The sequence below is a fragment of the Triticum aestivum genome, chromosome 2B (genome assembly GCF_018294505.1).
Source record: "Triticum aestivum cultivar Chinese Spring chromosome 2B, IWGSC CS RefSeq v2.1, whole genome shotgun sequence".
Taxonomy (NCBI): Eukaryota; Viridiplantae; Streptophyta; class Magnoliopsida; order Poales; family Poaceae; genus Triticum; species Triticum aestivum.
In genome coordinates this window covers 660036906-660108994 of record NC_057798.1, presented here as the reverse complement: position 1 = coordinate 660108994, position 72089 = coordinate 660036906, and positions in this window count along the sequence as shown.

Genomic DNA, 72089 nt, shown 5'->3' with positions numbered 1-72089 from the left:
TGAGAAAGGGCAATGCACGGTACCGAAGAGTCTAGCAAAGGTGGAAAGGTAAAAGTGCGTATAATCCATGGACTCAACATTAATCAAAAGAACTCATATACTTATTGCAAAAATTTAGAAGTCATCAAAAATCAAGTACTACGTGCATGCTCCTAGGGGGATACATTGGTAGGAAAAGACCATCGCTCGTCCTCGACCGCCACTCATAAGGATGCACAAGCCAGGTACACTTCATGTTTCAATTTTGTTACACAACTTTAACCATACGTGCATGCTACGAGACTTGCTAACTTCAACACAAGCATTCTTTAAATTCATAATCACCCAACTAGCATGACTTTAATATCACTACCTCCATATCTCAAAACAATTATCAAGTATCAAATTGATCACAACATCCAATTCACTTCCTATGATAGTTTTTATTATACCCAACTTGGATGCCTACCATTCTAGGACCAATTTTATAACCAAAGCAATTACCATGCTGTTCTAAAAGACTCTCAAAACAATATAACTGAAGCATGAGAGACTGGTAATTTCTACAAAAATAAATCACCACCGTGCTCTAAAAGATATAAGTGAAGCACTAGAGCAAAAACTATCAAGCTCAACAGATATAAGTGAAGCACATAGAGTATTCTAGCAAATTCTAATCAAATAGGCTTATCCCAAAAGGTGTGTACAGAAAGGATGATTGTGGTAAACTAAAAAGCAAAGACTAATATAATACACGACGCTCCAAGCAAAACACATATCATGTGGCGAATAAAAATATAGCTCCAAGTAAAGTTACCAATGAACAAAGACGAAAGAGGTGATGCCTTCCCGGGGCATCCCCAAGCTTAGGCTTTTGGATATTCTTGAATATCTTGGGGTGCCTTGGGCATCCCAAAGCTTAGGCTCTTTCCACCCTTTATTCCATAGTCCATAAAGGCTTTACCCAAAACTTGAAAACTTCACAACACAAAACTCAACAGGAAATCTTATAAGCTCCGTTAGTGAAAGAAAACAAAACCACCACATAAGGTACTGTAATGAACTCATTCTTTATTTATTTTGGTGTTAAACCTACTGTATTACAACTTCTCTATGGTTTATAAACTATTTTACTAGCCATAGATGCATCAAAATAAGCAAACAACACACGAAAAACAGAATCTGTCAAAAACAGAACAGTCTGTAGCAATCTGTAACTAACGCAAAATTATGGAACTCTAAAAATCCTACCAAAATAGGAAGTCCTGGAAATTTTGTTTATTGAACAGAAGCAAAAAGAATCAATGCAAAAAAAACGTTTATGTGATTTAACAAAATTATATTCATGCGTGCAAAGTTTCTGTTTTTCAGCAGAATCAAATCAACTATCATCGTAGGTTATCCTATAGGTTCTACTTGGCACAAACACTAATTAAAAGATAAAAACACATCTAAACAGAAGGTAGATGCAAGGTTTATTACTAAACAGGAGCAAAAAACATAAAGAAAATTGGGTTGCCTCCCAACTACCGCTATCGTTTAACGCCTCTAGCTAGGCATGAAAGCAAAGATAGATCTAACGAGTGCCATCTTTGGCACTAAATTCATAAGTAGCCCGCATGATAGATTCATAAGGTAATTTGACTTTCTTTCTTGGAAAGTGCTCCATGCCTTTCTTTAATGGAAATTGGAATCTAATATTCCCTTCCTTAATATCAATAATCGCGCCAATCATTCTAAGGAAAGGTCTACCAAGAATAATAGGGCATGAAAGATTGCAATCTATATCAAGAACGATAAAATCCATGGGCACCAAATTTCTATTTTCAACAATGAGAACACCATTGATCCTTCCCATTGGCTTTTTAATGGTGGAATCCGCAAGGTGCAAATTTAAAGAGCAATCATCAAGATCATGGAAACCTAGAATATCACATAAAGTTTTCGGAATCGTGGAAACACTAGCACCCAAATCACACAAAGCAAAACACTCATAATCTTTAATTCTAATCTTTATAGTAGGTTACCACTCATCATTAAGTTTTCTAGGTATAGAAACTTCCAAATTAAGTTTTTCATCATAAGATTGCATCATGGCATCAACAATATGTTTGGTAAAAGCTTTGTTTTGACTATAAGCATGAGGAGAATTAACAACGGATTACAACAAGGAAATACAACCTTTTAAATAACAATTATCATAATCAAATTCCTTGAAATCCGAGATAGTAGGTTCAATGTTATTAGAAGTTGAGGACTCTCCAATCTCATTTTTACCAAATTTAGCATCAAGATCTAAAGACCCCAAATTCTTGGGACGCCTTCTAGGCAAAGTTGATTCATCATCAGTCCCATAATCATCAAAATTCATATTGCAAAACATAGATCTAATAGGATATGCATCAATAACTTTAAGATCCTCATCATTATTTTCATGGAAACTAGAAGAACACGCTTTTATAAAGCTATCTTTGTTAGCACGCAATCTAGCGGTTTTTTCCTTACACTCATCAGTGGAAATTCTCATTACCTTGAGAGACTCATTGATATCATGGTTAGGAGGAGAAGATCTAAGTTTAAGAGAATCATCATCAAGCGAAAGTCTATCAATGTTCCTAGCCAAATCATCAACTTTGAGCAATTTTTTCTTCAAGCAAAGCATTAAAATTATTTTGAGAAATCATAAATTCTTTCACACTATTCTCAAAATCAGAGGACATCTTATTAAAATTACCATAAGAATTATTGTAGGAATTTCCATCATTATTAGAGGAATTACTAGGGAACGGTCTAGCATTAAAGTTTCCTCTATAAGCATTGTTTCCAAAACTGTTCCTACCAACAAAATTCACATCCATAGATTCATTATTATTCTCAATCAAAGAATACAAAGGCATATCATTGGGATCAAGAGGAGTATTTTTAGTAGCAAGCAATTTCATAAGTTCATCCATCTTTCCACTCAAAACATTGATTTCTTCTATAGCATGCACTTCTTTACTAGAAGATCTTTCGGTGTGCCATTGAGAATAACTAGCCATAATATTATCAAGAAGTTTTGTAGCATCTCCTAACGTAATTTCCATAAACGTGCCTCCCGCGTCCGAATCTAAGAGATTTCTAGAAGCAAAGTTCAAACCGGCATAAAATTTTTGTATGATCATCCATAAATTCAAACCATGAGTAGGGCAATTGCGAAGCATCAATTTCATTCTTTCCCAAGATTGGGCAACATGATCATGATCAAGTTGTCTAAAATTCATGATATCGTTCCTAAGAGTGATAATCTTAGCGGGAGTAAAATACTTAGAGATAAAAGCATCTTTGCACTTGTTCCAAGAATCAATACTATTTTTAGGCAAAGAAAAAAACCAAACTTTAGCACGATCTCTAAGTGAAAATGGAAATAACTTCAATTTGACAATATTGTTATCCGTATCTTTCTTCTTTTGCATATCACACAAATCAACAAAATTGTTTAGATGAGTAGCGGCATCTTCACTAGGAAGGCCGGCAAATTGATCTTTCATAACATGATTTAGCAAAGCAGTATTGATTTCACAAGACTCAACATCATTAAGAGGAGCAATCGGAGTACTAAGGAAATCATTATTATTGGTATTCGAGAAATCACACAATTTGGTATTATCTTGCGCCATGGCAAGAAGTAATCCAACACACAAGCAAATAGAAAAAGGCAAGCGAAAAGAGAGAGAGAGATTGGGAAAGAGAGGGCGAATAAAACGGCAAGGGTGAAGTGGGGGAGAGGAAAACAAGAGGCAAATGGCAAATAATGTAAATGCGAGGGAGATGGCTTTGTGATGGGTACTTGGTATGTCTTGACTTGAGCAAAGACCTCCCCGGCAACGGCGCCAGAAATACTTCTTGCTACGTCTTGAGATTGTGTTGGTTTTCCTCGAAGAGGAGAGGGTGATGCAGCGATAGTAGCGTAAGTATTTCCCTCAGTTTTTGAGAACCAAGGTATCAATCCAGTAGGAGGCTCCTCAAAAGTCCCACGCACCTACACAAACAAACTGAGAACTCGCAACCAACGCAATAAAGGGGTTGTCAATCCCTTCACGGCCACTTGCGAAAGTGAGATCTAATAAAGATAGTATGATAAGATAAATATATTTTTGGTATTTTATAATATAGATGCAAAAAGTAGAGATGCAAATAAAAGTAGATTGATAGAAAATGTGATAAGAGATACATCCGGGGGCCATAGGTTTCACTAGTGGCTTTTCTCAAGATAGCATAGGAATTACAGTGGGTGAACAAATTACTGTCGAGCAATTGATAGAAAAGTGCATAGTTATGACATTATCTAGGCATGATCATGTATATAGGCATCACATCCATAATAAGTAGACCGACTCCTTCCTGCATCTACTACTATTACTCCACACATCGACCGACTCCTGCCTGCATCTAGAGTATTAAGTTCATAAGAACAGAGTAACGCATTAAGCAAGATGACATGATGTAGAGGGATAAACTCAAGCAATATGATATAAACCCCATCTTGTTATTCTCGATGGCAACAATATAATACGTGCCTTGCAACCCTTTCTGTCACTGGGTAAGGACACCGCAAGATTGAACCCAAAGCTAAGCACTTCTCCCATGGCAAGAAAGATCAATCTAGTAGGCCAAACCAAACTGATAATTCGAAGAGACTTGCAAAGATAACTCAATCATACATAAAAGAATTCAGAGAAGATTCAAATATTGTTCATAGATAAACTTGATCATAAACCCACAATTCATCGGATCACGACAAACGCACCGCAAAAAGAGTTTACATCGAATAGATCTCCACAAGAGAGGGGGAGAACATTGTATTGAGATCCAAAAAGAGAGAAGAAGCCATCTAGCTAATAACTATGGACCCGTAGGTCTGTGGTAAACTACTCACAACTCATCGGAGGGGCAAGGATGTTGATGTAGAAGCCCTCCATGGTCGATTCCCCCTCCGGCAGAGTGCCGGTGAAGGCTCTAAGATGAGATCTCGCGGATACAGAAGGTTACGGTGGTGGAAATTGTGTTTCATCCTACTCCTGGATGTTTTCGGGGTACGTAGGTATATATAGGAGGAAGAAGTACGTCGGTGTCCGCCCGAGGGGCCCACGAGACAGGGGGCACGCCCTACAGGGGGGTGCGCCCTCCTATCTCGTGGGAGCCTCGGCAGCTTCTTGGCTTGCACTCCAAGTCCTCTGGATCACGTTCGTTCCAAAAATCACGCTCCCGAAGGTCTCATTCCGTTTGGACTCCATTTGATATTCCTTTTCTTCAAAATACTGAAATAGGCAAAAAAAACAGCAATATGGGTTGGGCCTCCGGTTAGTAGGTTAGTCCCAAAAATGATATAAATGTGTAAAATAAAGCCCATAAACATCCAAAAGGGGTAATATAATAGCATGGAACAATAAAAAATTATAGATACATTGGAGACATATCAACCATCTTCTGCTATATGAAGTCTTTTACCTTGGAAAAAAATCATAAGCAAGCTTTCGGGACGAAACACTGCCGCCACGAGGCGGAACCTTGGTGGAACCAATCTAGGGCTCCGGCGGAGCTATTCTGCCGGGGAAACATCCCTCCGGGAGGGGGAAATCATCACCATCTCCATCACCAACGATCCTCTCGGGAGGGGGAAATACTTCTTTTGTAATTGCGGATGCTTGCAATAGGGGTTAATCATAAGTGGGATGCTTTTCCAAGAAAGGGCGGTACCCAAGTACCGGTCCACCTACATATCAAATTATCAAAGTAACAAACGCGAATCATACGAGCGTGATGAAAACTAGCTTGACGATAATTCCCTTGTGTCCTCGGGAGCGTTTTCCTTCATATAAGAATTTGTCCAGGATTGTCCTTTGCTACAAAAAGGATTGGGCCACCTTGCTGCACCTTATTTACTTTTGTTACTTGTTACCCGTTATGAATTACCTTATCACAAAAATATCTGTTACTGATAATTTCAGTGCTTGCAGAGAATACCTTATTGAAAACTGCATGTCATTTCCTTCTGCTCCTCATTGGGTTCGACACTCTTACTTATCGAAAGGACTATGATAGATCCCCTACACTTGTGGGTCATCAAGACTCTTTTCTGGCGCCGTTGCCGGGGAGTGAAGCGCCTTTGGTAAGTGGAACTTGGTAAGGAAAAATTTAGATAGTGTGCTGAAATTTACTGTCACTTGTTACTATGGAACATAATCCTTTGAGGGGCTTGTTCGGGGTATCTTCACCTCGACCAGTAGAGAAAAGAGTTGCTCCTCAACCTACTGAACCTACTGAAAATGTTTACTTCAAAATTCCTTCGGGTATGATAGAGAAACTGCTAGCTAATCCCTTTACAAGAGATGGAACATTGCACTTTGATTTGCACCTAATCTATGTGGATGAAGTTTGTGGATTATTTAAGCTTGCAGGTATGCCCGAGGGTGTTATCAAGAAGAAGGTCTTCCCTTTATCTTTGAAGGGATAGGCATTGACATGGTTTAGGCTATGTGATGATATGGGATCATGGAACTACAACCGATTGAAATTGGAATTTCATCAGAAGTTTTACCCTATGCATCTTGTTCATCGTGATCGTAATTATATATATAATTTTTGGCCTCGCGAAGGAGAAAGCATCGCTCAAGCTTGGGGGAGGCTTAAGTCAATGTTATATTCATGCCCCAATCATGAGCTCTCAAGAGAAATGATTATTCAAAAATTTATGCTCGGCTTTCTCTCAACAATTGCTCCATGCTCGATACTTCTTGTACCGGGTCTTTTATGATAGAGACTATTGAATTCAGATGGGATTTATTGGAAAGAATTAAACGTAACTCTGAAGATTGGGATCTCGACAAAGGTAAGGAGTCAGGTATGACACCTAAGTTTGATTGTGTTAAATCTTTTATGGATACCGATGCTTTTCGTGAATTTAGAACTAAATATGGACTTGGACTCTGAGATAGTAGCTTCTTTCTGTGAATCATTTGCTACTCATGTTGACCTCCCTAAGGAGAAGTGGTTTAAATATAATCCTCCCATTGAAGTAAAAGTAGTTGCACCTATTAAAGTTGAAGAAAAGACTATCACTTATAATGATCCTATTGTTCCTACTACCTATATTGAGAAACCACCTTTCCCTGTTAGGATAAAGGATCATGCTAAAGCTTCAACTGTGGTTCGTAAGAGTAATACTAGAACACCTACACCACCTGAGCAAATTAAAGTTGAACCTAGTATTGCTATGGTTAAAGATCTCTTGGCTGATAATATTGATGGGCATATTATTTACTTCTGTGATGAAGCTGTTAGAATTGCTAGACCTGATACTAAAAATAAACATAGAGCTGTTGTAGGCATGCCTGTTATTTCTGTTAAAATAGGAGATCATTATTATCATGGCTTATGTGATATGGGTGCTAGTGCTAGTACAATACCTCATTCCTTATACAAAGAAATTATGCATGATATTGCACCTGCTGAGATAGAGGAAATTGATGTTACAATTAAGCTTGCCAATAGAGATACTATTTCACCAGTTGGGATTGTTAGAGATGTTTGATATGTCTCCAAAGTATCTACTTTTCCAAACACTTTTGCCCTTGTTTTGGACTCTAACTTGCATGATTTGAATGAAACTAACCCGCACTGACATTGTTTTCAGCAGAACTACCATGATGTTGTTTTATGTGTAGAAAAGAAAAGTTCTCGGAATGTCCTGGAAATCCACGGAGGCACCTTTTGGAATTAATAAGAATTTTTGGTGAAAGAATCAATGCCAGGGGCCCACAGCCTGTCCACGAGACATGGGGCGCGCCCCCTAGGGCGCGGCCTCCTATCTCGTGGGCCCCCTGGACCTCCACCGACGTCAACTCCAACTCCATATATTCACGTTCGGGGAGAAAAACATCAGAGAGAAAGTTTGATCGCGTTTTATGACACGGAGCCGCCGCCAAGCCCTAATCTCTCTTGGGAGGGATGATCTGGAGTCCGTTCGGGGCTCCGGAGAGGGGGATCCGTCGCCGTCGTCATCATCAACCATCCTCCATCACCAATTTCATGATGCTCACCGTCGTGCGTGAGTAATTCCATCGTAGGCTTGCTGGATGGTGATGGGTTGGATGAGATTTACCATGTAATCAAGTTAGTTTTGTTAGGGTTTGATCCCTAGTATCCACTATGTTCTGAGATTGATGTTGCTATGACTTTGCTATGCTTAATGCTTGTCATTAGGGCCCGAGTGCCATGATTTCAGATCTGAACCTATTATGTTTTCATGAATATATGTGTGTTCTCGATCCTATCTTGCAAGTCTATAGTCACCTATTATGTGTTATGATCCGACAACCCCGAAGTGACAATAATCGGGATACTTCTCGGTGATGACCGTAGTTTGAGGAGTTCATGTATTCACTATGTGCTAATGCTTTGTTCCGGTTTTCTATTAAAAGGAGGCCTTAATATCCCTTAGTTTTCGCTAGGACCCCGCTTCCACGGGAGGGTAGGACAAAAGATGTCATACAAGTTCTTTTCCATAAGCACATATGACTATTTACGGAATACATGCCTACATTACATTGATGAATTGGAGCTAGTTCTATATCACCCTATGTTATAACTATTGCATGAGGAATCGCATCCGGCATAATTATCCATCACTGATCCATTGCCTACGAGATTTTCACATATTGTTCTTCGCTTATTTACTTTTCCGTTGCTACTGTTACAACTACTACAAAAACCCAAAAACATTTCTCTTTACTTTTGCTACCGTTACCTTTATTATCATACCACTTTTCCTACTAAATACTTTGCTGCAGATACTAAGTTATCCAGGTGTGGTTGAATTGACAAGTCAACTGCTAATACTCAAGAATATTCTTTGGCTCCCCTTGTGTCGAATCAATAAATTTGGGTTGAATACTTTACCCTCGAAAGCTGTTGCGATGCCCTACACTTGTGGGTTATCAAGACTAATTTTTGGCACCGTTGCCGGGGAGCATATCTCTATTCTCTGAGTCACTTGGGATTTATATCTGTTGATCACTATGAAGAACTTGAAAGACGCTAAAACCAAGATTTTACCCTCAACTACGAGGGGAGGTAAGGAACTGCCATCTAGCTCTGCACTAGATTCTCCTTCCGTTATTAGTAAGTGAGGGAGTCCTGGATTAGGGGGTATCCGGACGGCCGGACTGTGTACAACGTCCGGACTATTGAAGCGTGAAGATACAAGACTCAAGACTTCGGCCCGTGTCTGGATGGGACTCTCCTTTGCGTGGAAGGTAAGCTTGGCGATCCGGATATTATATTTCCTTCCTTGTAACTGACTCCATGTAAACCCTAGCCCTCTCCGGTGTCTATATAAACCGGAGAGGTTGGTCCTTAGAAGGCCGATCACAATTACAATCATACCATCATAGGCTAGCTCTTAGGGTTTAGCCTCTACGATCTCGTGGTATATCTACTCTTGTACTACCCATATCATCAATATTAATCAAGCAGGAAGTAGGGTTTTACCTCCATCGAGAGGGCTCGAACCTGGGTAAACATCTGTGTCCCTCTCCTGTTACCATCAGCCTTGATAAACAGATTGGGACTCCCTACCCGAGATCCGCCGGTTTTGACACCAAAATTGGTGCTTTCATTGAGAGTTCCTCTGTGTTGTCACTGTCAGGCTTGATGGCTCCTTCAATCATCACCAACGATGCTGTCCAGGGCGAGACTTTCCTCCCCGGACAGATCTTCGTGTTCGGTGGCTTCGCACTGTGGGCCAATTCGCTTGGCCACCTGGAGCAGATCGATAGCTATGCCCCCGGCCACCAGGTCAGGTTCGGGAACTTGAACTACACAACGGATATTCGCGGGGACTTGATCTTCGACGGATTCGGGCCAGCGCCAGAAGCACCGAACAGTCACGATGAGCACGGCTTAGACCTGCTGTCAGACGCTGCGCGGGATATCACCCCAGCAGAAGCCTCGGATCTAAATCCGGGGCAGGTTGCGTTGCCTAAGGACGGAGGGCTGGACCCCGCCCCGCAGGCCATACCCTCGTTGGCGATGGAGCCGGACACAGGTCCCACCTCTGAGGGAGCCTGTGACTCCAAACCCCCGGATTCATATCCGGATGTAGGTTCCAGTCCGCGCATCCCCGAGCCCGCCGATCCTTTTTTTTGACTAGAAACAGTAGGGTAAGACCCCACTGCAATTTTTATAAATTAAAGAACAAAGTAACAAGTAGTCTTGAGGGGCTTGAGATAAGCCCTGAAACAGAAAAAAGAACTAAACCTACTGAAAGAAGAAAAAGAAAAGAAAAAACCTACTAGCCTAAAAACAAAGAAGATTACAGAATGCCTTCAAGCCAAACAGAAAATTGCCTCTCATGTTTTTTCCTCATTCTAAACTTTAGAAGTTTTAGTTCCTCCAGAAAAATGAACTTCCAGCCTTGAAATGAAGGAGCAATGTTTTCAAAAATCTTATTATTTCTAGTTATCCAAATGGCCCATGCTCCAAGTATGATGATCTCCATGTAAAATGGAAACCTTAGCTTGTCTTTAAGATCTTGGAATGCTTCCAGTACAAACAAGTTTGGGGTTCTTGTTGGACATATGTAATCCCAACATTGTTGAGCAAATGGACAACCCCAGAATAGGTGATGCAGTGTTTCTTCTTGCTGACAACCTCTAACAGCACAATTATAAGCTTCCAACACAAAAAATTTCCTTCTAAGCAAATTCCTTGTGTTGACTCAATCTTGTAGAAGTTGCCAAAAGAAAACTTTATGTTTAGGCTGACAACAACTCTGCCAGATCCAATTGAAATGTGGAGGGGTTTGCTTATGTCCAATCAAGACTTTATATGCTTTGATAGATGAATAGTGCTCATTCCCCCAAATGTAACTCCATGTGTCCAGTGTGTCCAAATAATCTGATTGTCTCATGGAAATAGAAATATCCTCCATTTGTAAGAATTCCTCATATGCCTCAGTTGTTAAGGGGAGAAAGAATAGATCCTGCAGGTACTCCGTCTGCAACACTTGTTGTATATTCAAATGAGGGTTTCTGACAAAAGAGAATAGGTGTGGGAATTGATGTTTCAATATTGCTTGGTTCCATAGATCTTCCCAAAAGAATGCAGAGACACCATCTCCCACATTACATTTAGCAATAGCTTTGTACTGATCAATGAGAGCTAGGTTGGATTTCCACCAGAATGATCCAATCATGTTGTCCCCTAGTAATTTGCCATCACTATAGTATGTCTCCCAAATCAGGTTGACCCAAGGTATATCATGCCTGTTGAAGAATTTGTGAAGGTTTTTGATGAGCAAAGTTTTGTTGTGTGTGAAGATATCCAAAACTCCTAACCCCCCTGGTCTTTGGGTCTACATACTGTGTGCCATGCAACCAAAGCAGGTCTTTTGTCCTTCATATCAGGGCCTCTCCAAAGACAGTGCCTCAAATATTTGTTGATCTGTTTTTTTATTGCAATGGGAATGTCCAGACAGCACATGAAGAAAACTGATAATGATGTCATCACTGACTTGACCAAAAGTAATTTACCAGCTTGAGTCATGAAGATAGAGATACCTTCCAGTCTTTTTGCAATCCTGTTAACTAGGGGGAGGCATTGCTCAACAGTTGGTTTGTATATTCCCAAGGGCAGACCAAGGTAAGTAAAGGGGAATTGACCTCTAGCACACTGTAAGGTGTTTGTAAAAATCTCAACCCTGTCTTCAGCAATATTCAGAGGAACCATGATGGACTTCCCTTAATTCACTTTGAGCCCTGTTGCTATAGCAAAAGTATTCAGAAGAGCCTTTAAACAGAACAGCTGTCTAGAATCAGCTTGCATAATCACCAGTGTGTCATCTGCATATTGCACAATTGGGAAGTGTGGGCAAGAGTTGACTTGGAGTGGAGCAGTGATCAGGTGTAATCTCATTGCTTTGTTAAGAATGGATTGCAACAGGTCAACAGCCAACACAAAAATTAAAGGAGAATAAGGATCCCCTTGTCTTACTCCTCTTTTGATGTAAATTCTTTTCCCAGGCACACCATTCAATAATACAGAAGAGGATGCAGTTGTGAACAGAGCTTCCATCCAGGAAATCCATTTCTCTCCAAAACCTTTAGCTCTAAAAATATCAATGATAGCAGCATGCTCAATTGTATCAAAAGCCTTCTCAAAATCCAATTTAATAACTAAGGTTTCCTCCTTAGACTTATGACACTGATGAATGTATTCATATGCCCATCCTAGGCAATCTTGGATCACTCTATCTTTGAGGAAGCCATACTGATTAATATGCACCATTTGCAGAATAACTCTTTGCAATCTATTAGCTAGCAATTTTGTAATTATCTTGAGTACTCCATTCATCAAGGAAATAGGCCTGAAGTCATTTGGGGAAAGAGGCACCTCTTTTTTTGGCACTAAAGTTATGAAAGAGGAGTTGATGCTTTCAAGATTTACATTCCCAGCATGGAATGCCAGTATAAGTTCAAAGACATCAGTTTTTATAATATCCCAACAACTTTTGATAAACTCATTATTGAATCCATCTGCCCCTGGTGATTTATCTGCAGGCAGATTTTTAACCACTTCTTCAACTTCTTCCAGGGAAAAAGGTTTTTCCAAACCAAGGAAGATTTGGGGGTCCACTGTGTTTTCATAGAGATCATATAGGTCAAAGTGCATGGAATGACCATTAGATTGTCCCAATCCTTCTTTAAAAGCCTCCCATAGTATTGCAGCCTTTCCATCATGATCTGTTACTTCCAGTTGATCCTTATTCAATATCATAGCAATCTTATTGTGCCTATGATTAATAGAGGCTTTAGTGTGGAAGAATTTTGTATTCTCATTTCCAAATTTAATTCCTTTAATTTTACCTCTTTGTTTCCAGTAGATCTTCTGATCATTTAGCACAGTTAATAAAAAGTCCTTGAGCATTGTCCTGCAATTATTCTCAAACACTGAAAGATCCCTATACTTCTCAATCATATCCCAAAGAAAGATACAGTCATTTAGATCACCAATTAGCTTTTTATGAGAAGCTAGAGTTTTAGCCCACAACTTAAGTGCTCTTCAAACATTCTTGAATTTAGCATTGATCCTCTTTGCACAATCTGCATGACCCACTGGAATATTCCAAGCATTCTCAACCACCTGTTTGAAAGAGCTATGTTTAAGCCAAAAGTTTTCAAATCTGAACACTTTGGATTTTGGGATATTTGTGCCAATTTTAATCATGCAAGGTAGGTGATCAGAAATTGGTTTAGCCATAGGAAGAGCCACGGTATCTGGATAGCTGGTCATCCAGGCAGCAGAGGTGAATAACCAGTCTAACTTTTCCAATAGGGGGTTATCTTGCATGTTACTCCAGCTAAACTACCTGCCTTTTAGAGGAAGTTCAATCAAACCAAGTTCACTTATAGCCTCATTAAACATAAGCATTTCATTAACATCCCCTCTAGGTCTGTTTCTGTCTTCAGGTGTTCTAATAAAATTAAAATCTCCCATGATAATCCAGTCCACATCATTAGGTATTTGAATATTACCAAACCAGTCAATGAACTCAATTTTATCCTCATGGTTGCAAGGACCATAGATGTTTGTGAGGATCCAACTTTTGGAGGATGTTCTGCAAGTGAACTGAATGGATAAAGAAAACCTGTTTTGAAACATAAGATCCCCAGTGAATAAAACTCCAGTCCAAGCAGTGAGGATACCACCTGATGCCCCAATGGAAGGCAAGTATTCAAATTTACTAAACCTCTGGGGACATACTTTATGGATATAGGCTAAATCAAAATGTTCTCTTTTAGTTTCCTGCAAACACACAATCCCAGCTGCACTTTCTTCCACTTTTTGCCTGATGGCTAACCATTTATCAGATGAATTGATACCTCTCACATTCCAGTTTAGGATGTTCCAAGTCCTATTGTTATTCATTAAAAACCAACTTTATGTTTCTTTTCTCATTAGGGCCCACCCCCTGATGAATATCCCAAACAACAATGTTATTGTGATCCACAGAAATAACAATGCACCTAGAGCAAGGTGGCATATACTAATATTGGACAACATCATAAGACCAGAAAAACCATAGCAACCAGTACTGATATCCAACAGAATTCACAGTATTAGAAAAAACAGTAGTCTCTCTCATATCAGGATACCATAACTGACATTTCAGCATAATACAGAAACCAGACAAAAGATGCCACCTAGGGCTAACATCCATTGTGCAGCAGCTGCAAGGGCTACAGTTCACTGCATACAAATGACAACAAGTTCCCAAAATAGAACAGCAGACCATTCTGCTAACTAACATATGCTGTTGTTGTAGACTCATCATCAGACATGCCTTGATTGAGCTGCATCTCCTGTGGCCTTGGACACCTTGGCCACATCTTCTTGTCCCTTCTTCTTAGGTTTCTTGGACTGTTTTTCTTGAAGCTCATCCTCAGCAACCTTACAGAAAGATTTAGACAGATTTTTAACCACTGAATTCTGAATAAGTGGAGGTATAGCATTACATGGTAAACAAGATTTAGCATCATATGATTTCCTTCTAAATCCCTTATTATCTTTTTTAATCCTGTCACTCCTTCTTACCTCTGTTTCCACCATAGGTTCTTTATCTCTTCTCTTTCTTGAAATGGCCTCTCCAAGTGGCAGGACTTTATTTGGAGATAGTTGTTGCAGATGACTACTTGCCCCAGTGGAGGAATGAGCAGCAGGACTAATACCTTCATTTCCTTGCCCAGCCCCAGGATAAAATCTCTGCAGGTGGGTGCCTGAGAAGTGGTACATCTATCAGGTATGTGAAAAAGTAGAGTTTCTTCTTGCTCACAATTAGCAGTCAACAGTTTCCATATATCAGATTTGAGCAAATGTATAGTCCATCCAAACTTATCAGGTGTCAAGAGCAAATGGATTATGAAATTAAACCAACTTACTGGAATTTCAATTTTAAAAGTTGGAGTATCTCCTTGGGTTGCTGGTGCAAAGTGCTGAATCCATAATCCTAGCCCTTCTTCAGAGATTAAATGAGAGCCATCAATAACTTGTAAAGCATGATCTTGTGCCAATGCATGCAAGTCAAACAAAGAAGGGGAGCCTGGCAAAGAGAAGGACCCATAGTTACCTTTAGGGTTTGCTTCAGAAGAGGAACCAATGTGAGGGACTGGAACATCTGCCTTGCCCTTGATATCTGGGATAGTATTTTGCTATGTAGGGGTAGCAGCCTCAGCAGCAACACTGTCAGAAACACCACAAGGTACTGCACTCTTTTCAGGAGAAGGAATTTCCATCCTAAATTCAAGCTACTTGTCTATGGCTAAGTTTGGCACAGAGTTGCCAGTAACTTCAGTGACTCTGACAGCAGTGAGCATATCAGCAGTGGAAACTGGCTGCAGGTTTAGCTGTTCTGCAGCAACCATATTCAGAGAAATAACTGCTTGCTGTAAGTCCACATTCTATTGTGGATGTTCATTGTGCTGCAGCACCTGTAAATCCTCATCCTCTCCCACAGCATTATAGGCCATAGCAATGTTAAGAAGCCCTTGACCAAGTGGAGGAACTTGCACACCTTGGTTGACCTCTTCACTGGCTGAGTGAGTCAATGACAGTAAGCCATCAGAAAGAGAAATAATAGTGGTAATGCTGCTGTTGGGTGCTCCATCCTCTGGCAGAGCTGGAATCTCAATTGGAGGCTGTTGAGGTGGAATAGGAGCTGGCTGTGGGAAAGCCCAGTGATCCCCTTGCTCTACTTGCTCTTCCCAATCATCCCAGTCTTCATTAGGAGCATGCATGTTGTGATCAGGCAGAGGTTGAAAACCAGGGAAATCATTGGCATGCTGAGGTACAGGGTGTGGGTCCACACCATCAGGTGGAAATGGATCTTCATCAGCAGGTCCACCACCCAACATTTCCTCAAGAAGAACCTCAACAGAGCACGTCCAGGATTCCTCCTCAAATTGTTCTCCTTCAGACCATCTAATACTCTTTGGGATGTCTCCAAGCTCTGTGACTCTAGCCTTAACCAAAATCTTACCCTTCAATGCATCCTTTCTTTCCCAACTAATGATCTTACCCCACTTGGAAATCACAGAAGCTATATCTTCAGAGTTACAGAAATCAAACGGGACCCCCACAAACAGCAACCAACAAGTTCTGTTGAAATGGACACGACGCCAGTTTCTACCTTGATTGTGCTTCGTAAAAGAGATAAAAACATCACCAAAAGCATGCGGACCCTGCTGAATGAGCCTGTTTCGATCTCTGACATGCGTGAACCTGACGCAGGCTTCCCCAAAAGGGCAGGGCTGGATTTCTGTAAATCCAACTTGTGCAACTTCCTGAAGAAACTCCTCTAGAACATCACGCACATTTGGAAAGAATACCTCGTTTGGATGCGGGAAGATGCTTGCAATCGCCCAATCCTCGCGCCTTCTCTGGTAATGCGGGACAATCGCACGAGAAATGCCATTGCGACCCTCAATGGCCTGAATCTGGAAACCTTGCAGGACGAAAGGTTGCGGGTCTATTGGGATATTGGCCATCGACGACGACTCTAGCAAGGAAGTAGCCAGAGCCCCGTCCAACAACAATGGCAGCGGCGGCGAGCTTGTTGACGCTGAAGTAGAGGTGGCAGCAGGGAAGGAAGGTGAAGTGGAAGGCGAGGAGGCAAGCGTTGGTCTCGGCTGGAAGTTTGGGAAAAAATCCTTGACCAGCTCCTTAAATGAAGGCACCTGCCAAGTCTGTGCCGCTGGCCCAAGACACCGAAACCAAGACTCCACTGCACCCTCGGCCCAGGCCTCTTCTGGTGGGCTCTTGAAAGTGTCAAAAGGAATAAAAGGCCAGAGCCCATGTAAATTTGGTGTAGTGCAAAAACGGGCATGCATAGCAAATCACGTGATTACGTGAACGTTGCATGCCTTGGTGCTCCATCAGTGGCCTGGCTTGACCAGGGTTAAGGAGCATTGAATCATTATTATTACTACCTTGATTAGTGCCCTCTTGAATGTGCCCTGATAATCGCTCGAAAACTGATCTGCCATCCCTCACCACCGCGGAATAGCTCCGATGATCGCCGGAGTGAGGAACAATGGCCTTTCCGGACCTGCCCACTAAAGTCCATTGTTTGTCAAGCTCAGCATAGAACAGAGCCTCTTCACGTTTCCAATTTGGGCCACCAAAGTTCCAAAGGTTAAAAACCAACTCAAAATCTTTCTCAATGATTTTACCCGCATTATAGATCTCAAAACCCACTGCTTTAGAAGCAACCGAAAACTTGAATGACCTATCCTTCAAGAAACGAACACGAAATCCTTGCGCATAGCCCCGAAACATGGCAAGAAGAGAAACACTAACCGTGTGCACATTAAGCCTGAAAGAAGCACGGGCAAAATAAACCACCATAGTGAACTCCTTTTGACGAAAGCCCAGGGAGAAAACCACCGGGTGCCCAAACTTGGCCTTTATATCCGCTTGAAACTTCTTCCCACGATCAAAGTTCAGGGCAAAGGGCATAATGTTGAGGAGTGAGGTGGCTACCAGGGCCGGAGTGGCCACTGGTAAAGAGGGGGTGGCCGCCGGGGCCGGAGTGGCCACCGGCGCAAGGTGGGAGGAGCTAGGTGGGAGGAGCTAGGTGGGAGGTGCTTCAGTTCCACACCGGCGGCCGAAGAGTTGATAGCCGAACCTGGTTGGGCTCCGGTGATGGAGTTCACCGCGGCGGACGTCTTTCAGCACTCGCCCTTTGGCGACATGCTGGACTTATTGAAGTCTCTCTCTTTGTCAGGAGACTCCGGGCCGAACTATGTCTGGCTCGAGTGGGAAGCAGACAATGATGGAATTCGTTGCCCACCCACCACCCACTTCATTGCCACGATCGGTGATCTAACCGACGTGCTTGACTTCGACTCTGAAGACATCGACGGTATGGACGACGATGTAGGAGAATTACAGGAGCCACCGCTCACCGATATATATATGGTGGACACTCCGAAGGAAACAAATGGCGATGAGGCAACGAAGGATAACCCCTCAGGAAGAAAAACAAAGCATGGACATCGTCGGTGCCGATCCAAGCCCCGCCACAGCAATACCGGCCCCGGAGACGAAAATAATCCGGATGGCGCCGAAGAAGAATATGACCCTGAACAGCCTGCCTTCAAGCAGGCCGAACAGGAAGATGAGCAGGTCAGCCCAGAAGAACAGGTGATGGACGCATACCCGGAGGAGGACAACTACATGCCCCCCTCCGAAGACGAGATTAGCCTCGGCGACGACGAATTCGGCGTGCCTGAGGATCCCGTAGAGTAGGAGCGCTTCAAGCGCAATCTTATAGCCACTGCGAGGAGCCTGAAGAAGAAGCAGCAACAACTCCAAGCTGATCAAGATCTGCTCACAGATAGATGGACTGAAGTCCTGGCAGCCGAGGAATATGGACTCGAACGCCAAACGGCTGACCAGCCACCTCGTGGCCAGGATAAAAAGGGATATCAGCCAGGATACCAGCCCGCACCCCCACGCCGATACACTACGGCTCAGGGCAACAGGCAAGACCTGCAAGATATTCTGGAAAACAAAGCAGGGCAGCCAAGATCGATCTACGGATCGCGGGGGCGCGCCCCAGCGCGCGACGATGATCATCGCGCCGGATACATCATCAACAAGTCCGGCCGGGCCGAACACAACAACCTAGACCAATTCGAGCTGCGTAGCCACATAGCTCGGCACAGAGGCGCCGCACACCCCCTCTGCTTCACTGACGAAGTAATGGATCATGAATTCCCAGAAGGGTTCAAACCCGCAAACATCGAATCATACGATGGCACAACAGACCCCGCAGTATGGGTCGAAGATTTTTTTCTCCACATTCACATGGCCCGCGGAGATGATCTACACGCCATCAAGTATCTTCCCCTTAAGCTCAAAGGACCAGCCAGACACTGGTTAAACAGCCTGCCAGCAAATTCCATTGGCAGTTGGGAAAACCTAGAAGACGCATTCCTCGATAACTTCCAGGGCACATATGTGCGACCACCAGACGTTGATGACGTGAGCCACATTAAACAACAGCCCGGAGAGTCAGCCCGGAAATTCTGGACTCGGTTCCTCACTAAAAAGAACCAAATAGTCGACTATCCGGACGCTGAAGCCCTGGCGGCTTTCCAGAATAATATCCGTGACGAGTGGCTCGCTCGACACCTCGGCCAGGAAAAACCCAAGTCTATGGCAGCTCTCACAACCCTAATGACCCGCTTTTGCGCGGGTGAGGATAGCTGGTTGGCTCGCTGCGGCACCACGCCACATTCCGGCACTTTAGACAGCCGTGATGCTAACAGCAAGCCACGGCGTAACATGCATAAGAGACGGAACAACGGCGACAACACTAAAGACACGGCGGTCAACGCTGGATTCAGCGGATCTAAGTCCGGTCAGCGGAAAAAGCCGTTCAAAAGAAATAATCAGGGACCGTCCAGCCTGGACCGCATACTGGAGCGCTCGTGCCAAATTCATGGCACCCCGGACAAGCTGACCAACCACACCAATAGAGACTGCTGGGTTTCAAACAGGCCTGTAAGATAAACGCCAAAAACAAGGACAAGGGGCTGCACAACGACGATGTCAAAGAGCCCCAGCGTCCGAATACGGGGTGACAAAAGAAATTTCCCCCCAGGTGAAAACAGTCAATATGATCTATGCCACTCACATCCCCAAGCGGGAACGGAAGCGAGCACTACGAGACGTCTATGCGATGGAGCCAGTCGCCCCCAAATTCAACCCATGGTCAGCATGTCCAATCACCTTTGATCGTAGGGATCATCCTACCAGCATCCGTCATGGCGGCTCAGCCGCATTAGTCTTAGACCCAATCATCAACGGATTCCACCTCACGCGAGTCCTTATGGACGGCGGCAGCAGCCTGAACCTGCTTTATCAGGACACAGTGCGCAAAATGGGCATTGACCCTTCAAGGATCAAGCCCACTAAAACCACCTTTAAAGGTGTTATTCCTGGAGTAGAGGCCCGTTGTACGGGCTCTATAACACTGGAAGTGGTCTTCGGATCCACGGACAGCATCAGGAGCGAAGAGCTAATCTTCGACATCGTCCCTTTCCGCAGTGGCTACCACACACTGCTCGGACGAACCGCATTCGCTAGATTCAATGCGGTACCACATTATGCATACCTCAAGCTCAAGATGCCAGGACCGCGTGGGGTCATCATTGTCAGTGGAAATATGGACCGCTCCCTTCGAATAGAAGAACATATGGCAGCCCTCGCGGCAGAAGTACAATGCGGCCTACTCCGACAAACCAATCCAACGACAACTTCGAGTACAGTCAAGCGAGTCCGGAGCACCCCACAACAGGATCATCATGAACGCCAAGAGCGTGATTAGCAGTCCGGCCTCTGCCCAAGCCCCTTCAAAGCAGCATTCACGCCATGCGTACACAATTACGCACTCAAGATACCATGGGCATAAGCGGAGGCGCATCAATGACTCATTTAACAGTGCGGGTAACCGCCAAATACCTTCATACTCTTTTCCTCTCATGTTTCAGGACACCGCGTTAGTGCAGCATCCTTAGAAGAGCCGAATTGCCGGACTCATATGGGATAGACATCCAAGGAGGCAACATACAGTGTGCACAGAAGGAAATACCCAGGTGGAATCTATTTACGATCATTATACCTGTTTTATCTATCTGTACACAGCCCGCCCCTGGATAGGACATGTCAAATAGTCCTATTTTTATCTCTGCTTAATGCATCCATTGTAAACATACGCCTAAACATATTTTTCGTCAATGGGAGATTATATATATAGCGTCAGCTTATTATTCTTATTTGAGCATTTTTTCTCTTATAAATGTTTATTCGATATCGCATCCGTACACCTTGGTATGGTCGGCTTGCCAGGGGCTTCTCATGGCGCCCCGTAATATGGCAAGTAAAGTCCGAACACTTTCAATAGTGCGGCACCCCAAACTTATAGCACTATATGCATTAGCTCCGAATCATGTCTTGGGTCTACAGTTGGGATAGCCCGGTCCCTTGTTTTAGTGCCTTATGTTCCGTTATATCGGCTAAGGTAGCGTAGGGAGAACTAATGCGATTGTGTCCCGGTTCTTCCAGACGAGCACCTTAGTAGAGAAAGCCAAAAACTGACCGGCATGATGTGGGGAGAGCTGGTCGCTGTTCGAGAGGTCTTAAAATCCTTAAAGATTTTTCGCTTTAGGCGATATATCGGCTTCGTTCGATCTAGGCATGTATAGCGTCCCGATTCGGTCTTCCGGATTCTAGGGGCTTCGCCGAAATTTAAAATTGTAGACTTCTATGGCTAAGTGAAAGTTATAAAGCCGCATAGTCCGATTGCCTTGTTCGCTGTGCCAGACACCTCCTTAAGGGACAAAGCATTTGGATAAAGAGTGTCCGGGTTTTCCACGAACACCCCAGTACTAGTTACGTGGGGGAGGAAGCCGACGACTGGCCTACTTTCAGAATTTTATAAACAGCCACACAGAAGGTAATATTTTAAATAACAAAAACGCTACATAGCGCAAGTAACTTCGTCCTTAAATTACAAACATGACAGAAGTGAATTCATTCAAAAACGGTATCCTTGGTACATTCATCAGCGATGAGACAAGCACCCTTCATAACACCATCATAGTACAGCTCGGGATGGTGATGCGCCTTGCCCTTCGGCGACCCGTCCTTGACCAGCTTCTCCGCATCCAGCTTGCCCCAATGCACCTTGACGCGGGCAAAGGCCCGGCGGGCACCCTCGATGCACACGGATTGCTTGATCACCTCAAGCCGCAGGCAGGCATCCACCATCCGCTTGATCAGGACGAAGTAGCTACTGGGCATCAGCTCACCAGGCCACATTCGGACTATGAAACCTTTCATAGCCAGTTCGTCCGCCCTGTGGAGTTCGACCAACTGCTTCAGTTGGTCACTCAGAGGCATCGGGTGTTTGGCCCCAGCATACTGGGACCAGAACAGCTTCTCCGTTGAGTTCCCCTCCTAGGCACGGTAGAACTCCGCAGCGTCTGATACGCTATGTGTAGGGATGGCACCCGCCGGGTTTGGGTACGGGTGGAGCCACCCCATACCCTTACCTGTGACCCCAAACCTTACCCATCACCCGTACCCATACCTGTCAACGGGTACAATTTTTCCCCATACCCATCACCCGTCAGGGTAAATGGATACCCGCGGGTAAAATTACTGTCGGTGTACTAGAATAGGGGTACCCTAGTACCCCGAACTTGTGCACGGGCAGTTGCAGCACTCCGTGGCAAGGCTTGCCGGGCGAGCGCCAAGATGCTTCGTGGTTCCCTTGAAGCCATTCAAGAACAAAGTATTTAAGCTCAGGAGACAAGGCCCTGGCAAGAGGAGCTTGCCGGGAAGGCCAACCAAGGCACTTCAAGGAACTTGCCGCGACGCGCCACGCGCTCCGGCAAGGCAACAAGGCCCCGGCAAGAGGAGCTTGCCGGGAAGACCAACCAAGGTACCTCGAAGCCCGGTGAGCGACAAGCTTCTGGACCCGACAAGATAACAGCAGCGGCAAGGCGCTTGCCGCGGCCGGCGGCCACTCTGTGCCCACGCTCCAGCACATCCACCAACGTGTCGCTCTGGGGGCCTCTCCAGGCGCGCGTGGTGGGAGGCTGTGCAGCCAGCGGTGCGCAGTGGCATGCGAAGCTGACAAGATCACCATCGTGGCGAGCGGTGGCGCCCCTAACGGTCCATTTCTGCACTGTTTAGGCGACTCAGACGGGCATTTAATGCCCTTGTCCCCTGCCGTCAGGGTTAGGTAGGGTGCACTGTACAAGTAACTGTATCAACCACCTCGCTTTTTACATTTGTACCCTTCTTTGCGTTGCCACCTGTCGGTGACCCCTTTAGCGTATAAAAGGAGGCCCATGCGCAATGTAGGGGGGTTCGGCTGGTTCGGTTCGATTCATCCGTAAGCCAGAAAACACTGCGCTCTCTCTCTAGAGCAAGAACATAATACAACCAGACAAGCAGCAGTAGGAGTGTTATCTCTCCGGAGAGCTCCGAAGCTGGGTAAACTGCTCGTGTGCTTCGCCTCAATCTGCTCTTCCTGCGATCTCCGCCCCCCGTCGAACCGAAAGGGGCCCGGTCCGCCGGCCCCATAGGTGTTCGTGGATCAGTTTCCCCCGACATCTTTGGCGCGCTAGGTAGGGGGCGTTGAGATTGCGTGAACCTGATCCGGCATTCACACGAGCTAGATCTTCATTCCCCTCATCAACATGCCACCGAAGAAGAAGACTTCGGCGGCAGCCGCTCCGTCCACGTCACTTCCACCACCGTTGGAGCAAACGGGTGGTGGAATGGACACCGGCGGAAGAATGGACGTCAACGAGGAAGCTTATCATGCTGCCAGGTCCAAGGACAAGGCCGCACAAACCTCGGCGACTGTACATGTTCCGTGCCACTCTCAGGAGGCGCAAGATCAACAGCGTCATGGCACTCGCAGTGCCATACGCGTGATAGGCCAAGACCAAGCTGGTGGATCTCGGGGCGCTCAAGACCAGCATGTACGCCAGCATGCTGGCACGAGCGGGGCACGGTCGTCTGGACATGATACTGCTCCTTCTAACATAGTTAGAAGTCCGAGCACGTCCCGCTCCTCGCGCCGTCCGCCACTGCCACCCACCACTCCAGCAGAAGCTTTGGCGCGAGCTCAACTTCTCCTAGATTACCCTCCGACGTCGGGCAAGATCGACGAATGGAGGGCCACTATTCAGAGTCTCATCGGCTACGCCAACGACGACACTCCACGGCGGCCGAGTGCGTCGCCGCCGCGGCAAGGTTGCCGGGCGCGAGCCGGTGGCGACGAAATGGGTGGAGGAGCAACTACCATGCAATCACCACCCCGAAGGCCAAGATCGCCGACTCGCCGGATCCACCTCGACAGCGACTCCACCGCATCTTTGGATCCACGAGCTCGTCGCGATCAGCGCCAAGTTCTTCATGATCGACAACAAGAAGACGCTCGAACTCGCATCGAGCGCCGAAGAGAAGCGCGACGTCAATCCGACAAGCGCGCTGGGCCCACTGTTGACATGCATGCGCCAGGGGAACCAGGCGATCTGCCGTATGCGGTAGGTTGCCCTGCGTTCACTCGTGAGCTGCGGCAAGTCCAGTGGCCCAGCACGAAGAACTTCAAACCAGACGTACCGGAGAAGTACGACGGCAAGACGCATCCGTCAGAGTTCCTCAGCATCTACACCATCGCGGTGCAGGCTGCCGGGGGACGGGATGACAAGATCCTTGCAAACTACTTCCCGCTAGTGCTCAAGCCCAACGTCAGATCCTGGATCATGCGCTTGCCGGACAACTCCATATCCTCTTGGGCTGATCTGTGCCATCAGTTTGTCGGTGCCTTCACAGGCGGACACAAGCCTCATGGCCAGGAGAGTGATCTTCATCTGCTCGCCCAGAAGGAAGGAGAGCCCCTACGCAAGTACATTCAGAGATTCAGTAGTGTGCAGCACAACATCCCGGACGTCCACCCTGCCGCGGTGATCAGCGCATTCCATCAGAATGTGCGAAACCGCAGGATGCAGGAGGAAATGGCGATGTGCAAGATCAGGGATGTCAGTGAGTTATATGCACTGGCCGACAAGTGTGCACGTGCTGAGGAAGGGAGGAGACTCCCCGGAGAGAATGTAGGAGCGGGAGGATCTGACAGTGAAGATGCTGCCCCGGCACGGAAAAACTAGCGGCGGAACAACAGAAGGAGGAAAGGCAAAGAGGTGCTAGTTGTTGAGCAGTCCGGCAACGGTGGTGGCGCCAAGGAAGCCAAAGCTGGTGACTCTAGCAAGGAGGTTGCCGCGGAGGTGGCGGTCGCCGACAAGCAGGACGGCACCAACAAGCAGTATTGCAAGATCCACCGTACCAAGGGCCATGATCTCCAGAGCTGCAGGAAAGTCGAGCAGCTTGTTGAGCAACAGAAAGCTGAATACGAGCGGCGTGACAAGGAGAAGGCCCAGGAAGATGCTGGGGGATCCGGCAAGAAACGTCCCGGCCGAGGAGGACGCCGCGGCAAGGCCAAGCAGCGACAAGGAGATAGACCTCCTCGCGGCCGCGACAAAGATGAAGATGACGACGATGATGAAGACATGGATGATGAGGAGACTGATGAGCAGGAGTTCCAGAAAGCCACAGAGGTCCTGTGCGTTGACGGTGGTGCTTCTCTGCACACCTCGCACCGCCAGCTCAAGCAGTGTGTGCGGGAAGTTAATGCAGCAGAACCACCCGTCGAGTCACGCAAGCCTCTGAAATGGTCCAGCACGCCTATCATCTTTGATATTGAGGACCACCCTGATCGCATAACTGCGGTCGGGTGCTTGCCGATGTTGGTTTCACCAACAATCCGCAACCTCAAGGTCACTAAGATGCTAGTTGATGGCGGGGCCGGCCTGAACCTGATCTCCTCCGCGGTGCTCCAGAAACTCCAGATCTCTGACAGCGAGCTCGAAGAGACCGGTACATTTCAAGGAATCAACCCGGGAAGAAGCAAGCCGAAGGGAAAGATCACGTTACCGGTAACATTTGGCAGCGAGCTGAACTTCAGGACTGAGAGGGTCACATTTGATGTTGCTGACTTTCCATTACCTTACAATGGAATCCTTGGCCGTCCGACACTCGCCAAGTTCATGGCAGCCTCTCACTATGCATACAACATACTGAAAATGCCAGGCCCGATAAGTGTCATCTCTGTCCCTGGCGATAAGAAAGATGCTCTTATCTGTGCCGGGAAGCAGCAGCCGCAGCAGAACGCAAGACACTTGCCGCTGAAGCTCCCGGGGGGAAGAAGAAGACCAAGTCCGGCAAGAGTTCTGATGCCCACTCCGGCAAGCGCACCTCTTCGGAGTGCTGCGCTAACCAAGTCCGGCAAGAGTTCTGATGCCCACTCCGGCAAGCGCACCTCTTCGGAGTGCTGCGCTACCGTCGAGGACGCACCATCGAGCTCCACCGGCAAGTGTAAGAAGGCAATGACAGCTCCACCTGAGACCAAGAAGGTGTCCGCCAAGGAAGACGGCGCTGGTGGTACCTTCACCATCAGCGCCACTCTTGACCCCAAATAGGAAAGCACGCTCGTTGCTTTCCTGCGGGCGAATGTCGACGTGTTTGCATGGCAACCATCTGATATCCCCGGTGTTCCCTGGAAAGTAATTGAGCACCACCTTGCCGTCTGTCCTCATGCGCGGCCCGTCAAGCAGAAAGTCAGGAAACAGGCAGTGGAGCGCCAAGAATTCATCGCAGAAGAAATCAAGAAGTTGGAAGCAGCAGGCCTTGTCAGAGGAGTGCTCCATCCCACGTGGTTGGCCAATCCTGTTGTCGTGCGCAAGGCTAATGGGAAATGGAGGCTTTGTATTGACTTTACTGATGTTAATAAAGCTTGTCCCAAAGACCCATTTCCCTTGCCGCGCATTGACCAGATTGTTGACTCCACAGCCGGATGTGATTTTCTTTCATTTCTTGATGCATACTCACGATACCATCAGATCTTCATGGCAGAAGAGGATGAAGAGAAAACCGCATTTATCACCCCGTGTGGCACGTACTGCTTCGTACGAATGTCTTTCGGTTTGAAGACTGCTGGTTCAACATTCGCAAGGGTAGTCCACCACGCTTTTGAGCCGCAGATGCACAAAAATGTGGAAGCCTACATGCATGACATAGTGGTCAAAAGCAAGAACAGGGCGACCCTGATTCAATATTTAGACGAGACATTTGCAAATCTGCGCAAGATCAACCTCAAGCTTAACCCTGAGAAGTGCGTGTTTGGAGTTCCTTCCGGCAAGCTTCTTGGGTTCTTCGTGTCTCAGCGGGGAATTGAAGCCAATCCCGACAAGATCAAGGCCATTGAGCAGATCGAAGCACCAAAGCGCGTCAAGGATGTACGAAGGCTTGCCGGTTGCGTGGCTGCTCTCAGGAGGTTTATCTCTAGATCTGCTGAGCGCGCCCTGCCATTTTTCAAAATTTTGAAAAAGGCAGGTCCAATGAAATGGACTCCGGAGGCGGAGGCTGCGCTGCAGGACTTGAAGAGATACCTGTACTCCACTCCAATACTTGTCGCACCTAAGCCACAAGAGAAGTTGCTGCTGTATATAGCGGCAACCAATCAAGTGGTTAGTGCTGTGTTAGTGGCGGAGAGGGAGGCAGATGATGAGCCAGCAACCACGGCAGATGCATCCAGCGACAAGCAGGGGGCTTCGCCGACAAGCTCTGGTCCCGACAGAGATGGATCTGCGCAGGAGCATGATAAGATGCAGAAGAGAATGGTGCATCGTCCAGTTTACTTTGTCAGTTCCCTTCTACAGGGGGCTAGATCAAGGTACTCTGGTGTGCAGAAGTTGCTTTTCGGCCTCCTCATGGCCTCGAGAAAGCTGCGCCATTACTTCCGAGCACATGAGATCACAGTCGTCACTCGCTTTCCGCTGAAGAGGATACTGCAAAATCCAGAAGCAACAGGCAGGATTGTCGAGTGGGTGCTGGAACTGTCAAGCTTTGGCCTCAAATTTGAGAGCACTTCAACTATCCAAAGCAGGGCATTGGCAGAGTTCATAGCAGAATGGACGCCAACACCAGATGAAGAAATTCCAGAGACGAGCATCCCCGTCAAAGAGGCAAGCAAAGAGTGGCTGATGTACTTTGATGGTGCCTTCTCGCTGCAAGGCGTCGGTGCGGGCGTGCTGCTTGTCGCGCCCACCGGAGAGCACCTCAAGTACGTAGTCCAGATGCACTTTCCCAAGGAGCAAGCAACCAACAATACTACAGAGTATGAAGGATTGCTTGCCGGTCTCAGAATCGCAGCAGACCTTGGGATCAAGAAGCTCATTGTCAGGGGTGACTCACAGCTTGTCGTCTGCCAAGTGAACAAGAACTACCAGAGTCCATTGATGGAAGCATATGTTGATGAAGTGAGGAAGCTAGAAGAGCACTTTGACGGCCTACAGATGGAGCATATCCCAAGAGCTCAGAATGACATTGCTGATGGCCTGTCAAAGTGCGCCGCACTAAAGTTACCTGTGGAACCAGGGATCTTTGTGCTCAAGTTGACTCAACCATCCGTAACACCATCAACTGGACAAAGCAAAAAGAGGAAGTTGATTTCTGGTGACTACTTTCCGGCAGAGCTCCCCGAAGCCGCCGCCAAGAAAGTCCCCAAGATCAACACCAAGGATGCTGAGGGGCAGTCTACTCCGGCAAGCCTTATGGTTTGTTCCGTTGAAGCAGATGCTCCTGACAAGTTTTGCTCCGACAAGCTTGCCGGGGAACATCAAGCTCTAGCAGGGCCGCAAGTCCTTTCCGTAGAAGCGGATGTTCCCGCAGCAGCAGATGTGCCTTTAGTCCTTGTTGTCGAGCCACAAGCTCCAACATGGGCACAACAGATTGTCCATTTCCTTCAGACAGGAGAACTTCCCGAAGAGCAAGAAGAAGCGAAAAAAGTAGCCCGCAGTCAAGTATGTACCAGTTTGTCGATAGCATACTGTACAGAAGGAGACTCAACGGTGTGAAATTGAAGTGTATTTGCCGGGAAGATGGACAAAAGCTGTTGGCAGAGATACATGGAGGCATATGTGGCCACCACATTGGCGCAAGAGCACTTGCAGGCAAAGCTTTCCGGCAAGGTTTCTTTTGGCCGACAGCCCTCCAGGATGCAACTGCACAAGTAACCAAGTGTGAAGCGTGCCAGTTCCACTCCAAACAGATACACCAGCCAGCTCAAGCTCTCCAGGCGATCCCTTTATCCTGGCCATTTTCGGTCTGGGGGCTCGATATCCTTGGCCCTTTCCCCCGAGCTGTCGGGGGCTTTGAGTACTTGTACGTTGCAATCGACAAGTTCACAAAGTGGCCGGAAGTGCAGCCAGTAAGGAAGGTGATAGCACAGTCAGCAGTCAAGTTCTTCAGGTCAATTGTTTGCCGTTTCAGGATCCCTAACAGGATCATCACCGATAACGGCACGCAATTCACGAGCCGCACCTTCATGCAGTATGTCCAAGACCTTGGCGCTAAGGTCTGCTTCGCTTCTGTTGCTCATTCGAGAAGCAACGGTCAAGCAGAGAGGGCAAATGCTGAAGTGCTGCGCGGGCTCAAGACCAGAACTTTCGACAGGCTGCGCAAGTGCGGAAGAAACTGGATCGAGGAGCTGCCGGTGGTTCTTTGGTCGATCAGAACGACGCCAAATCGAGCCACTGGCCAGACACCTTTCCTCTAGTCTATGGAGCAGAGGCAGTTCTCCCCACGGAACTCGTATATGGATCGCCTCGAGTGCTCGCTTATGATGAGCTTGAGCAAGAACAGCTGCGACAAGACGACGCGCTGCTCCTTGAGGAAGATCGTCTTCAGGCTGCTGTACGAGCTGCTCGATACCAGCAAGCTTTGCGCCGCTACCATAGCCGCAAAGTTAAGGCCAGAAGCTTCGAGGAAGGCAACCTTGTTCTTCGGCGCGTTCAGTCCGCCAAGAATTCCAACAAGTTGACGCCGAAGTGGGAAGGCCCTTATCGGGTGAAACGAGTCACAAGGCCTGGCGCTGTCCGCCTTGAGACCGAAGATGGCATTCCGGTGAGCAACTCCTGGAACATAGAACATCTTCGTAAGTTTTTCCCGTAAGGCGCGGTTGCCGGAACCCGTTCCGGCAACCACCTTTTGTACAAGTCTTGCCGCTGTTGCATGTAATCCTTTGTACAAAGTCGGGCGCAGATCCCGTGCATAAGTAAAACCCCATGTGCTCCGCACAACTTGTCCATTTCATGCATTAGTTTCTTTCTTGCATGCGATTATCTGACACTTTGTGCAGCACCTACATCCGGTAAGCAATTACGAGCCGAAGGGCTCCATATCATTATTTTCTCTTCTTTCTTCTCTTTCAACAAAGGAAAAGAAGGTTCCCTCGCACACAAGTTTGCCGGGGGGGGGGGAAGGAGAAGATTGTGGTATGGACCAGGTGTCGTTCGAGCAAAGTTTTGCCTTGCCGGGAAGCAAACGACAGAAAAGCTAAGTTGCCAAAGTTTGAGCAATCAGTTTTTAAATTTTTGAGTTATCTTCCTCGAATGACCCTGCTTTGTATGGAAAACCTATGCGCGGAGGAACCAACTCGTGGCTAGTTGCGCCCTTACTTTGTTTCGAGTCCGCTCAACAACTTAAGTGTGCTGCATCTAGTCGCGACAAGGTTTCTTGTCGGAAGCGGCGCCGCCAGCAGGCTGCTGACGTTCCGCACTCAGCGCTCGCGGCTCGGGTGCCTGCGCCGACAAGTTCCCTAGAAGCGTAGGGTAAAAACATACAAAGGAAGGAATCTAGTAGAGGAAATGACATAGCAATTGATAACAGAAATAAAGTTATATTACAAGATAACTTGTCGCAGCCCTAACAGACTGTTTTCATAACATGATTAGCAGCGACAAGGGAAAAGAAGAAATGGGCGGCCTAGTCTACGCGTCCGCCCTCGACCCTCTTGATCTCGCTCACCTTGTCCACAATGGGTGCGACAAGGGCCTTGAGTGCATCCCGATCGGCGTCTGGCGGCAAGGACTTGAGGACGTTGGTGAAGCTGAGGCCTGGATTGCGGAAGGCCACCTTCATCAGCACCTTCTGGAGAACCCCAGCGCAGATTTTGCGCGACTCATCGGCCAGCTGCTTTGGGATCCTTTCCCGGAGCCGCTGGAGTGCCGTCGCCACGCCCTTGAAGAACAGGCTGAGCTTGGCGCTGGGTTGGAGATTCTCGTCGAAGGGATACCCAAAGTCCTCCATCCCCAGCTGCACCAGCTCCTCGTTGATGACTGCGGCAATATTCACCAGACCCTCGGTCCAGTGCTCCACAGTGTCTCTGAACGAGTTCTGGGTAACTGCGATGCTCTCCAGCAGCGCCTTGTCAGCTTTGACATTCTCCGACAAGGTTTTCTCCCGCTCCTTGGCGGCCTCCAGCGTCTACGTCAGCGTGGCCAGCTTCAGCTCCAGGTCTGCATTGGAATCCTTGGCGGTGCTGAGCTCCTTGCCCCTCTCAGCGAGAAGACCTTGCAGCTCACCGTGGGCGGCATCATCCTTCTCACGCTCACGCTTGAGCGCGGCAAGCTCCTCGCCGCTCTTCCCAATGTTGGCCTCCAGCTGCGCCACCTTCTCCTCCAGCTCTTTCTTGGCAGCCTCTGCGATTGCGGCAGCGTCCTTTGCCTCCTTGAGCGCCCCGCCAAGTGCTTGCTCGGGCTCGGCGAGCTCCTCCTCATAGCTGTCGAGGTTGGCCTTCCGCTGCACCAATTCGCCTTCTTGCGCGGACTGCTTCTCGGCGGCCAGCCTTTGTTCCTCCTCAGCTTCGGCCTTCTCAAGAAGGAAGGCCGTGCGCTCCTCGTCGAGTCGCTCCCGCTCCTGTGCCAGGGACCGGAGAGCTTCTTGATTTTGGCCCCGGAGCTCCTCCACGCGCTTCTCCATGTCAACTCCCGCCTTCGCGACAAGCACCTCCCGGGAAGCCAGCTTGGCTTGGCGTGCGCGGTAGAGTGACAGCAGCTTCCGCAACAGCTGCTCCTCCTCAGGCTCGCCACTGCTGCTGCTGGGCGCGTCGACCAACGACAGTCCGGCGGAGGCGAGCACCTCATCATCGAAAGATTCTCCCTCGACCGGTGCCCTGGAGCTCGACGCCCAGGGTAGCTTGATGAAGATACCGTCGCTGGCCTTCAAGTAGGCGCTGGGCTGGGGCTCCTCGGAGCCCAGCTCCACAGAAGCGGCAGAGGGATCGGCGGTCGGTGCAGCGCCTGGCGCTCCTGCGGCCTCAGGGTCGTCAGTGCGATCGCCCGACCCCTCGCCGGCTTCTACGGTGGCAGCCTTGGCGGCCTCCTCGCCGGCGGCCTCATCAGCACCGGTCCCTTCCTCGCCGGCGCCCTCTGTCTCCATTGGCTCAGCCGCAGAGGGGTCTGAAGAACGAAGAAGGGAGAAAAATCAATCAAAAATCCAAGAGAAGAAAATCAGAAGAAGAAGAACCCAAGGGAAAGTTTTTGGACAAGTGAATTACTTGTACCAAGATCTGCAGTTGCGGTCTCGGCCGCCGCAGGATCGACGGTGCTGCCCCTCGCCGGAGAGTTCTCCCTTGTCGGAGAGCGCTCCCTTACCGGGAACCCCTCCCTTGGCGGCGTAGTCGAAGCAGATGGCACTTCGGGACCAGCTTCCGGGCGCTCCTGATGTGGCTGCTCTGCTCCTACACAAATCAACAAGCAAGATATCAACAAAGGAAAAAGCACTCATGCGCACCCGACAACAGAAAGCTAACTATGAACTTACGCTGGGGGCTGCGCTGGGGGCTGCTTTGAGGAGTGATTGCCGGGTCCGTCAAGGTGGTCTCGGACCCACCCCCTGCTGACACGGTGGGGTCATCTTCAATGATGATCACCGCGGCCTTGGCCCTCTTCGCCGCTCTCTGGGCCAGCGTCCTGAAAAGAAAGGAGTCCAGATTGAAGCAAGTCAGATACAAGATAAAAACAGCAAGATTGAAGAACTACAAGAGCACCAAAGAAACTTACTCTTCTTCCTCCTCGTCGGAGCTGAGCGCGGAAAGATCGAAGTCCGGCTCCCCTCTGGTGCGGCGAGGCGGAGGAGTAGGATCCCTTGCCCGCTTGGCGGGGGCGATGGCGGTGGCCCGTGAAGATCCCGCTCCAGTTGCCGCTGCTGCGTGGGGCGCTCCCGCAACAACATTGCTTGCCGCGGTAGAGCGTGTCGCACGGCTCAGCGGCTGTTGACCCGGCTGCCGCCCCGCTGCGTCCCCGGCCCTGCAAAGGCGCCTTCTTGGCAGGGCCGGGGGCTCCTCCTGCGGCAAGTTTTCTGAAGGCTCGGGTTCTTCCTCGCCGGCCTCGCTCCGATCAGCTTCAGAACCGGCAGGCTCTTCCTCGCCAATGAACTCCGCGCGCTCGGCAAGGTTTGCCGCCTCTGCCGCCTCCGCCTCCTCCACGGTGAACCCGAACACGCCCGCGGCAGCTGCGGCCGCAACCTCTTCCGCCCTAGTGGCGATGCGCTGCAGCTCCTCGTTGGTGGTGTCACGGGTGAGGCTCTTCTGCTCGTCAGCGTGGACCGGCACTTCTTCCAAGTTGTCGAAGAACGCTTGCATGACGTCATCCGCATGCTCTTGCCAAGTTGGAACGATTCCGTGTGAATCGCACAACGGCATCATGGCGCGGATCCGGTCAAGCGAAGAATTGTTGCACAATGGAACGACGCCCCTCGACAGCGTGAATGGGTGCTGGGGGTCGCGTTTGAACAACTCTAGGAGCATTGCATCCAGCTCCAAGACAGTGAAGTTGTAGTTGAGGCCCGGCCGCAGCCTCATGATGTCCGCCAAATTCTTGAATTCCCAGGCGGGCCTCCCCCTCTCCTGCAGGGGGGCGATGCAGCGGCAGAGGAAATCTGCGCCTACAGCGCCTACAGTGAGCCCGGCAAGCCTGAGGCGAAGGATCCTAGTGATGGCGATCTTCAGTCTCTCGTCTTCCGGGGCCACATTGCTCCAGTCATTGCCGCTCACTATTTGAGCTTGGCGCACGGCGGTGAAGGGCTGCGGATTCTCCTCGACGATCCAGCACCACTCCGCTCTCCACTCATCCCACTTGCTGCGGAGCTCACCCTCCAAGTACGCCTCCTTCTTGCCGACTCTTGAGATCCAGGCAATCCCTCCGGCAAGCGGCTCTCCTCTCTCTACCCGAGGTATGAAGAAGTGGCGGAAAAGGGCAACACTGGGGTGGACTCCGACAAAGTTTTCACACAAATGTGCGAAAACTGCCATGGTCAGAATGGCGTTGGGGGTGAAATCAAGGAGGCGGAAGCCGTAGGTGTTCATGATATCGCAGAAAAACTCCGAGAAGGGCGGGCAGAGCCTGCAATAGAAGAACAGCGCGAAGAATGGGTACCCGTTTGGAGCCAGCTCCGAAGCAGCGGCCGGGAGTACCCTCGTGCGCGGCTGCGCCCGCGTCTCCGTCGCCCAAAAGAGGTAGAAGTACTCCCTCAGCTCCTGCACGCCGAGCTGGGGGGAGAAGATCGCCCGCTCCTTCCGCAGCGCCGCGAGCCGCTGCGCCTCGGCCGACTTCACGCCCTTTCCCTTGTCGGCTTTCGGAGCCATGGCGAAGGTGGTGGGGGAGGTCGACGGCGTTGGTGATGCTGGTGGCAATGGGGGGCGGAGCGCTGCTCTCTCGGCTTCGAGAAGAAGGAGGGGAGCGGCGGAGGTTCGTGAAGATGGAGTAGTAGCAACCAGCGAGGGGGAACGAACTGCCCCTGTTTCCTCTGCTTATAAAGAGGGACGGGGCGGACGTTTCGCCCTTTCGAATAAAGAACCACCCACAATATCTCGCACGACGCCGCATTCAACGCATGCCGTTAGGGGAGAGCGCGGTGGATACGAAGCGAGATTCGACGTGGCCCAGTCCGCGTGTGCCCGTGCCCTGTCTTGGGCCTGGCCCAACAGCGCTCGGCACCGTGTCTGGCCCAGGCCCGGGGGCTCCTGTCGGTGTACTAGAATAGGGGTACCCTAGTACCCCGAACTTGTGCACGGGCAGTTGCGGCACCCCGCGGCAAGGCTTGCCGGGCGAGCGCCAAGATCCTCCGTGGTTCCCTTGAAGCCATTCAAGAACAAAGTATTTAAGCTCAGGAGACAAGGCCCCGGCAAGAGGAGCTTGCCAGGAAGGCCAACCAAGGCACTTCAAGGAACTTGCCGCGACGCGCCACGCGCTCCGGCAAGGCAACAAGGCCCCGGCAAGAGGAGCTTGCCGGGAAGACCAACCAAGGTACCTCGAAGCCCGGTGAGCGACAAGATTCCGGACCCGACAAGATAACAGCAGCGGCAAGGCGCTTGCCGCGGCCGGCGGCCACTCTGTGCCCACGCTCCAGCGCATCCACCAACGTGTCGCTCTGGGGGCCTCTCCAGGCGCGCGTGGCGGGAGGCTGTGCAGCCAGCGGTGCACAGTGGCATGCGAAGCTGACAAGATCGCCATCGTGGCGAGCGGTGGCGCCCCTAACGGTCCATTTCTGCACTGTTTAGGCGACTCAGACAGGCATTTAATGCCCTTGTCCCCTACCGTCAGGGTTAGGTAGGGTGCACTGTACAAGTAACTGTATCAACCACCTCGCTTTTTACATTTGTACCCTTCTCTGCGTTGCCACCTGTCGGTGACCCCTTTAGCGTATAAAAGGAGGCCCATGCGCAACGTAGGGGGGGGGTCGGCTGGTTCGGTTCGATTCATCCGTAAGCCAGAAAACACTGCGCTCTCTCTCTAGAGCAAGAACATAATACAACCAGACAAGCAGCAGTAGGACTGTTATCTCTCCGGAGAGCTCCGAAGCTGGGTAAACTGCTCGTGTGCTTGGCCTCGATTTGCTCTTCGTGCGATCTCCGCCCCCCGCCGAACCGAAAGGGGCCCGGTCCGCCGGCCCCATAGGTGTTCGTGGATCAGTTTCCCCTGACAATTACCCATATTTGCAACACATCAATTTGAGCATTACATAGTCACAAACAAGAACTTATAATAATAATAATTTATAAAAAACAAAACTTCATTTGAATTTACACACAAGAACAACACTTCATTCGAACAGTTGCACTCTAAAACATTTGAATTTACACACAAGAATCCCTACAAGAACGCTCATGTGATAAATAACGCTGCTATTTTTTTTAGAATTTCTGAAGCTAAATGAACAACTCGTCACTCTTGTTGCAGCAAAAGAATTCACGGTTCAGATAATCACTTTACACACGGAGTGCTCGTAGCTGTATCTCTGTGCAAAATAATGAATTACCAAAAAGAGGTGGATGCTGTGGTAACAATCATTGAACACAAATAGTGCTCGTCACCATTTTGCTGCAGCAATAACCACGACATGATCCCTCTTTCTAAAACTTCATGGTTCAGTTCAGACTTAAGAAGCTCGCAATGACACACAGAAAGTCGTATTCATCACATCATCTATATACATCACGTCTACTCAGCAGAAATCAATGCTCATCTACATGAATGCATCACAGCATCTTGTACAGCAAATATCTCCAAACTGTAAGATCGGTGCTCGTAATCATAAAATCATAAAGAAAATCGATACTCTCCTAGCTGAAATAGCCATGCTCCTGTTCTTGTGCTTTGCGGCAGCAGATCGACCATTGCTAAGTAGGCTGGGGCGTACCTGCTTCACGGACGTCTTGGACATAGTGTTGCGATGGTGTTGCACCTTGGACCCTGGAGCATGAGGTGGAAGACCTTGACGTCGGCCGGGGAGTTGGCTCTTTCCTGGCGCGCGAGGAGGAAGGCACCATACAACGATAGGGTTGGGCTTGGGCTCGGTGTTGGCGTGTTGTGCTCCTCGCTGTGGTGGTCGCCGAGCTGCAGATCCTTGCGGTTCCCATCCACACGCGAGCTATCATCATCGTCCTCTGGGTCCATGGTGGTGGCGCGAGGCAGCAAGCGGCTGGAGGCGCTGGCGTTGGCGGCCGGCAGCGAGAGCCGAGAGCCCAAGAAGATGAGATCGATCTATTCTGCTGGGCGTTGGCTACTACAAGCATGCGACTTAATTTTGGACGTCAATCACGCAATCACGTTGATATATAACCATAAAAGGAACGAGGCAATTCTGGACATCAATTACCTAGACACACGTACTATCACGATTGGGATTATGGACGTGGGATAGCTGCGGGATTTATGTCCACATAATGATACAATACATTTAATATGTGGATTTATAATATTTTAGGCCTATTTATCCAATTATACGTGGGTACATGGGTACACGGGTATGGGTTATACTAAACCATACCCGTACCCACCAAACCCGATGGGTTTCAAATTTTCCTATTTATGTACCCATGGGTATTTTTGTGATCCAAACCCTTGCCCTAATAGGGTTTTTACCCGCCGGGTACGCGGGTAATGGGTACCCATTGCCATCCCTAGCTATGTGGCAGATCTGGGAACGCCCCTGGAGAGCTCCCAATTCGAGTAAGTAAAAGAAACGCCTCCTCCACATGTTTGCTTTGCATAAAGAACTTCTTACCCACTGCTATCTTCTTGGCCTCCTGGATCTCCTGCCGCGCTTTCTCGGCTTCGACCTTGGCGTCCTTCAAATTCACAAGGGCCTTCGCAAGCTCGGCCTCTTTCGCCTTCAGATCATGGTCCACGGACTCGCATTTCTTGCCGAGGTCCTAGAGCTCTTGCTGTACCTCACCTACCCTAGCACTTTGCTTTTCGCGCTCCTTACACTCCGAGGCCGCCTTTTCTTCGGCCTCGGATAGCGCCTTCTTCAGGGATGCCACTTCGGCGGTGGCCCCTGTTTCCCAGTCACGATGCTTTGGCGTTAGACTAGCCAATTTGGTATATCCTCAAATACATAAGAGAGGGGAATCACTTACCCCTGTTCTCTTCGAGCCGCCTCCTCGTGAGGTCGAGCTCTCCCTGCGCCTGCTCCAGGTCCCGCTTTAGTTCGGCAACCTCGGCAGTACGGGCAGCAGCAGCAAGCAGCACAGCCTGCTTACACACACAAATATTTATTGTTAGACTCCTGCGTATTATTATTGACCCTCCGTTTGGTTTTTCTTTCCGAACACCAAACAGAATATCAGGGGCTACTACCTATCGGGTGGTAATTTTGCACATTTTTATTACTTACCTCAAAGCCTGTCAGGAGGCTGGTGCAAGCTTCGGTTAGTCCGCTTTTGGCGGACAAAACCTTTCGAATCACCGTACTCATGAGAGTACAATGCTCTTCATCTATGGAAGCACCATGAAGCGCTTCCAGCAGACAGTCTGGCGCCTCATGTGCAACGGAAGTCCTCGATACAGACGACTCGCCCTCCCTAACGAGGGGTCGCCCGCCTGAGTCTGGAACCATCGAAGGTTCCAGAATTGTGTTTGGCTGAGAGCCCGGCCGGCCATGGCTCTCGTTGACACGATCCGCGGGGATCTTGAACCCCGCATGTCTGACGTCTGGGACCCCGCCTCGGGGCGTCTCCAGAGTCACCTCCCCCCACTCTGGGAACCTTTGGGACAACACCTCCGTGTCGTCCGCGGGTTGATGAGTAGTGGCCATCGGAAGCGAATTCATCTCCGAATTGCTCAGGGACCCGGAGGAAGATACCTCGGGGTGATCCCTGGCCGTACTACACATATGTTCGGCGTTAAACAAAAGCTATAGAGTGAAGTTTTAACGGAGTGTGGACACTTACGATCGCACTGGGGGCTTCTCCTTGGCAGCCACCCCTCCTCGGTGAGAGCGGCCGTGGCGGAGTAGTCCGGAAGGGGCCCCTTCCCCTTCTTGGACGCCCCGGCCTCCCCTCCTGGGGATGCTTTCCTCTTCTTCTCCCCCCCAGATCTCTTCCTGACCCCCCCGCCTCCGCAGGAGGAATCCGTCTCGTTGTCATCAGACGACAAGGGAATGGCGGCCCTGCGCCGAGGGCCTTTTCTGCCCCCCGGTCCGCTTCCCCGGGCCCCTCATCCTCTTCGGATGGGGCGTCTTCTTCTTCTTCCTCCTCCCCTTCGTGGGAGGAGTCCGCGTCGTCATCTTCGGACGAGGCTTCCGGCACAACCTTACACCGGAGACCCTTTCGGATCCCCGGGGCCTTCTTCTCGGCCTTCTTCTCCGGCACCTTGTACGGTGCCGAGACCAGCATCTCCGTCAGGAGAGCATCAGCTGGGCCTTCTGGCAGCGGAGCCGGACAGTAAACCTGCTCCGCTGTCTCCACATAATCCTGAAGCAAACATGCACAACTACTTAAGGCACTCCCATGAATATATCGGGAAGAGCTGGGTCCGGTGTCAGTCTGAGAACTCACCGGCCTAGGAGCCCGCGCGGCGTGAAGCCCGCGGTCCTTGGATGTTGGAGGAGGTACTTCGGAGGCCTTGAACAGCACCTTCCATGCGCCTTTGTGTGTCATGTCGCAGAGCTTCTGGAGCGTCCGGTGTTCGGTTGGGGCGAACTCCCACAGATTGACTGCCCGGCTCTGGCAGGGCAGGATCCGGCGAACGAGCATGACCTGGATCACGTTGACAAGCTTGATGTTCTTGTCCTTCATGCTTTTGATGCATGTCTGGAGTCCGGCCAGCTCCGTGGAATCGCCCCAGGACATGCCCTTCTTCTCTCGGAGGTGAGCCGCATGGGGGCTCTAGACCGGAACTCGGGGGCTGCTGCCCAGTTGGCGCCGCGCGGATCGGTGATGTAGAACCACCCCGATTGCCATCCTTTTACGGTCTCCACAAAGGAGCCGTCGAGCCATGTGACATTAGGCATTCTGCCCACCATGGCCCCTCTGCACTATGCTTGTTGGCCACTTACAACCTTCGGCTTCACACAGAAGGTTTGCAGCCATAGGCCGAAGTGAGGCCGGATGCGGAGGAAAGCCTCGCATACGATGATGAACACCGAGATGTTGAGGACGAAGTTCGGGGCTAGATCATGGAAATCTAGCCCGTAGTAGAACATGAGCCCGCGGACGAAGGGATGGAGTGGAAATCCCAGTCCACAAACGAAGTGGGCGACGAATACGACCCTTTCGTGGGGTTCTGGGGTCGGAATGACCTACCCGGCGTCTGGTAGACGGTGCGCTATGTCCGCGGCCAAGTATCCGGCCGCCCGAATATTTGCGATGTGCTTATCCTTGGCAGTGGAAGCCACCCACTTGCCTCCTGCTCCGAACATGTTTAGCTGTGCGGATAAGGTTTGGGCTTGGGCGCTGGAGCTCGAGGGGGCAAGAGTGGGCAAAGGGGGAAGAAGGTGTGGGTGAAAATGGAGAAATCTTATCCCTTTATAGAGGAGCCGAGAGCGGTGCGCCTTCCCACTTGCCCGTTGAGAATCGCTTGTTTCCCAAGCGCCATGATTAATAGCATGGTGAGATTACCCATACCCATATTGACGAGAATCCCATGATAAGGGGACACGATCTCTGCTTTGACAAGGCGTGTCAAAGAAATTGCCTCGCAATATGCGTTGTAGCTGGTTATGGGAAAACGGATCGAATAAAGATTTGACCGTAATAACATGTCACGTCATCAGAAAAAGTTGTCAGCAGATTGCATTTGTGAAATATCATTCTCTCTATGGTGGCATATGAAGATCATCTCGCATATCCGGACACGGTCTAAGTGTTCGATGATTACTTTGGAGTATTCAGAGGAGGAACCCGCCTTGCAATGCCGAAGACAATACTGCGCGCCGGACTCATCGTCATTGAAGCCTGGATCAGGGGCTACTGAGGGAGTCTTGGATTAGGGGGTATCCGAACAGCCGGACTGTGTACAATGTCCGGACTACTGAAGCGTGAGGATACATGACTCAAGACTTCGGCCCGTGTCTGGATGGGACTCTCCTTTGCGTGGAAGGCAAGCTTGGCGATCCGGATATTATATTTCCTTCCTTGTAACAGACTCCATGTAAACCCTAGCCCTCTCCGGTGTCTATATAAACCGGAGAGGTTGGTCCTTAGAAGGCCGATCACAATTACAATCATACCATCATAGGCTAGCTCTTAGGGTTTAGCCTCTATGATCTCATGGTAGATCTACTCTTGTACTACCCATATCATCAATATTAATCAAGCAGGAAGTAGGGTTTTACCTCCATCGAGAGGGCCCGAACCTGGGTAAACATCTATGTCCCTTGCTTCCTGTTACCATCAGCCTTGATGCACAGATCGGGACCCCCTACCCAAGATCCGCTAGTTTTGACACCGATAGTAAGCTTGCGACACGTAAACCTACTACTGCTATGAATTTTGATATGTCGCATGTCATTGATGATGCCACTTCTGCTATGCATAATGAAACTACTTCTGTGCATGATACTACTTTGCCATTAGGTGAATTTCTAAATGAACAACTTGCTAGAGTTAGGGGGAATTAAATTACTGAAGATCCTATTACTGATGATAGTGATGATGAAGGTTCCCCCAATGATTATGTATTACCTGTTGTTCCTAAGGGTTATGTTATGAATGAAGAAGCTACTAGGGAAATTTTTGCTTGCAATGATAGAAATGATCTTAAGAAATTATTAGCTAAATGGAAGCAGCAGTCTCTTAATGCTAGAATGAAACCCGATCCTGCTTTTGCTACTTCACCTATCTGTGTTATTGATAAGTATTATGACTTCTTTGTTGATCCTGAGATTATTACTTTAGTTGAATCTGATCCTTTTTATGGCCTTGAATCTGAAACTGTTGTGGCACATCTTACCAAGTTGAATGATATAGCCACCCTGTTTACTAATGATGAGAAGTCTCGCTATTTATATATCCTTAAGATATTTCCGTTCTCATTAAAGGGTGATGCTAAGACTTGGTATAATTCTCTTGCTCCTGGTTGTGTGCGTAGTCCCAGGATATGATTTATTACTTATCTGCTAAATATTTCCCTTCTCATAAGAAACAAGCTGCCTTGCAGGAAATATATAATTTTGTGCAAATCAAAGAAGAAAGTCTCCCACAAGCTTGGGGGAGGCTTCTCCGGTTACTTAATGCTTTGCATGATCATCCTCTTAAGAAAAATGAAATACTTGATATCTTCTATAATGGACTAACCGATGCTTCCAAGGACTACCTGGATAGTTGTGCTGGTTGTGTTTTCAGGGAAAGAACAGTCGATGAAGCTGAAATACTATTGAATAATATGTTGACTAATGAAAATAATTGGACTCTTCCCGAGCCAGTTCCTGAAGTAATTCCTGAACCAATTGAGCCAACTCCTGAGCCTATTCCTAAACCCACTCCGAAGAAGAGAGGTGTTTTATTTCTCAGTCCTGAAGATATGCAAGAGGCAAAGAAATCAATGAAATAAAAAGGTATTAAAACTGAAGATGTTAAGAATTTACCACCTACTGAAGAAATACATGGTCTGAATATACCACCTGAAGAACCATATTGTCTTGATAACCCGACACAGGTAGTAAAGGTAAATTCTCTCTATAGATATGATAAAGTTGAAATACCCTCTACTAAATTTCATAGCCCATGCTTAGATGAATTTGATGACTTTATGGCTAGACAAGAAAGTTTTAATGCTTATGTTGGTAGAGAGTTAAAGAATAATGCTTTCGAGATAGGAAGTGTAAGCGATAATCTGGCTAGGGTTAAAGATGAACTTCACCTCATTAGCAAATATGCTTCTATGGTTGCTACTCAAGCTGAGCAAGTACTTAAAGCTCAAAATGATTTGCTTGATGAATTAAATAATAAAAATGACTTTGCTGTTAGAGTGGCTACTAGAACTGGTAGAATGACTCAGGAACCTTTGTATCCTGAAGGCCACCCTAAGAGAATCGAGCAAGATTCTCAGAGAAATAATTTAGAGGCACCTAATTCTTCTAAAAAGAAGAAAAAGAAAAATGATAGGACTTTGCATGCTTCTAGTGAACCTACTGTAGACACACCTGAGAATCCCAATGATATTTCTATCTCTGATGCTGAAACACAATCAGGTGATGAACATGAACCTAGTGATAATGTTAATGATAATGTTCATGTTGATGCTCAACCTAGCAAAGACAATGATGTAGAGATTGAACCTGCTGTTGATCTTGATAACCCACAATCGAAGAATCAATGTTATGATAAGAGAGATTTTGTTGCTAGGAAGCACGGTAAAGAAAGAGAACCATGGGTTCAAAAACCCATGCCCTTTCCTCCTAAACCATCCAAGTCAAAGGATGATGATGATTTTGAGCGCTTTGCTGAAATGATTAGACCTATTTTCTTACATATGCGCTTAACTGATATGCTTAAAGTAAATCCTTATGCTAAGTATATGAAGGATATCATTACAAATAAAAGAAAGATACCGGAAGCTGAAATTTCCACCACGCTTGCTAATTACACTTTTAAGGGTGGAATACCAAAGAAACTTGGAGATCCGGGTGTACCAACTATACCATGCTCTATTAAAAGAAATTATGTTAGAACTGCTTTATGTGATTTGGAGCCGGTGTTAGTGTTATGCCTCTCTCTTTATATCATAGACTTGAATTGAATAAGTTGACACCTACTAAAATATGTTTGCAAATGGCTGATAAATCAACTGCTATACCTGTCGGTATCAGTGAGGATGTGCCTGTTGTGGTTGCAAATGTCACTAAACGAACTTTATTATTCTTGATATTCCCGAGGACGATAGTATGTCTATTATCCTTGGTAGACCTTTTCTTAATACTGCAGTGTCGGGGAAACTGTTCCACGAACACCTATGGGGCCAGCGGACCGAGCCCCTTTTCGGTTCGGTGGGGGGCGGAGGTCGCACGAAGAGCAGATCGAGGCAAAGCACACGAGCAGTTTTACCCAACTTCGGAGCTCTTCGGAGAGATAATACTCCTACTGCTGCTTGTCTGATTATATTGTGTTCTTGTTCTAGAGAGCTAAGTGTTTTCTGGCTTCGAAACGATCCGAGCCTTCTGAGCTAGTCGAACTGAACTAAACCTTCCGAACCTCCTCTACGTTGCGCATGGGCCTCCTTTTATATGCACAAGGGGTCACCGACAGGTGGCAATGCAGAGAAGGGTAAAGATGTAAAAAGAGAGGTAGTTGGTACAGTTGCTTGTACAGTGTACTCTACCTAACCCTGACGGCAGGAGACAAGGGCATTAAATGCCCGTCTGTGTCGCCTAAACAGTGCAGAAAAGGACCGTTAGAGGCGCCACCGTTCGCCACGATGGCGATCTTGTCAGCGTCGCATGCCACCGCTTACCGCTGGCTGCACAGCCTTCCGCCACGCGTGCCTGGAGAGGCCCCCAGGGTGACACGTTGGTGGATGCGCTGGAGGGTGGTCGCAGAGTGGCCGCTTGCCCCGGCAAGCGTCTTGCCGCGGTCGTGGTCTTGTCGCGCCCGGAAGCTTGTCGCTCGCCGGGCCTTGCCGGGACTCGTGGCGCGTCGCGGCAAGTTCCTTGAAATGCCTCGGTTGGCCTTCCCGGCAAGCTCCTCTTGCCGGGGCCTTGTCTTCTTGACTTGAACACTTTGAATGGCTCCAAGGGAGCCACGGAGTATCTTGGCGGTCACCCGGTAAGCCCCTGCCGCGGGGCGCTGCAACTGCCCGTGCACAAGTTCGGGGTACTGGGGTACCCCTACTCTAGTACACCGACAGGAGCCCCTGGGCCTGGGCCACACACGGTGCTGAGCGCTGTTGGGCCAGGCCCAAAACAGGGCACGGGCATGCGCGGCCCGGGTAACGCCGAATCTTGCTCTATACCCACCGCGCCCTCCCCCAACGGCACGCGTTGATCGCGGCATCGTGGGAGAGATCGTGGGTGGTTCTTTATTTGGAGGGGCGAAACGTCCGCCCCTCCCTCTTTATAAGCAGGGGAAACAGGGGCAGTTTCCCCACTTAGCCGTTTGTTGCTCCAAGTCCAGAAATCTCCGCCGCTCCCCCTTCTTCTCAAAGCCGAAAGAGAGCAGCGCTCCGTCCCCTGTCGCCACCAGCACCACCACGCCGCCGATCTCCCCTGCCACCTCCGCCATGGCTTCGAAAGCCGACAAGGGGAAGGGCGTGAAGTCGGCCGAAGCGCAGCGGCTCGCGGCGCTGCGGAAGGAGCGGGCCCTCTTCCCCCCTCAGCTCGGCGCCAAGGAGCTGAGGGAGTACTACTACCTTTTCTGGTCGACGGAGACGCGTGCGCATCCGCGCACGAGGGTACTCCCGGCCACCGCATCGGAGCTGGCTCCAGCTGGGTACCCGTTCTTCGCACTTTTCTTCTACTGCGGGCTCTGCCCGCCCTTCTCGGAGTTCTTCTGTGATATCATGAACACGTACGGGCTCCGCCTCTTAGATTTCACCCCCAACGCCGTACTCATGATGGCAGTTTTCGCACATTTGTGCGAAAACTATGTCGGAGTCCACCCCAATGTAGCCCTTTTCCGCCATTTCTTCATGCCTCGGGTCGAGAGAGGAGAGCCGCTTGCCGGAGGGATCGCCTGGATCTCGAGAGTCGGCAAGAAGGAGGCGTATCTGGAGGATGAGCTTCGCTGCAAATGGGAGGAGTGGAGAGTGGAGTGGTGTTGGATTGTTGAGGAGAACCCGCAGCCGTTCACTGCCGTGCACCAAGCCCCAATAGTATGCGGCAATTGGAGCAACGTGGCCCCGGAAGATGATAGGCTGAGGATCGCTGTTACCAGAATCCTCCGCCTTAGGCTTGTCGGGCTCACTGTAGGCGCTGTCGGCGCAGACTTCCTTCGCCGCCGCATCGCCCCCCTGCAGAAGAGAGGGAGGCCTGCCTGGGAGTTCAAGAACTCAGCGGACATCATGAGACTGTGCCCGGGCCTCAACTTCAATTTCACCATCCTGGAGCTGGATGCAATGCTCCTGGAGTTGTTCAAACGCGACCCCCAGCACCCGTTCCTGTTGCCGAGGAGCGTCGTTCCGCTGTGCAACAATTCGTCGCTTGACCGGATCCATGCGATGATGCCGTTGTGCGACTCTCACGGAATCACCCCAACTTGGCAAGAGCCGGCGGATGACGTCGTGCGGGCGTTCTTCGATAGCTTGGAGGAAGTGCCGATCCGCGCCGACGAGCAGAGGAGCCTCACCCGTGATACCACCGATGAGGAGCTGGAGCGCATCGCCACTAGGGCGGAAGAGGCTGCGGCAGCAGCTGCCGCGGGCGAGTTTGGGTTCACCGAGGCGGAGGCAGAGGCAGCAGAGGCGGCAAGCCTTGCTGAGCGCGAGGAGTTCGCCAGCGAGGAAGATCTTGCCGGCCCCGAGGCCGAGCCGAGCGAGCCCGGCGAGGAGGAGCCCGAGCCTTCAGACAGCTTGCCGCAAGTGGAGCCCCCGGCAGCACCAAGAAGGCGTCTCCGCAGGGCTGGGGACGCAGCGGGGCGCCAGACGGGTCAACAGCCGCCAAGCCGCGCGACACGCTCTACCGCGGCAAGCACCGTTGCCGCGGGAGCCCCTCCCGCCGCTGCGGCAACTAGAGCGGGACCTTCCCGGCCTGCCGCTGCTGCTCCTGCCAAGCAGGTAAGGGAGCCCACTTCTCCGCCTCGTCGAACCGGAGGGGAGCCGGACTTCGATCTCTCCGCGCTCAGCTCCGATGACGAAGAAGAAGAGTAAGCTTTCTCGCTATCCTCGTAGTTCTTCAATTTTGTCGCTTTTCATTCTGTATCTAACTTGCTTCGATCTGAAACCATTCCTTTTCAGGACGCTGGCCCAGAGAGCGGCGAAGAGGGCCAGGGCCTCGGTGATCCTCATCGAAGACAATCCCACCGTGTCAGCAGGGGGCGTGCCTGAGCCCACCTTGACGGACCCGGCAACGACTCCCCAGAGCAGCCCCTAGCGTAAGTACATGATTTTTACTTCTTGCTGACAGGCGCTCGTGGTGGCTCTTTCCTCTTACTGACATCTTGATTGTTGAATTTGTGCAGGAGCAGAGCAGCCTCACCGAGAGGGCCCGGAAGCCACCCCCGAAGCGCCATCTGCTTCGACTACGCCGCCAAGGGTGGAATCCCCGGCAAGGGAGCGCTCTCCGGCAAGGGCTGGTTCTCCAGCAAGGGGAGACGCCAGCGATCCTCCGGCGGCTGAGACCGTGACCGCAGATCCCATCACAGGTAATCCACTTGCCTAAAAAACCTGCCCTTGGACTTTTGTTCTTCTGACTTTGTTTTGCATGTTTGCTTGACTCCTCTCCATTCTTCGTTCTTCAGACCCAATCGTTCCAGAGCCGATGGAGACCGAAGCCGCAGAAGGAGAGGCCGGCGCTGATGAACCCGCCGGCGAAGAGGCCGCCAAGGCTGCCGCCGCAGAAGCCGGCGAGGGATCCGGTGGTCGTACTGACGGCCCTGAAGCCGCAGGAGCGCCAGGCGCTGCACCGACCGCCGATCCTCCCGCCGCTGCCGCAGAGCCAAACTCCGAGGAGCCCCAGCCCGGCGCCTACTTGAAGGCCGGCGACGGCGTCTTCATCAAGCTCCCCTGGGCTTCGAGCTCCAGGGCACCGGTCGAGGGAGAAACTTTCGATGGAGAGGTGCTTGCCTCCGCCGGACTGGCGCTGGTTGATGCGCCAAGCAGCAGCGAGGAGCTCGAAGAGGAGCGGCTGCTGCGGAAGCTGACGTCGCTCTACCGCGCCCGACAAGCCAAGCTGGCTTCCCGGGAAGCGCTTGACGCGAGGGCGGGAGTCGACATTGAGAAGCGCGCGGAGGAGCTCCGGGATCTGAGGCAAGAAACTCTCCAGAGCTTGGCGGAGGAGCAGGAGCAAGTCGCCGAGGAGAGGAAGGCCTCCTCCTCGCGAAGGCTGAGGTTGAGGAGCAGTAGCGGCTTGCTGCCGAGAGGCTAGCTGCGTAGGAGGGAGAATTGGCGCAGCGCAAGGTGAACCTTGACAGCCACGAAGAGGAGCTCGCCGCGCGGGAGCAAGCCATTGACGGGGCTCTCAAGGAGTCAAAGGACGCTGCCGCAGCTGCCGAGGCCGCCAAGAAGGAGCTGGAGGCGAAAGTGGTGCAGCTGGAGGCCAATCTCCGGACGAGCGGCGAGGAGCTCGCCGCGCTCAAGAGCGAGCGCGAGAAGGATGCTGCCGCCCATGGTGAGCTGCAAGGCCTCCTTGCTGAGAGGAGCAAGGAGCTCAGCGCCGCCAAGGACTCCAACGCGGATCTTGAGCTGAAGCTGGCCACGCTGACGCAGACGCTGGACGCCGCCAAGGAGCGAGAGACGACCTTGTCGGAGAAGGTCAAGGCCGACGAGGCGCTGCCGGCGAGCATTGCCGTCACCCAGAACTCGTTCAGGGAGACGGTGGAGCACTAGACCGAGGGCCTGGTGAACATCGCCGCAGTCATCGACTGGGAGTTGGCGCAGCTGGGGATGGAGGACTTTGGGTACTCTTCCGACGAGCATCTCCAGCCCAGCGCCAAGCTCAGTCTGTTCATCAAGGGCGTGGCGACAGCTCTCCAGCGGCTTCGGGAGAAGATCCCAAAGCAGCTGGCCGACGAGTCGCGCAAGATTTGCGCAGGAGTTCTTCAGAAGGTGCTGGTGAAGGTGGCGTTCCGCAACCCGGGCCTCAACCTCACCAACGTCCTTAGATCCTTGCCGCCCGATGCCGATCTGGAAGCACTCAAGGCCCTTGTCGCACCCATTGTGGATAAGGTGAGCGAGGTCAGGAGGGTTGAGGGTGGTCGTGTAGACTAGGCCGCCCATCTTATCTTTTTCCTTGTCGCTGCTAGTCATGTCATAGGAACAATGTGTTAGAGCTGCGACAAGTTACCTTGTAATATAACTTTATCTTGGATATCAATTGCTATGTTACTTCCTTTACTAGATCCTTTGCTTTGTATGTTTTTACCCTACGCTTTTAGGGAACTTGTCGGCGCAGGCACCCGAGCCGCGAGCGCTGAGTGCGGGACGTCAGCAGCCTGCTGGCGGTGCCGCTCCTAGAAGAAACCTTGTCGCGACTAGTTGCAGCACACCTAGGTTGTTGAGCAGACTCGAAACAAAGTAAGGGCGCATCTAGCCACGAGTTGGTTCCTCCGCGCACAGGTTTTCCATACAAAGCACGGTCGTTCGAGGAAAATAACTTAAAAATTAAAAACTAATTGCTCAGACTTTGGCAACTTAGCTTTTCTATCGTTTGCTTCCCGGCAAGGCAAATGCAAGGCAAATCTTCCTTGAATGACGCCTGGTCCATACCATCATCTTCTCCTTCCCCCCCGGCAAACTTGTGTGCGAGGAAACCTTCTTTTCCTTTGTTTGAGAAAAAGAAAGAAGAGAAAATATAGATATGGAGCCTTTCGGCTCGTTATTGCTTACCGGGTGTGGGTGCCGCACAAAGTGTCAGGTAAAGCATGCAAATGTAAAGTGAAAAGCATGAAGCTGACAAGGTGTGCGAAGCACATGAGTTTTACTTATGCACGGGATCTGCGCCCGGCTTTGTACAAAGGATTACATGCAACAGCGGCAAGACTTGTACAAAAGGTGGTTGTCAGAACAGGTTCCGGCAACCGCGCCCTACGGGTAAAACTTACGAAGATGCTCAATGTTCCAGGAGTTGCTCACCGGAATGCCATCTTCGGTCTCAAGGCGGACAACGCCAGGCCTAGTGACTCGTTTCACCCGGTAAGGGCCTTCCCACTTCGGCGTCAACTTATTGGAATTCTTGGCGGATTGAACGCGCCGAAGAACAAGGTCGCCTTCCTCGAAGCTTCTGGCATTAACTTTGCGGCTATGGTAGCGGCGCAAAGCTTGCTGGTATCGAGCAGTTCGTACAGCAGCCTGAAGACGATCCTCCTCAAGGAGTAGCGCGTCATCTTGTCGCAGCTGCTCTTGCTCAAGCTCATCATAAGCGAGCACTCGAGGTGATCCGTATACGAGTTCCGTGGGGAGAATTGCCTCCGCTCCATAGACTAGAGCGAAAGGCGTCTGGCCAGTGGCTCGATTTGGCGTCGTTCTGATCGACCAAAGAACCACCGGCAGCTCTCCGCTTGACTGTTGCTTCTCGGATGAGCAACAGAAGCGAAGCAGACCTTGGCGCCAAGGTCTTGGACGTACTGCATGAAGGTGCGGCTCGTGAATTGTGTGCCGTTGTCAGTGATGATCCTGTTAGGTATCCCGAAACGGCAAACAATCGACCTGAAGAACTTGACTGCTGACTGTGTTGTCACCTTCCTCACTGGTTCCACTTCCTGCCACTTTGTGAACTTGTCGATTGCAACGTACAAGTACTCAAAGCCCCCGACAGCTCGGGGGAAAGGGCCGAGGATATCGAGCCCCCAGACCGAAAATGTCCAGGATAAAGGGATCGTCTGGAGAGCTTGTGCTGGCTGGTGAATCTGCTTGGAATGGAACTGGCACGCTTCACACTTGGTTACTTGTGCACTTGCATCCTGGAGGGCTGTCGGCCAAAAGAAACCTTGCCGGAAAGCTTTTCCGGCAAGTGCTCTGGCGCCAATGTGGTGACCACATATGCCTCCATGTATCTCTGCCAACAGCTTCTGTCCGTCTTCCCGGCAAATACACTTCAATTTCACACTGTTGAGTCTTCTTCTTTACAGTATGTTGTCGACAAACTGGTACATACTTGACTGCCGGGCTACTTTTTCCGCTTCTTCTTGCTCTTCGGGAAGTTCTCCTGTCTGAAGGAAATGGACAATTTGCTATGCCCATGCTGGAGCTTGTGGCTCGACAACAAGGACTAAAGGCACATCTGCTGCTGCGGGAACATCCGCTTCTACGGCGAGAACCTGCGGCTCAGCCGGAGCTTGATGTTCTCTGGCAAGCTTGCCCGAGCAAAACTTGTTGGGAGTGTCTGCTTCGACGGAACAAGCACTAAGACTTGCCGGAGCAAACTGCTCCTCAGCATCTTTGGCGTTGATCTTGGAGACCTTCTTGGCGGCGGCTTCGGGAAGCTCTGCCGGAAAGTAGTCGCCGGAAATCAACTTTCTCTTCTTGCTCTGTCCAGTTGATGGTGTCACGGATGGTTGAGTCAGCTTGAGCACAAAGATTCCTGGTTCCACAGGTAACTTAAGTGTGGCGCACTTTGACAGGCCGTCAGCAATGTCATTCTGAGCTCTTGGAACATGTTCCATCTGTAGGCCGTCAAAGTGCTCTTCTAACTTTCTCACTTCATCAACATAAGCTTCCATCAATGGACTCTGGTAACTCTTGTTTACTTGGCGAACGACAAGCTGTGAGTCTCCCCTGACAATGAGTTTCTTAATCCCAAGGTCTGCCGCGATCCTGAGACCGGCAAGCAAGCCTTCATACTCTGCAGTATTGTTCGTTGCTTGCTTCTTGGGAAAGTGCATCTGGACTACGTACTTGAGGTGCTCTCCGGTGGGCGCGACAAGCAGCACGCCCGCACCGGCGCCTTGCAGCGAAAAGGCACCATCAAAGTACATCAGCCACTCTTTGCTTGCCTCCTTGACGGGGATGCTCGTCTCTGGAATCTCCTCATCTGGTGTTAGCGTCCACTCTGCTATGAACTCTGCCAATGCTCTGCTTTGGATAGTTGAAGTGCTTTCAAACTTGAGGCCAAAGCTTGACAGTTCCAGTGCCCACTCGACAATCCTGCCCGTTGCTTCTGGATTTTGTAGTATCCTCTTCAACGGAAAGTGAGTGACAACTGTGATCTCATGTGCTTGGAAGTAATGGCGCAGCTTTCTCGAGGCCATGAGAAGGCGGAAAAGCAACTTCTGCACATCGGAGTACCTTGACCTAGCCCCCTGCAAAAGGGAACTGACAAAGTAAACTGGGCGCTACACCATTCTCTTCTGCACCTCCTTATGTGTCTGTGCAGATCCATCTTTGTCGGGACCGAAGCTTGCCGGACCAGAGCTTGTCGGACCAGAGCTTGTCGGTGAAGCCCCCTGCTTGTTGCTGGATGCATCAGCCGTGGTTGCTGGCTCATCATCTGCCTCCCTCTCCGCCACTAACGCAGCACTAACCACTTGATTGGTTGCCGCTATATACAACAGCAACTTCTCTTGTGTCCTAGGTGTGACAAGTGTTGGAGCGGAGGACAGGTATCTCTTCAAGTCCTGCAGCGCAGCCTCCGCTTCCGGAGTCCATTTCATTGGACCTGCCTTTTTCAATATTTTGAAAAACGGCAGGGCGCGCTCAGCAGATCTAGAGATAAACCTGCTGAGAGCAGCCACGCAACCGGCAAGTCTTCGTATATCCTTGACGCGCTTTGGTGCTTCAATCTGCTCAATGGCCTTAATCTTGTCGGGATTGGCTTCAATCCCCCGCTGAGACACAAAGAACCCGAGAAGCTTGCCGGAAGGGACTCCAAACACGCACTTCTCGGGGTCCAGCTTGAGGTTGATCTTGCGCAGATTCACAAGGGTTTCATCTAAATCTTGGATCAGGGTTGCTTTGTCCTTGCTCTTGACCACTATGTCATCCATGTAGGCTTCCACATTTCTGTGCATTTGCGGCTCAAAAGCGTGATGGACTACCCTTGCAAATGTTGAACCAGCATTCTTCAAACCAAAGGGCATCCATACAAAATAGTATGTGCCACATGGGGTAATGAACGCGGTTTTCTCCTCATCCTCTGCCATGAAGATCTGATGATATCCTAAGTATGCATCAAGAAATGAAAGCAAGTCACATCCGGTTGGGGAGTCAACAATCTGGTCGATGCACGGCAAGGTAAATGGGTCTTTGGGACAAGCTTTATTGACATCGGTGAAATCGATACAAAGCCTCCATTTCCCGTTGGCCTTGCGCACGACAACATGATTGGCCAACCACGTAGGATGGAGCACTCCTCTGACAAGGCCTGCTGCTTCCAACTTCTTGATCTCTTCTGCAATGAATTCTTGGCGCTCCACTGCTTGTTTCCTAACTCTCTGCTTGACGGGCCGCGCATGAGGACAGACGGCAAGGTGGTGCTCGATTACTTTCCTGGGAACACCGAGGATGTCAGACGGTTGCCACGCAAACACGTCGACGTTCGCCCGTAGGAAAGCAATGAGCGCGCTTTCCTATTTAGGATCGAGCGTGGCACTGATGGTGAAGGTACCACCAGTGCCGTCCTCCTTGGCGGACACCTTCTTGGTTTCTGGTGGAGCTGCCATTGCCTTCTTACACTTGCCGGTGGAGCTCGATGGTGCGTCCTCGACGGTAGCGCAGCACTCCGAAGAGGTGCGCTTGCCGGAGTGGGCATCAGAACTCTTGCCGGACTTGGTCTTCTTCTTCTCCCCGGGAGCTTCAGCGGCAAGTGACTTGCGATTTGTTGCAGCTGTTGCCTCCCAGTGGATCTTCTCGGCACAGATAAGAGCATCCTTCTTGTCGCCATGGACAGAGATGACGCTTATCGGGCCTGGCATCTTCAGTACGTTGTATGCATAGTGAGAGGCTGCCATGAATTTGGCGAGTGCTGGACGGCCAAGTATCCCATTGTAAGGCAATGGGAAGTCAGCAACGTAAAAAGTGACCCTCTCAGTCCTGAAGTTCAGCTCGCTGCCAAATGTTACCGGCAGCGTGATCTTTCCCTTCGGCTTGCTCCTTCCCGGATTGATTCCCTGAAATGTGCCGGTCTCTTCGAGCTCGCTGTCAGGGATGTGGAGTTTCTGGAGCACTGCGGAGGAGATCAGGTTCATGCCGGCCCCGCCGTCAACTAGCATCTTAATGACCTTGAGGTTGCGGATAGTTGGTGAAACCAACATCGGCAAGCACCTGACCGCAGTTATGCGATCAGGGTGGTCCTCAATGTCAAAGATGATAGGCGTGCTGGACCATTTCAGAGGCCTGCGTGACTCGACGGGTGGTTCTGCCGCATTGACTTCCCGCACCCATTGTTTGAGCTGGCGGTGTGAAGTATGCAGAGAAGCACCGCCGTCAACGCACAGGACCTCTGTGGCTTTCTGGAACTCCTGCTCATCAGTCTCGTCATCATCCATGTCTTCGTCGTCGTCGTCATCTTCATCCTTGTCGCGGCCACGGGGAGGTCTGTCTCCTTGCCGCTGTTTAGCCTTGCCGCGGCGTCCTCCTCGGCCGGGACGTTTCTTGCCGGATCCTCCTGCACCTTCCTGGGCCTTCTCCTTGTCGTGCCGCTCATATTCAGCTTTCTGCTGCTCAACAAGCTGCTCGACTTTCTTGCAGCTCTGGAGGTCATGACCCTTGGTGCGGTGGATCTTGCAGTACTTCTTGTTGGTGTTGTCCTGCTTGTCGGCGACCGCCACAGCCTCCGCGGCAGTCTCCTTGCTGGAGCCACCAACTTTGGCTTTGTTGGCGCCACCTCCGTTGCCGGACTGCTCGACAACTAGCACCTCTTTGCCTTTCTTCCTTCTGTTATTCCGCCGCCGGTTTTTCCTTGCCGGGGCAGTATCCTCACTGTCAGACCCTCCTGCTCCTATATTCTCTCCGGGGAGTCTCCTCCCTTCCTCAGCATGTGCACACTTGTCGGCCAGGGCATATAGCTCACTAATGTCCCTGATCTTGCACATCGCCATCTCCTCCCGCATCCTGCGGTTCCGCACGTTCTGATGGAACGCGCTGATTACCGCGGCAGGGTGGATGTCTGGGATGTTGTGCTGCACGTTGCTGAATCTCTATATGTACTTGCGCAGGGGCTCTCCTTCCTTCTGGGCGAGCAAGTGAAGGTCACTCTCTTGGCCAGGAGGCTTGTGGCCGCCTGTGAAGGCGCCGACAAACTGATGGCACAGGTCAGCCCAGGAGGATATGGAGTTGTCCGGCAAGTGCATGAGCCAGGATCTGACGTTGGGCTTGAGCACCAGCAGAAAGTAGTTGGCAAGGATCTTGTCGTCTCGCCCCTCGGCAGCTTGCACCGCGATGGTGTAGATGCTGAGGAACTCTGACGGATGCGTCTTGCCGTCGTACTTCTCCGGCACATCTGGCTTGAAGTTCTTCGTGCTGGGCCACTGGACCTGCCGCAGCTCACGAGTGAACGCAGGGCAACCTACCGCGTACGGCAAGTCGCCTTGTTCTCCGGGCGCGTGCATGTCAACAGAGGGCCCAGCGTGCTTGTCGGATTGACGTCGCGCTTCTCTTTGGCGCTCGATGCGAGTACGAGCGTCTTCTTGTTGTCGTTCGTGAAGAACTTGGCGTTGATCGCGACGAGCTCGTGGATCCGACGATGCGGTGGAGTCGCTGTCGAGGTGGATCCGGCGAGTCGGCGATCTTGGCCTTTGGGGTGGAGAGTGCATGGTGGTTGCACCATCACCAGTTTTGTCGCCGTCGGCTCGCGCCTGGAAACCCTGCCGCGGCAGCGACATGCTCGGCTGCCGGGGAGCGTCGCCGTTGGCGAAGCCGATGAGACTCTGAATGGTGGCCCTCCATTGGTCGAGCTTGTCTTCCGCAGGAGGGTAATCCAGGAGCAGTTGAGCTCGCGCTAAAGCTTCTGCTGGAGTGGTGGGCGGTAGTGGCGAACGGTGCAAGGAGCGGGATATGCTCGGACTTCTAACTATGTTAGAAGGAGCAGTACCCCGTCCAGGCGACCGTACTTCACTCGTGCCAGCATGTTGGCGTGCATGCTGGTCTTGAGCGTCCCGAGACCCACCAGCTTGATCTTGGTCCAACAAGCGTATGGTACTGCGAATACCATGACGCTGTCGGTCTTGTGTCTCCTGAGAGGGACGCGGCGGATGCGAAGACGCCAAGGTTTGTGCAGCCTTGTCCTTGGACCTGGCAGCACCGTGAGCATCCTCGCCGATGTCCGTTCTTCCACCAGCGTCAACCCCACCACCCGTTTGCTCCGGTGGCGGTGAGATCGACACGGACGGAGCAACTACCTCCAAAGCCTTCTTCTTCGGTGGCATGTTGATGAAGAAAACGAAGATCTAGCTCGTGTGAACGCCGGATTAGGTTCATGCAATCTCGACGCCCCCTACCTGGCGCGCCGAAGATGTCGGGGAAACTGATCCACGAACACCTATGGGGCCGGCGGACCGAGCCCCTTTACGGTTCGGCGGGGGGCGGAGGTCGCACGAAGAGTAGATCGAGGCGAAGCACACGAGCAGTTTTACCCAGCTTCGGAGCTCTCCGGAGAGATAATACTCCTACTGCTGCTTGTCTGATTATATTGTGTTCTTGTTCTAGAGAGCTAAGTGTTTTCTGGCTTCGAAATGATCCGAGCCTTCTGAGCTAGTCGAACTGAACTAAACCTTCCGTACCTCCTCTACGTTGCGCATGGGCCTCCTTTTATACGCACAAGGGGTCACCGACAGGTGGCAACGCAGAGAAGGGTAAAGATGTAAAAAGAGAGGTAGTTGGTACAGTTGCTTGTACAGTGTACTCTACCTAACCCTGACGGCAGGAGACAAGGGCATTAAATGCCCGTCTGTGTCGCCTAAACAGTGTAGAAAAGGACCGTTAGAGGCGCCACCGTTCACCACGATGGCAATCTTGTCAGCGTCGCATGCCACCGCTTACCGCTGGCTGCACAGCCTTCCGCCACGCGTGCCTGGAGAGGCCCCCAGGGTGACACGTTGGTGGATGCGCTGGAGGGTGGTCGCAGAGTGGCCGCTTGCCCCGGCAAGCGTCTTGCCGCGGTCGTGGTCTTGTTGCGCCCGGAAGCTTGTCGCTCGCCGGGCCTTGCCGGGACGCGTGGCGCATCGCGGCAAGTTCCTTGAAATGCCTCGGTTGGCCTTCCCGGCAAGCTCCTCTTGCCGGGGCCTTGTCTTCTTGACTTGAACACTTGGTTCTTGAATGGCTCCAAGGGAGCCATGGAGTATCTTGGCGGTCACCCGGTAAGCCCCTGCCGCGGGGCGCTGCAACTGCCCGTGCACAAGTTCGGGGTACTGGGGTACCCCTACTCTAGTACACCGACATGTAGGGGCTGTTATTGATTGCAACAAAGGCAATGTCACTTTTCATGTTAATGGTAATGAGCATACGGTACACTTTCCAAGGAAACAATCTCAAGTTCATAGCATCAATTCTATTGAAAAGTTCCAACTATAATTTTTGGAGGTTTTGAATTTCCTCTCCCTACTGTCAAGAAAAAGTATGATATTCTTATTGTTGGGGATTTTCATATCCTCGTTGAGGTAACTTAGTGTTATTCAAAATTTCTCCGGTTCCGTGTTATTCGGAATGAGTTTGTTAACAAGACTTGATCAACCTTGTTAGTGGGTTCGTTTTGATGATCACGAAATGGATGCAACTAGAAGGCACAACCTTCTGTACCCTCTTTTTACTTTCTGTAATTGTAGAATAAATAAAGCAAAAATAGTATTATCTGTCTTTTTTCTAAATTATCTGTGCATTAAAAAAATAGTCTGAAAATAAAAGTGCTCCAAATGCCCTGCAAATTTAGTATGATTTTTTCTGGAATATTTGAGGATTTTAGGCACTGAAAACACCGCAGGAGGGGCAAGCACCAGGCCACAAGAGAGGAGGGCGTGCCCCCTATCTCGTGGGCCCCTGGTGGCTCCCCTCCACTTATGCCAGCACCCACACACTTCATCTTCTACCCAAAAAAAATCTCCATCCAGCTCAAGCACGAGTTCTAGCTCGTTTTTCTGCGATTTTCGATCTCCTAGCTCAAAGCTCCATTCACAAAACTGCTTTGGGAGATTGTTGCTTGGTATGTGACTCCTCCATTGGTCCAATTAGTTTTTGTTCTAGTGCTTTATTCATTGCAAATTTTTGCTACATAGGTGACCATGTTCTTGAGCTTGCATGTTAAATTTTTGAGGTCCCAAGCAATTCCAATGCATGATATAGGCTCTAGGCACTTGTAGGAGTAGTTGCTGTCAATCTTGTTTAGTTTTATTCACTTTTATTTTTGAAGTTACTAAAATTTCAGAAATTTTCAGAAAATGTTGAGGAGACTTTTTAGGGGCTCTTCTAGCCAAAGCTCTGAGGAAAAACAAGCCGAAGAGAAGGTCGGTAGAATGGCCATGCGAGGATTTCTTGAAAGAAGCCGGAATTCATGAAGACTTTTATGCTTTAATCGAGACTGCAGGCCTCACCGGCATCATGAACGACCGAGTCGATCAGTATCTCTTACTTACCAATACTTTCGTGCAAAACTTTTATTATTATCCTAAGAAGTCACTGCCTCCAGTATCATTTCATTTATATGATGAATTCAAAGAAATGTCTTTACGTCATTTTTGCGCGGTATGTAGGATACCTTATGAGGGAGAATTAGATGAACCCCATCGTCAAGATGTGGGTGGCTTTGTTAATACTATTGCTGTAGAGGAGCCAAAAAAGGGCTCCGAGGCGAAGTCTCTAGCATACACTTTCCTGTGTTACGCTATTTTGCTATATTTGCTAGTAGATGCTTGATTGGCCATGGAAATAGTGGAAACTTGAGCGTCCCTGATATTATCATTCTTCAACATGTTTTGCTTGGGGACAATACTTTTAGTATGGGTGCCGTCGTTGCTAAACGGCTAGCCCTGAATCGTACAAAAGGCCCCATATTTGGAGGTATCTATGCTGCACGTCTTGCTAAATATTTTCAAATACCCATTAGGCACCATGAGGAGGATGAGATAAAATTGCTTGCTCACATCTTAGATTACAAGAGCATGGTAGCACACAAGTTTATTGTTGACAACGAAGAGAAGATGCTCTTGTATAGACTTAGATTCAATAAGAAAAACTTTGAGTTTATTATTTTGCCTACGCCTCTGTTGTTTGATTTGCTTGCAGAAAATCGTCTTGTCACACCGGAAGCGGTGAACAACCATCTAGCCCAAGCTTTTACTCCAGAACCTGAACCTGAACTGGACCCTTATCATGCATCATCTGTCCAGTGGGATCCGGAGATGACCGGCCAGTGGTATCCTGATTACACCTCCCACTACACCGGGGAGAGTAGCGGCGGCCTTGGTACTAGAACAACTTAGTCCAAAAGCCAAAGCTTTGGGGAGTACGTATTTCTCACTGACTTTACGTTCATGTTCACACACTAATCGTCGGTGCTCATACTCTTTCACTAGATCATTGTTGGCGCGCGTTGCTGCGCCCATCCATTTTGACAATAGAATAACAGGAATATACGTAAATATGTCGACACACAAAACATATAAATTAAATCTATATAAACTTACTCACATATTGCAGATCGTAAATAATTTCTATTGTAGATAATTTTAATTAGTTCTCTAAAAACATAAAGGGACTAAATGCTGTTGTACATCAGCAAGGACCGAGTAATGGTATACAATGCATAATTTAGAACAGAAATCTACTATTATGTCTAAGAAATCTTTCGAATATATGACACGAAGAAGGAATTAAAGAAGGCTTAGAAACTCTAGATTATTGGGTATGCCACTCTGGTTGATTTAAAACCAACGTCAATGTATAGGGGGAATATATCTCTTACCATGATTCAAGAACCATCCATATCATATCCATTCCCTGCTGTTTTGGCTAATGCACTTTGATTCAGTTCAACTGATTTTGAACTGCTTTTATAGCACTTCAAAGAGCATAATAGCTTAAGGGATGTATATTTCTTGCCACTCTCCTAGAGATTACAATATACACTGGACAAGGAACTCATCTTCACTTAGACAATCCTCCATTTTCCATAATGCATGTTAACTACCCGAGCAGACATTTTAAATAGTCAGCTCATGAATTCCACTTCTGAAAAAATAATCTAGATCCAGCCTCCAATAATCCCCAAACCAATATAATATAACCTGCAGGAAAAGAAAAACAGATTTGAACGAGTCAGACTGAACCGATGGAGAATGTAATGGGAAGGGAAAATATGGTAGATTAAAGATGATGCATATCCTATTGAAGAAGCAATCCGTGTAGTATTTTTGGATAACTGATGTAAAGCTTAAGAAACATACTTTGGCAATTCACCCCACAAACAAAATTAAGATGGCACATAGCCTAGTAGAGAAGCAATCCATGTAGTATTTTGAATGAATTGGTGTAAAGCTTAAGAAACTTACTTTTCCAATTCACTCCACAAACTAAATAAGATCGGATGTTACCTTGTCAAATTTCATGACATTTTTTTTACTCAGGCATTCCATGACTCTTCACTACAACTGAACATACCATGTAGGATAATCAATCTAGATTCTTTTGTATTCGTTTTACATAAGGATCAACTTTATATATATATCACAAATATTAACTTCTTCTCTAGCCCGACACGAATCTTTGGACAAGACTTACAGTGTGCCATTTGTATTTTTCAGTGTCACGAGGTAAATTGATTATAGCATACTGTTGAAAAACGGTTCTTCGCATTATGGCATGAAGTTGTCATTTTGTTCTGCACAACATGCATTTTTCATTTGGTTGCTCCATTGGTCTTAGTCCTCTTGGCTCCAAAAACGTATTCTGACACACAAATTGCCGGCGATAAAATGGCACCATGAAATCGGTCAGCCTTTTCCAATTATATCCATGGTGTTTTCCTCTCTCCACCCCTCATGTTCTCAACTGGAGGGAAAAATCATACGTCTTTTTTTACCTAATATTCTAAATCTGCAGTTGAGAAAATCAGTCGGGCTACAATGGTCCAAAACCTACAGCACATGCGGATGTAGGGCCTATGAATTGCTACTATAAAGAAGAGAATAACAAGCTCCATTCAACAGGCAAATGAGAACATGGTTTTGTATGGGTATGACTAAATAATCTTATGGTATTAAACATTAAAAATATACAACCCAAACACTGAGCTGTATGTAACCATAGCAAAATAGTGTTGCTGCACGGAAATGCGCTGGACTGGCTAAAGAGAATTTATTAGAAGATGTCTTTAAGGATTGGTATTACCATGAGGAGCTCATCTCTAGGGCACAACCACTGACCAATTCCATAGCAAAGACACACGAACAGATCGCCATACGGAAGACCTCTCCTGCAATGTGATGCAATCATGTAGCAGATGAGTTGAATCGAGCAGGGGGTAGAGGGTGGAGAACGTGCGTGCGGCCAGGGTTCTTCTGCTGCGAGATAAAGAGAGATGGAGGAGCCGGGAGATGGGGCTTACATGTGATGGTGGCGACGTGACCCAGAGTTGTCGGCTCCCGGCCGCTGCACCGCCGATGCGGTTAGGGCTACCAAGGACTTGCGAGAGAGGGGGAAAGGGTTGAGGTGAGCGAGCTATCATGGGAGAAAGAGAGATAGGGTGCAACCGTTGAAAAGGAGTTCACCCGCCATTGTTGTTGCCATGACCTCTCTCCCTCGCGGCGGCGGCAGCGACAATCAGATCGGTAAGATTGGGGGCGTGACCATGAGAGGAGGTGGGCAATGTGCGTGCGGTGAAAAACTCTCGATACACCTAGCCATCCAGCGACTGAGCTTCATAGCAGACCAATTAATCACAAGCCTTGAAAAAAGGTACCAGAGTAGCAGCCCATTAGGACAGATGGCCCAAGTCGTGGTAAACTGTCAATGAAACGAAGATCTAACGATCAGAAACAGTTCAAACGCGGATCTAACGGCTGAAATTGTTGATGACATGAGAGGACTCGCTTTGGGTGCGGTTATACTATCCTAAATTGTATTATCCATGCTAGTTTAAACTTCTTTTTCTAGTTTTCCTCTTGTGCGTTTGATAAACCTTAAGAAAAAACTAAAAAAATAGTTAGTTTAATTTCCATGCTTGTAGTAGAAATTAAAATGAAAACCCAAAAAGATTTCTTGTTCTTCTTTTACTTGTTGGGAGCTTTCCCGTGTAAATAGTTTTATTTCCTTTTCTTTCCTTTGGGGGTCGAGAAGACTATATTGAAAATGCTTAGTGGCTCTTATATGCATGATTGTTTATTTAACTTAGAGCCCATATTACTTGTCTTCTCTCTTGAGTTGAATGCTTGTAGATTCCAGCTTAGTCCAATGCACGTGCACTCTTATTATTATACACATCGTTCGGTCGTGCAAGTGAAAGGCAATAATGACGATATATGATGGACTTATTGGGATGAGAAAAGTTGGTATGAACTCGACATCTCTTGTTTTTATAAATATGATGATTCATCGTTCCTGAGTCAGCTATTATGAAGTAAACATATTTGCAATGACATTTAGAGATCATAGTTGCTTGTGCCATGCTTGATTAGCTATGAGTTATAATGGCTTACCTTGCGTGCCAACATGCTATTAGAATGATTATGATGTGGTATGATGGGATGGTATCCTCCTTTGAATGTATTAAGTGACTCGACCTGGCACATGTTCACGCATGTAGTTGAAACAAATCAACATAGCCTTCATGATATTTATGTTCATGGTGGATTATATCCTACTCATGCTTGTACTTGGTGTGAATTAATTTTAATGCATGTTTACGACTGTTGTCGCTCTCTCAGTTGGTCGCTTCCCAGTCTTTTACTAGCCTTCACCTGTACTAAGCGGGAATACTGCTTGTGCATCCAAACTCCTTAAACCCCAAAGTTGTTCCATATGAGTCCACTATTACCTACCTATATGCGGTATCTACCTGTCGTTCCAAGTAAATTTGTATGTGCCAAACTCCAAACCTTCAAATGAAATTCTGTTTTGTATGCTCAAGCATCTCATGTTACAACTAGGGCTGCCTATATCTTCCATGCTAGGTGGGTTATTCTCACGAGGAGTGGACTCTGCTCCTCATTCACGAGAAAGGGCCGGTAACCGGGATGCCCAGTCCCATGATCCAAAAAGATCAAAACAAATCAATATAATTAAACAAAACTCCCCTAGGGCTGTTGTATGTTGGAGGCACTCGTTGTTTTGAGCAAGCCATGGATTGATGATTGTTGGTGGTTGGGGGAGTATAAACCTTTACCATTCTGTTTGGGAACTGCCTATAATGCATGTAGTATGGAAGATACATCCATCTCATAGTTGTTGCGTTGACAGCAAAAGTATGCCGCTCAAAATGTTATTCAATCTCTATTTTAAAATCGAGCTCTAGCACCTCTACAAATCCCTGCTTCCCTCTGCAAAGGGCATATCTATTTACTTTTTATGTTGAGTCATCATCCTTCTTATTAAAAGCACCCGCTGGAGAGCACACTGTCATTTGCATTCATTATATTAGTTTTTATTGGGTATGACTTGAATGGATCTTTTTTACCATGAATTACAATGTTTAGTCAGTCCTTGATCTTTAAAGGTGCTCTGCATTTATGTTTTGCCGTCTCAGAAAGGGCTAGCGAGATACCATTTTTTATATCATGTTATGATTATTTTGAGAAAGTGTTGTCATCCGAGTTTTATCATTATGGCTCGCTAGCTGATTATGCTATTAATATGAGTAATTGTGAGAGCTAAGTGTTATTGTGAGTATGGTTAGTTCATAATATTTGCTGAAACTTGAATGCTGGCTTTTCATGTTTACAACAACAAGAGCAAATAGAGTTTGTAAAAGTTTTTCTTTATCACTTTTAGTTTATCAACTGAATTACTTGAGGACAAGCAAAGGTTTAAGCTTGGGGGAGTTGATACGTCTCCAACGTATCTACTTTTCCAAACACTTTTGCCCTAGTTTTGGACTCTAACTTGCATGATTTGAATGAAACTAACCCGGACTGATGCTGTTTTCAGCAGAACTACCATGATGTTGTTTTATGTGTAGAAAAGAAAAGTTCTCGGAATGTCCTAGAAATCCACGGAGGCACCTTTTGGAATTAATAAGAATTTTTTGCAAAGAATCAATGCCAGGGGGCCCACAGCCTGTCCACGAGACAGGGGGGTGCCCCCCCTAGGGCGCGGCCTCCTATCTCATGGGCCCCCTGGACCTCCACCGACGTTAACTCCAACTCCATATATTCACGTTCGGGGAGAAAAAATCAAAGAGAAAGTTTCATCGCGTTTTACGACACGGAGCCGCCGCCAAGCCCTAATCTCTCTCGGGAGGCTGATCTAGAGTCCGTTCGGGGCTCCGGAGAGGGGGATTCATCACTGTCGTCATCATCAACCATCCCCCATCACCAATTTCGTGATGCTCACCACCGTGCATGAGTAATTCCATCGTAGGCTTGCTGGACGGTGATGGGTTGGATGAGATTTACCATGTAATCAAGTTAGTTTTGTTAGCGTTTGATCCCTAGTATCCACATGTTTTGAGATTGATATTGCTATGACTTTGCTATGCTTAATGCTTGCCACTAGGGCCCGAGTGCCATGATTTCAGATCTGAACCTATTATGTTTTCATGAATATATGTGTGTTCTTGATCCTATCTTGCAAGTCTATAGTCACCTATTATGTGTTATGATCCGACAACCCCGAAGTGACAATAATCGGGATACTTCTCGGTGATGACCGTAGTTTGAGGACTTCATGTATTCACTATGTGCTAATGCTTTGTTCCGGTTTTCTTTTAAAAGGAGGCCTTAATATCCCTTAGTTTCTGCTAGGACCCCGCTTCCACGGGAGGGTAGGACAACAGATGTACATACAAGTTCTTTTCCATAAGCACGTATGACTATTTACGGAATACATGCCTACATTACATTGATGAACTGGAGCTAGTTCTATATCACCCTATGTTATAACTATTGCATGAGGAATTGCATCCGGCATAATTATCCATCACTGATCCATTGCCTACGAGCTTTTCACATATTGTTCTTCGCTTATTTACTTTTCCGTTGCTACTGTTACAACTACTACAAAAACCCAAAAACATTTATCTTTACTTTTGCTACCGTTACCTTTATTATCATACCACTTTTGCTACTAAATACTTTGCTGCAGATACTAAGTTATCCAGGTGTGGTTGGATTGACAACTCAACTGCTAAGACTCAAGAATATTCTTTAGCTCCCCTTGTGTCGAATCAATAAATTTGGGTTGAATACTTTACCCTCGAAAGCTGTTGCGATCCCCTACACTTGTGGGTTATCAATGTTGAAGTCTTGTGTGGGAAAGTTAAATACCCTGCTGATTTCTTGTTCTTGGTTCCCCACAAGATAGTGATACGTCTCCGTCGTATCTACTTTTCCAAACACTTTTGCCCTTGTTTTGGACTCTAACTTGCATGATTTGAATGGAACTAACCCGGACTGACACTGTTTTCAGCAGAACTGCCATGGTGTTATTTTTGTGCAGAAATAAAAGTTCTCGGAATGACCTGAAAATCCACAGAGCAACTTTTTGGATTTAATAAAAAATATTGGCGATAGAGTCAACGTCAGGGGGGCCTACACCCTGTTCACGAGGGTGGGGGGCGCGCCCCCTCCCTAGGGCATGCCCCCTCCCTCGTGGGCCCCATGAAGCTCCACCGACGTCAACTCCAACTCCATATATTCACGTTCGGGGAGAAAAAAATCAGAGAGAAGGATTCATCGCGTTTTACGTTATGGAGCCGCCGCCAAGTGATACGTCTCCAACGTATCTATAATTTTTGATTGTTCCATGCTATTATATTACCCATTTTGGATGTTTATGGGCTTTACTTTACACTTTTATATCATTTTGGGACTAGCCTACTAACCGGAGGCCCAGCCTGAATTGCTGTTTTTTTTGCCTATTTTAGTGTTTGGAAGAAAAGGAATATCAAACAGAATGAAACCTTCGGGAGCGATCTTTCTGGAACAAATGCAAACCTGGAGACTTGGAGTGGACGTCAAGCAACAAACAAGGTGGCCACGAGGGTGCCCGGCGCGCCCCCTAGGGGTGGGCACGCCCCCACCCTCGTGCGCCCCTCGAGCGTCAACCGACCTACCTCCTTCGCCTATATATACTCCCGTACCCTGAAAACACCGAGGAGCACCACGAAAAATAATTCCACCACCATAACCTTTTGTATCCGTGAGATCCCATCTTGGAGCCTTCATCGGCGCTCAACCGGAGGGGGAATCGACCATGGAGGGCCTCTACATCATATCCAAGGCCTCTCCGATGAGTTGTGAGTAGTTTACCACCGACCTTCGGGTCCATAGTTATTAGCTAGATGGCTTCTTCTCTCTCTTTGAATCTCAATACAAAGTTCTCCTCGATCTTCTTGGAGATCTATTCGATATAACTCTGTTTGCGGTGTGTTTGTCGAGATCCGATGAATTGTGGGTTTATGATCAAGTTTATCTATGAGAAATATTTGAATCTCCTCTGAATTCTTTTATGTATGATTTGTTATCTTTGCAAGTCTCTTTGAATCATCAGTTTGGTTTGGCCTACTAGATTGATCTTTCTTGCAATGGGAGAAGTGCTTAGCTTTGGGTTCAATCTTGCGGTGTCCTTTCCCAGTGATAGCAGGGTCAGCAAGGCACATATTGTATTGTTGCCATCGAGGATAAAAAGATGGGGTTTATATCATATTGCATGAGTTTATCCCTCTACATCATGGCATCTTTCTTAATGCGTTACTCTGTTCTTAATGAACTTAATACTCTAGATGCAGGCAGGAGTCGGTTGATGTGTGGAGTATTAGTAGTAGATGCAGAATCGTTTCGATCTACTTGTCATGGATGTGATGCCTATATACATGATCATGCCTAGATATACTCATAACTATGCGCTTTTCTATCAATTGCTCGACAGTAATTTGTTCACCCACCGTAATACTTATGCTATCTTGAGAGAAGCTAGTAGTGAAACCTATGGCCACCGGGTCTATCTTTTATCATATAAGTTTGCCATATACTTTTATTTGCATCTTTTAGTTTCCAATCTATATCATAAAAATACCAAAAATATTTATCTTATCTTATTATCTCTATCAGATCTCACTTTTGCAAGTTACCGTGAAGGGATTGACAACCTCTTTATTGTGTTGGTTGCGAGGTTCTTGTTTGTTTGTGTAGGTGCATGGGACTTTTGAGGAGCCTCCTACTGGATTGATACCTTGGTTCTCAAAAACTAAGGGAAATACTTATGCTACTTTGCTGCATCACCCTTTCCTCTTCAAGGAAAACTAACGCAGTGCTCAAGAGGTAGCAAGAATGATTTCTTGTGCCATTGTCGGGGATGTCTTCGCTCAAGTCAAGACATACCAAGTACCCATCACAAAGTCATATCCCTCGCATTACATTATTTGCCATTTGCCTCTCGTTTCCCTCTCCCCCACTTCACCTTTTCCGTTTTATTCGCCCTTCTTCTGTTCGTCTTTTCGTTTGCTTTGATGTCTTACTTGGCTCGTTTGCTCATTTGGTAGGAATAGTTGTTTATTTATTGCTAAATAGAGAACCTAATATCTATGGATCCTCATCCGCTTGCCAATCTTTTTAAGAGATCCAATTATGATCAACCAAATCCTAGTGATTTGAATGCACGAGATTATCTTTATGAGGTTTTGCTTGAAATTCGTGAATCTAAAAATTGTGATGAAGAAATTTATGAAGAGATTCACGATAGCTCCTTGAATAAAAAGCATGATTGCAATGATTTTATTTTAAATTCTCTTGATGTCAATTGTGCTAATAATATCCAAAACCCTAAGCTTGGGGATGCTAGTTTTGCTATGTCTACTACTTGTTGCAATGATCATAATTGGGGTGACTCTTCTTATGATCTTGAGAATTTATTTAAGCCCCACGATGAATATGAGATTGATAATAGTGTTTGCAATAATATTGAAAGTGGATTTGGAAGAGTGTCAACTTTAGATCCCACATATTGGGGAATGTTCAATCTTATGGTATTTTTTATGAAAGTGGGTTTGGAGAGGTCATGACTTTAGTTAATGATAATCCCACTATTTTGGAAGAGTGTCAACTTCACATGCATGTGGATCGTGTTGATAATATGTTATGTGATAGCTATTTTGTTGAATTTGCCTATGATCCTACATTTAATTATTATGAGAGAGGAAAGTATGGTCGTAGAAATTTTTATCTTACTAAACTACCTCTTGTCATGTTGAGATTGCTATCGTCTCTTTCTTCTTCCTTGCATATGCTAGTTTTTACTTGCCTTGCAAATTTGTTTTCTTATAATATGCCTATGCATAGGAAGTATGTTAGACTTATATGTGTTTGTCACGTGTTTCATGATGCTCTCTTTGCGCTTCAATTCTTGTCTTTCATGTGAGCATCATTAAAATTATCAATGCCTAGCTAAAAGGCTTTAAAGAAAAGCGCTTGTTGGGAGGCGACCCAATTTTATTTTATTTTCTTACTTTTTGCTTCTGTTTAGTAATAAATATTTCATCTAGCTTATGTTTAGATGTGTTTTCATGTTTTAGTTAGTGTTTGTGCCAAGTAGAACCTATAGGATAACCTATGGTGATAGTTAATTTGATTCTACTGAAAAACAGAAAGTTTTGCGCGGACGGAAATAATTTTAGTAAATCACAAAAACATGCTTTTGCGTTGATTATTTTTTGCTGTAGATCAATAGAAAAATTTCCCAGGACTTTCTATTTTGGTAGGAGTTTTAGAGTTTTATAAGTATTCGAAAGTTACATATTGCTACAGACTGTTCTGTTTTTGACAGATTCTGTTTTTCGTGTGTTGTTTGCTTATTTTGATGCATCTATGGCTAGTATCGGGGGGGGGGGGGGTACGAACCATATAGAAGTTGGAATACAGTAGGTTTAACACCAATATAAATAAAGAATTAGTTCATGACAGTACCTTATGTGGTGGTTTTTCTTTCTTGCACTAACGGAGCTTATGAGATTTCCTGCTGAGTTTTGTGTTGTGAAGTTTTCAAGTTTTGGGTAAAGATTTGATGGACTATGGAGTAAGGAGTGGCAAGAGCCTAAGCTTGGGGATGACCATGGCACCCCAAGATATTCAAGGATAACCAAAAGCCTAAGCTTGGGGATGCCCCATAAGGCATCCCCTCTTTCGTCTTCGTCTATCGGTAACCTTTCTTGGAGCTATATTTTTATTCGCCACATGATATGTGTTTTGCTTGGAGCATCTTGTATGATATTAGTCTTTTATTTTTAGTTTACCACAATCATCCTTTCTGTACACACCTTTTGGGAGAAACCCACATGTTTTGGAATTTATTAGAATACTCTATGTGCTTCACTTATATCTTTTGAGCTAGATAGTTTTGCTCTGGTGCTTCACTTATATCTTTTAGAGCACAGCGGTGGCTTTATTTTGAAGAAATTGTTGACCTCTCATGCTTCACTTATATTATTTTGAGAGTCTTTTAGAACAGCATGGTATTTGCAATGGTTATAAAACTAGTCCTAGAATGATGGGCATCCAAGTTGGGTATAATAAAAACTATCATAGAAAGTGAATTGGATGCTATGATAAATTTGATGCTTGATTATTGTTTTGAGATATGAGGATGGTGATATTAGAGTCATGCTAGTAGGGTGATTATGAATTTAAAGAATACTTGTGTTGAAGTTTGTGATTCCCGTAGCATGCACATATGGTGAACCGCTTTGTGATGAAGTTGGAGCATAATTTATTTATTGATTGTCTTCCTTATGAGTGGCGGTCGGGGACGAGCGATGGTCTTTTCCTACCAATCTGTCCCCCTAGGAGCATGCGTGTAGTACTTTGTTTTCAATGACTTGTAGATTTTTGCAATAAGTACATGAGTTCTTTATGACTAATGTTGAGTCCGTGGATTATACGCACTCTCACTCTTCCACCATTGCTAGCCTCTCTTGTGCCGCGCAACTTTTGCCGGTACCATACACCCACCATATACGTTCCTCAAAACAGCCACCATACCTACCTATTATGGCATTTCCATAGCCATTCTGAGATATATTGCCATGCAACTTTCCACCGTTCTGTTTATTATGACACACATCATCATTGTCATATTGCTCCTTGCATGATCATGTAGTTGACATCGTATTTGTGGCAAAGCCACCTTCGTAATTCTTCCATACATGTCACTCTTGATTCGTTGCATATCCCGGTACACCGTCGGAGGCATTCATATAGAGTCATATCTTGTTCTAAGTATCGAGTTGTAATCTTGAGTTGTAAGTAAATAAAAGTGTGATGATCTTCATTATTAGAGCATTGTCCCAAGTGAGGAAAGGATGATGGAGAATATGGTTCCCCCACAAGTCGGGATGAGACTTCGGACTTTATAAAAAAAGAGAAAGGCCAAATAAAAAAAGAGAAAGGCCAAATAAAAAAATGAGAGAAAAAGAGAGAAGGGACAATGCTACTATCCTTTTACCACACTTGTGCTTCAAAGTAGCACCATGATCTTCATGATAGAGAGTCTCCTATGTTATCACTTTCATATACTAGTGGGAATTTTTCATTATAGAACTTGGCTTGTATATTCCAATGATGGGCTTCCTCAAAATGCCCTAGCTCTTCGTGAGCAAGCAAGTTGGATGCACACCCACTTAGTTTCTTTTGCTGAGCTTTCATACACTTATAGCTCTAGTGCATCCATTGCATGGCAATCCCTACTCACTCACATTGATATCTATTAATGGGCATCTCCATAGCCCGTTGATACGCCTAGTTGATGTGAGACTATATTCTCCTTTTTGTCTTCTCCACAACCACCATTCTATTCCACGTATAGTGCTATGTCCATGGCTCACGCTCATGTATTGCGTGAAAGTTGAAAAAGTTTGAGGATACTAAAGTATGAAACAATTGCTTGGCTTGTCATCGGGGTTGTGCATGATTAAATACTCTGTGTGATGAAGATAGAGCATAGCTAGACTATATGATTTTGTAGGGATAACTTTCTTTAGCCACGCTATTTTGAGAAGACATGATTGCTTCATTAGTATGCTTGAAGTATTACTATTTCTTATGTCAACAAGAACTTTTATTTTGAATCATTTGGATCTGAACATTCATGCCACAATAAAGAAAATTACATTAAGGATTATGCTAGGCAGCATTCCACATCAAAAAATCTATTTTTATCATTTACCTACTCAAGGACGAGCAGAAATTAAGCTTGGGGATGCTTGATACATCTCCAACGTATCTATAATTTTTGATTGTTCCATGCTATTATATTACCCGTTTTGGATGTTTATGGGCTTTACTTTACACTTTTTAATCATTTTTGGGACTAACCTACTAACCGGAGGCCCAGCCTGAATTGCTGTTGTTTTCCCTATTTCAGTGTTTCGAAGAAAAGGAATATCAAACGGAGTCCAAACAGAATGAAACCTTTGGGAGCGATCTTTCTGGAACAAATGCAAACCTAGAGACTTGGAGTGGATGTCAAGCAACAAACGAGGCGACCACGAGGGTGCCTGGTGTGCCCCCTGGGGGTGGGCGCGCCCCCCACCCTCGTGGGCCCCTCGAGCGTCAACCGACCTACCTCCTTCGCCTATATATACTCCCGTACCCTGAAAACATCGAGGAGCACCACGAAAAACTAATTCCACCACCGCAACCTTCTATATCCGCGAGATCCCATCTTGCAGCCTTCGCTGGCGCTCAGCCGGAGAGGGAATCGACCATGGAGGGCCTCTACATCATCTCCAACGCCTCCCCGATGAGTTGTGAGTAGTTTACCACAGACGTTCAGGTCCATAGTTATTAGCTAGACGGCTTCTTCTCTCTCATTGAATCTCAATACAAAGTTCTCCTCGATCTTTTTTGAGATCTATTCGATGTAACTCTTTTTGTGGTGTGTTTGTCGAGATTCGATGAATTGTGGGTTTATGATCAAGTTTATCTATGAGAAATATTTGAATCTCCTCTGAATTCTTTTATGTATGATTTGTTATCTTTGCAAGTCTCTTCAAATTATCAGTTTGGTTTGGCCTACTAGATTGATCTTTCTTGCAATGGGATAAGTGCTTAGATTTGGGTTCAATCTTGCGGTGTCCTTTCCCAGTGACAGCAAGGGCAACAAGGCACGTATTGTATTGTTGCCATCAGGATAAAAAGATGGGGTTTATATCATATTGCATGAGTTTATCCCTCTACATCATGTCATATTTCTTAATGCGTTACTCTGTTCTTCATGAACTTAATAATCTAGATGCAGGAAGGAGTCGGTCGATGTGTGGAATAATAGTAATAGATGCAGAATCGTTTCGATCTACTTGTCACGGACGTGATGCCTATATACATGATCATGCCTAGATATACTCATAACTATGCACTTTTATATCAATTGCTCGACAGTAATTTGTTCACCCACCATAATACTTACGCTATCTTGAGAGAAGCTAGTAGTGAAACCTATGGCCCCCGGGTCTATCTTTTATCATATAAGTTTGCCATCTACTTTTATTTGCATATTTTACTTTCCAATCTATATCATAAAAATACCAAAAATATTTATCTTATCTTATTATCTCTATCATATCTCACTTTTGCAAGTTACCGTGAAGGGATTGACAAACCGTTTATTGCGTTGGTTGTGAGGTTCTTGTTTGTTTGTGTAGGTGTGTGGGACTTTTGAGGAGCCTCCTACTGGATTGATACCTTGGTTCCCAAAAACTGAGGGAAATACTTACGCTACTTTGCTGCATCACCCTTTCCTCTTCAAGGAAAACCAACGCAATGCTCAAGAGTTAGCACCAAGCCCTAAACTCTCTCGGGAAGGCTGATCTGGAGTCCGTTCGGGGCTCTGGAGAGGGGAATCCGTCGCTGTCATCATCATCAACCATCCTCCATCACGAATTTCATGATGCTCACCGTTGTGCGCGAGTAATTCCATCGTAGGCTTGCTGGACGGTGATGGGTTGGAGGAGATTTACAATGTAATCAAGTTAGTTTTGTTAGGGTTTGATCCCTAGTATCCACTATGTTGTGAGATTGATGTTGCTATGACTTTGCTATGCTTAATGCTCCCGTGTGCCATGATTTCAGATCTGAACCTATTATGTTTTCATGA